This window comes from Pinus tabuliformis, chromosome 4_2 (genome assembly GCF_031772625.1).
Source record: "Pinus tabuliformis cultivar Carrire ecotype Pingquan chromosome 4_2, CPIR1, whole genome shotgun sequence".
NCBI classification, from domain to species: Eukaryota; Viridiplantae; Streptophyta; class Pinopsida; order Pinales; family Pinaceae; genus Pinus; species Pinus tabuliformis.
In genome coordinates, this window is record NC_142304.1 from 646,719,993 (window position 1) to 646,792,081 (window position 72,089).

A 72,089-nucleotide genomic window follows, 5' to 3' on the forward strand; every position below is an offset into this window, starting at 1 on the left:
TCTCCTCAATTTTACTGTTATATGGGGACGGTATGGAGGACTAAGAAATGTAGCAAAATTGAAAAGAAAATGTGTTAAAATAGTAAGTATCCCTTCATATATTCCTTTGTATATTTTATTGTTAAGGAAGAACAAGGCTCACCAGATGAAAAATAGACAACTTCAAAACGTAGTTAAAACCCTAACAAATAAGATACGAGAAAAATAAGTGTTTGAAAAATTAAATTGCTTACCCTAGTTGTAGAATCCATAACCATGGGTGTCATAGATATACCTTCTCCTGGGGTCCAATAAACTATACCCCTTGGCGAAAAACATACCCATGACATTGTTGTGCAAACAAAGGATGAGGAACCAAACATAGCCCAAAGTTATACTTGTACAATAGGAAGGATGGTAGAGGAAAATGTTAGTCATTTGGACATACTAGATCCTTTGATATAGGACTTAGAGGATAAATTGGCCCAGTTGATAGCCTCATATGAGGAAAAACGAAAGAAACTGACCAAAGACATTGATGTGAAAACTGAGGATTAGGAACAAAAACAAAAGACGGTAGAGGAAAAGTTTCTTCAGGTGGAGATATTAGATCCTTTGATGAAAGAAACAAAGGATAAATTAGCCCTATGGATACCCTTGTATGAGGAAAAAGTAATACCTTTTCAAAAGCATGAAAAGATAATTTGTGATGTTTGTAACACCCTCGTCTCACATTTACTCAAGTTAACAAATTTGCTAGGGTAAACATGTGACGAGAGGAAACTATGATGTGATTCAACTGCCCATGTACAGTTAAGGAAGTGGAACCGACAAAAAAAAATCAATCTGACCTTCCACACATGCTGCAAAACCTTCAGGATCCAACCAACCCTTCTAGGTGGCCAACCCTTGAGAAAAATTGCCTTTTCACTGCCCTAGAGCCTCAGTCACTCCCATGAAAATGAATGCATGCAACTGGGACCCTCCAATAACTTCCAAAATAAGGAATCCATGCAAATGTGGCCTTTCGCAAGTAGTTTTGTGCCAGCAACCACGGATTTTGTGCCACGTTTTCAGGGCTAGGACTCAGCCCAAAGCCAAGAACTTCATGAAACTTCCAGAAAAGGTAAATAACACTAAAACAAGATTACTAATGGAAACATTTTTTCAATGAATTTATTAGATCCCTACAAGCCATGACAAGTATTTTGTCAAACATGTCACAAATATGTAATCTACAGGTCATAAAAAAATATCTGAGCATAGGGGTCTCATACTTATCTGAGATTTGTCAAGAGGAATTGTTTCTCTATCACAATAGCTGCATTATCATTTCTTAGGTCATGTATTCATTGTGCATTCATTTTTAATCAAAACCTGATGAGATCCATACATCAAGATTGTCATAAAACATCCTCTTAACCATCATATATTCGAAAGAAATAACAAAGATATAATAGCCATAAAAACCATATATGAACAAGTATATTTACTCGTAAAATACACGAGGAAAGGAGTTCTTATTAACGTATTCAAAATGAAACTAGGTCTAGCATTTCGATGTACCACCTGACCATAGATTGGATGAACCAAATCTTTATTTCAGCCAATCACCAACGTGCCATATTCTGATAATTAATGTGGGATCTGATGGAACAAATCCAACAAAACCAAAATAGGGCTTCCAGAGGCCAAACCACCTCAACCCTCAACTAGTGATTCCACCTCTTAGTCGAACATCACTAAAAATCACCAAATTGGTCTCTACCCAAGTTTTCCATGGCTTCAGAGCATTTGTTCCAACTAGGTCTTCCAAGACTAGTAACTCAACCCATGGCTGTTGTTGGGCTTCCAGAGTGTTTTTCCAACTAGGGCTTCTAGGAAGAGTAACTCAACCAACCAAGGGCTTCTACGGTTTGTTTCCAATGAAGGCTTCCAGAACTAGAAACTCATTCCTAGTTGTTATAGGGCTTCTAGATTGTTTGTCCAACTAAGGCTTTTAGGAACTAGTAACTCAACCCATAGTCATAAGGAACATGAGAACCAGATGTTATAGATCCATTTGGGCACATCACTCCCATCATTCAGATCAGTACATTAGGGCTCATCAAACCCTAATTTAGTTGCTACATGCCCTAGACAAGTCACCATTTTGAATGCCTCCTTCCGTGAGAGTTTCTTGGCCTGAAGCCCTCCAAAATTGCCTCCTTGAGGGACCATCACAGCCTTGGATAGGGGTAAGTGCGCTTCAGTGCAAGTAGGCCCATCTCAGGGTGCTTTGCAGAGCACCTAGGCCCACTTTGACCTGTGCTGGACGAGATTGAGTGAAATTCACATAGGGTTCTGAGAATATTCTTATCCTTTAGAGTCATATAGAAGATTCCCACACTTATCACCTCCTATGAGCTCAAAAATGGATGAGGAATGAGTTAAGTAACCTCCTATCCTCTCATCCCTTCCTCCATGGAAACTAACTCTAAGTTTAGAAGGCCATTAAATACCCTCATTTGTGAACACACCTCTTCCATTTGCCTATAAATTGAGCACTCATCTAAGTGATCAGGGGATAGACTTTGAGAATTTGTGAGGAGATATTGTTAGTGTGAGGATTGAGATTATAAGCAAGTGTTGTTATGCTACCGAAGTGCTATGCTATTGATGTGATGTTGGTTGGAACCCAAGCTGGAAGAGTGACAATGGATCGGACTTCATGGTTGTAATTCTTCCTTCTACTTAATAAAGTTGTTTACACATTTTTCCATATGCTTATCTTGATATATGATGTTTATATGTGTGAACGTATCTGATTCCATTTACTTGTATTCGATACATCTCTTACTTTGATTGGTTCTCTATCTTTTGTTTATGCTTGCAGGTACTTTTTGAGTGAGTTAAGTTTGAGAAGGAGCAATGGGAGCCATATCAAGGAGACAAAAGGAAAGCGAGAGAACAAGTAGGTCCTTTAATTCCTTTGTCTTATTTATCATTTATAGAAAAATGATAAGCACTTTAAATCTTTTGTTCTAGGTATAGCTACCTACCTAGGGAATTAGTATTTATTCGTAGATACCAAATTCCTCATAACACCAACTAGAAACAAAAGGAAATACACCCACAACACCATGGCTATCCAGGAAATAGAAAGGCTAGGAAAACCCATCATTAATCCAGGAAATCATCCATGCCAATGACAGATCATAACCAATCAGCCACATGCATGTTCCATGCATTCCAAATCTAGCAAGGAAATCATATATGAAACTTAGTACCTGCAAGTAAAACCCATTGTAGCTATTGATCCCAATATCCTACTGTGATTTCTTGCTCTTCATTTTCCTTCTTGCTCCAAATCCCAACTATTCCACACCCCTCCAAGAGTGCTCCAAGAAAACTCTAAGTGTCCAAGAGTATGAGAGAGAGAGAGTATAAAAACGAGAGCTCCAAAATTGAATTGACAAAAAGCTACAAACTAATCCTCAAAATCATTTTTATTAATGAGGCCTCTATTTTCTTTAATTTTCCATTATTTTCCTTCATTTCTCTCCTCACATCCAACCTGTGACCTTTCACCTTCCTTTTGTCCTAATTTCCATTATTTTCATAAATAAAATGCCAATTAATGTCACTTTTCCTTTCCAAAGCCTTTTCCATTGCCTTTGCCAATTTCCATAGCCATTAATTAATCACAAGTGATACACATCACTATGTTTTTTTCCCAACATTCAGCTTGGAATATGTGTCCTGTGACCATGGTATTATTTTTTATTTTATTAACTTTATTACATGGATTTTTAATTAGGGTTGTTACAACATTTTCGAGAGATGGGAAGATTATGTAAAGAAATTTGAAGGACAAAATAAAAAGACAGTGGTTGAGCTACAAAAGAAGGTGACTAGGATGGAGAATGAGAAGATACAACTCAGACAGTTAATGGATGTTGTACTTAGTTGCAGGGCTCCTTCAACCAATTACAACATGTATTGATGGAAATATTTTTGATGTTTAGAAAGAATGCTATCAACACCAATAATCCTTTGCAGATTGATACCCATATTGTTTCGTAGAAGCATATACGGCCTATACGAATCAAGAAAAAGACTTTCTTTGTGAACTATGCCAACACAATTTTCTGTTTTTTTTTTTAACTCGAGATGGAATCCAAACCCTTGTGTATGGCATGTCCAAATGAGAGTATCTTATTTGAGAAATTAGCCCATTTGGTTGGAAACTATTGAAATTAACAAAAATAATATCGACATGTAATGTCCCCTCCTACATTTACCCACTTTTACAAGCTCTCCAAGGTAAACATGAGACGAGTGTCACTTATATGATATGACTTGACCTCCAAGTATCAGTTATGGAAGTGGCTCTTACAAACTGAAAACAAACTGACATACCTCAGAGACTACAAATTACTCAAGAGCCTAACAACCACCCCAAGAGATCAATCCCTAAGATGGAACTCTTTTTCACTAGGTTTACTCCCCAACCACACCCTTGACACATTTTACATGCGGTTATGAGGTTCCAACCACACCCATAAGCCTTACCTCATGTGGTTATGACCAAAATTTCCCAGTTTTGTGCATGTTATCGCGATATCTATGCAACGTTTTTAGGCTAGCCTCTAGACCATTGCCCAAAACTACTAGTAACTTTCCAAAATCATGAAAATGATGATAACAATGCTAACAAATCAAATATTGAGTAATATCTTGAGAAATATATGCCTAACGCAAGATAGACATTTCATCAAACACATGGTAAACGTAGAAGCTATAGGGCATGAATGAGTATATGATAATAAACTTTTGAACTTCATCTAAAAATCACCAAGAGGGCTCTATTCCCTCTCAAGCTAGCTACAACACTACTTGTTATCCCATGCATTTATTAACCATTCAATAACTTATCCAAACATCAGAGAGATCCATAGCTAGAGAACATCATAAAACCATGAATATAACCATAATAGGACCTATGACAAATCAACCATAAGATCGCCATAATAACTAGTACAAGTGCTCATAGATGACAATATAAAAATAACTCATATTAACATATGAAAATTCCGAATTCCATGTACCACCCAACCATAGATTGAGTTGAACCAAATCTCTCTTTTAGCCAATCACCCCCATGCCATATTCCAAGCATGAATGTGGGCTCATATGGGTTAATGAAAAATAGAACCAACCATGGCTTCTAGAGGCCAAGCCACCTCAACCCTCAAGCACAATTATTTCACCTATACGGTCCAAAAATCACTAACATTAGCTAGATTGGTGTTCATCCTAGCTGTCTAGGGCTCTAGGAACTAGTAACCCAACCCACAACCTCCAAGGAACCCGAGATGTTTCAGGGCTCCAAAGATTGGTAACTCAACCCACATCCTCCAGGGAACCCCAAATATTTCAAGGCTCCAGAGAATTTGTTACAACCCATAACCATATGAAACTAGAGAACCAATTAGAAAACTAATTAGGGAACCCACTACACCATGGTTATGTAGTAAATGACAAGGCAAGATTGAAACCATTGTCAATCTAGGAAAATCTCCATGTCAATGAAAACACATAACCAAGGAACCAAATGCACATACCATGCATCCAAAAATTATCAAGGAGATCACACATGCAACTTGTTACCTGCAATGTAATCTGACTGTAGCTTTTGATGAAACTATCTCCTTATGCTTCCTTGATTTCATTTGCTTTCTTTCTCCAAATCCAAGTGATTTCAAGAGTTCTTAAAGAATTCTTTAAGTTTGCAAGAGTGTATGAGAAATAGAATGAAAGGAGAGAGCCAAAACTGAACTAACAAAATATATGAACTGACCAAAGTTGTGAACTGATTATTTGATGAATTTTTATTATTGATGTCTCATTTTCTTCATTTTCCCTCTAATTTCCCTTACATGCAAAGTTTTGTCTCTTCACCTTATTTTTTTCCTATTTTCCTTTATTTTCATAATTAAATGCCAATTATTGCTTCTTGCCTTTTCCAATGTCTTTTCCAATTTCCATAGCCATTAATAATCCACAAGTGATGCCCACTATAATGTTTTCCCACCATTCAACTTGGAATACGTGTCCCATGAACTTGGTCTTATTTTATTTACATGGAAAATCAACCATGGCTTGTTACAAACCCCTCTCCCTTGGGGTAACATTATCCTCGGTGTTCAATGACACTTATAGCTGGAAAACCATGTTTCCCATGGAGCCTTATAACACAACTCGATGCAACATTCACATCATACCAAACTGCTAAAACCTATGACCACCATATTGCTTATTGGAGCTTTATACCACATCTCGATGCAGTATATACAACATACTACTTATTGGATCTTTATAACACAACTCATTGGAGTATTTACATTACACATATGCATATATAGTATAAACCAAACACGTCTAATCAACTAGCAAATAAGGAAGGATACAAATCTTGCCTCTGATCAACCATCTCCCATGTAGCTTCATTAGGCCCAAAGTGCTTCCACTACACTTTAACTTGTTCTATTGCTCAGTTTTGAAGCATGAGTTGTTTCCTCTCCAAAATTTATTGAGGTTCTCCGTGGAATTATCCCTCTAGTTCTACCTACAATAATAACAATCAATCACATGATCAACATCCTGGACATATCTCTCAAGAAATGAAACATGGAAAACATCATCGATTTTCACTGTCAGTAGCATTGTAAGTTAGTAATCTATTAGTCTAATCCTCTCAAGGATCTCAAAAGGCCTAATATATCGAGGTGACAGATTGGCACATGACCCAATTCTCAAGGAGTTCCTCTTGGGATTGATGTGAAAGTACACATGTTCCCCAACCTAAAACTCCTTGAATTCTCTATGCTTATTTGCATAACTCTTATACATGTCTTGTGTTGTCTTCAAATTCCTTTTGATAACATGCATCTCCTGTTCCATCTTAGCCAACATATCTAGTCCAATAAACACCTTGTTCACTAGATCACTCCAGCTAATAAGAGTATTACAACTCCTCCTATAAAGAGCTTTACATGGAATCATCCTTAAAGATTCCTGAAGGCCATTATTATATTCAAACTCCACCAGTGGAAGATGCTCCTCCAACTTCTTTTGCTAATGCATGACATACTACCTCAACATATCCTCAAGAATATTGTTAACCCTCTTTGTCTTTCCATCTGTCTGCAGATGATAAGTTGTACTAAAATCTAACTCTATCTCTAATCTTGCAAATAAGTCCCTCCAAAACTTGGAAATGAACTTGGAATCTCTATCTGATATGATATTTTTGGGAACACCATGCAACCTCACTATCTCCATGATGAAAACCTAAGCTACCTAACTAGATGAATTAGTAGACTTCACAGTAGTGAAGTGAGCTACCTTGGTCAACCTTTTGACCATAACTATGATGGAATCATGTTGCTTTGATGTCCTCGGGAAAACTGTCATGAAGTCCATGGAAATGATCTCCGATTTCGATTCTTGAGGTTGCAGCAAACTATTTGGATTCTTACACTATGCTTTCACCTACTGACATCCAAACATCTCACAACAAACTCAACCACTTCTTTCTTCAAATTCAGCCAATGATATAACTTATTAACAACTTTCAAAGTCTTTTGATATCCTGGGTATCCTAAATATGAATTGGCATGAAACTACCTCAAGATAAGCTTCATGAGCTCACTACTATCTAGAACGTAATCCTATTTGTGAATTTGACCAAGCAATCTGTCGTTAGGTGATACTCCTCATCCCTATCACCTTCACTATTTTGTTGAAACCTACGGTCCGGTTTTTTTTACTTTTCATCATCCTGCCCTAAATGCAAGATCCACTCCTACAAATCTATCCCATAAGAGTTCACAAATTAAATGTGAGTCACCTGCAATCGCCTATGAAGATCATTTGCAACCCTGCTCTCCTTGCCCTTGTTGTATCTAATATCAAAGTCAAACTCCCTAAGGGTATCCAACCATCAGGGAATTTTTTAAGAACCCCCCCTAACTTTATATGTATAATAAATGGGCGAATCTCCATGGTATATAGGAAAAATGGAAGGCGATTTTATCAATAATATAATATGTATATATAATTTTTTGGCGAATCTCTCACCAGGCATGGTGAATAGTTTACTCAATTATAAAATCTTGTAAGATCTTGGTATTACCACGGGTTATCCTAAACTTGGAGCTTAAAAATTACTATTAGTAATTTATAAAAATTAATAAAATTAATAGCTGATTTTTATTTTATTTTTTATTTTAACCAAGCTAAAATATTTAACATACATTAAATTACAACATCCATTTTTACTCTTGATCCACCCGGAGAGGGATCAAATATTTTTTCACTCTATGCTAGTTTGCATATCACGATATTTAATACCTCTATGGGGTTAGTAGATCCAGAGTAAAGATGGATCTATGATGGTTTAATTCACCCATTTAAATAGGCTACATTCCAGGTGAATACCATGGGTCAATACCATGTGCCATTTTTATTTTTATTAATACTAATATTACGGTTAATAATATTTTTTTGCATGGTATTAATAACAATCTAGTCCATGGTATTTGTCCCATAGTATTTTGCCCATAGGTTTCACCTAAATATAAGGCATTTTTTAGTGTTCTTAAATATAAGGTAACTTATGGAGTAAATATAAAAAAATGTTTTATTTTTTTACCATACCTCTCGTTTATTTAAATTTTTATTAATTTACCATACCTCTTTTACAAATATGGTATTTGGCCCATATGATTCACTTAAATAAGACCTCTTTCTTGAGCCTTCATAACTAGAATGGGGTTATGAAGTAAATATAAAAAGAGGTTTTATTTATTTACCATACTTCTAGTTTATTTATATTTTTATTTATTTACCATATCTTTTGAGTAAGTATAAAAAGACGTTTTATTTATTTACCATACCTCCACTTTACTTATATTTTTATTTGTTTACACCCTTGCATGTATATAAGGTGACTTATGGAGTAAATATAAAAAATGTTTTATTTATTTACCATACGTCTCATTTATTTATATTTTTATTAATTTACCATACCTCTTTTATAAATATGGTATTTTTCCCATAGGATTCACTTAAATAAAACCTATTCTTGAAAATGGGCAAATGGATTCACTTAAATAAAATCTATTCTTGAAAATGGGGGAATGGAAGGTTGTAACTCCTAATTTCAAGGGCTAAATTTACCTTTTTTACCCTCTCCCTTAAAATAAGGTGGGCTATTTGAGGTGATTTGTAAAAATGTACTATGACACAAAATATTGGCCCACTAAAAATTTAAAACCCCTTAATTTTGCCAAAGGGTGAACATTCGCCCCTAAAACTTTCTATGCCAACCATCTAGCATGTCTGACTTCCAAATTGAGTTGGTCAAACGGATACCTCAGTCCTCCATGATCACTCATCAAGATGAACGTCCTTCTAATAAGATAATGTCTCCACATCTTCATTGTGGGAATGCTAGCTGCCACATCAAGATCATCAGTCACATAGTTCCGCTCGTTCTCATTCAACTTCCTTGACTCATAGAAAACCACCTTTCCTTCTAGCATCAAGACTCCACCAAGTCCTTCCTTGAAAAAAATTGTACATACCACAAAATCCTTATCAAGATCTGCAATCTTCAAAACGAGAGAATTTGTGAGTAAATGCTTCAACTCCTCAAAACTAGTTGCACACTCCTCAATCCTTTCAAACTTCTTTCCTTTCCTCTGCAAAGATGTAATAGGATAACCAATCCATGAGTAGTTTCTAATGAAATTCCTATAATAACCTATTATTCACATGAATGATCTGACCTCATCCACATTCCTGGGAGTTTTCCACTCCATGATAGCCTTAATCTTTCCTAGGTCCACTGCATTCCATTCCCTGGAAATAACATGTCCCAAGTAGTGAATCTAAGACTGAAGGAAACTACACTTATTGATCTTTGTAGACAACCGATGCTCTCTCAATAATCTCAACATTGGTTCCAGGTGCTTTGCATGTTCTTCCTCATCCTTGGAGTATATCAATATATCATCAATAGACACTATCAAAAACTTGTCCAGGTAAGGATGAAACACAATGTTCATCAAACATATGAAACTGGCTAGAGCATTATTAAGACCAAATGTAATCACCGTAAACTCATAATTTCCATACCTCATATAAAATGAGATATTATGGATGTCTTCTTATTTGATGTGCACCTGATGATATCTTGATCCCAAATAAATCTTTGAGAACACCACTGATCCCTTCAACTAATCAAATAAATCATCAATTCATGGCAAAGGATAATTATTCTTCATGGTCATCTTGTTCAACTACTTGTAATCAATGCAAAATCTGAGAGTATCATCCTTCTTCTTTACAAATAATAATGGTGCACCCCAAGACGATACACTTGGACTTATGTATCCCTTATAAATCATTTCCTTAGGCTACAACTTCAATTCCACCGACTATGTAGTGTTAATCCTGTAAGGTGCCTTAGATGTTGGTGTTTCTCCCAACATCAACTCAATAAAAAAGTCGACCTCTCTATGAGGAAGAAACTCTAGAATATTTGTAGGAAACATATTCTGAAACTACTACAAAATACAATACCTCTTCAAGACTTCATCATCCTCAACATCTTCCCTTTTTCACTGGAAATATGCACTGCAAACAATAAACGTCCTTTTTGAAAACTGTGCTTTTCTTCAATAGTTGTAAACATTCTCACTTATGTAGGATTCTTCTTTACCTTCAATATTCTCCTTTCCCCATCATCATTTAGGCACTCAATAGCCTTATCATAGCAGTCTACCCTGGTCGTCTGAATGAACAACTAGTAAAACTGCAATAACATGATATATGATCCCAAAGGAAGCACATTTAAATGTGCTAATGTAGGCATACCATTCAGCTCAAATGCACAAGATCTCACCCAATGATGAACAATTCTCTTGGTACCTGTATTCAACTACACCAACCAAGATTATGCATGCACTTCTTTATTCAAGCAACACTTATCCACCAGTTCAGGACTGATATAACTATAATTAGATCAAGGATCAATAAAAATGGAAACAAATTGATCATAAATCTTACCTTCGACCTCAGTAATGGATGCATGATTATTTTCCTACCTATTATCCACTGCTACATAAATTTGAGGAATACTTTGCCCAACATCACCGAATGTTTGTGCTTATTGAGCACTATAAATCTAAGGCCTACCACCCTGGTGTGATGCGTGCTCACTTCTATGATCTTCTCCACCACAAGTCCAACACCTAAAAGTATTTCTATCGTTTTCCTTATTCTGCTCCTCAGGTTGAGACCCATGCCCTCTCTCAACTGCATTGAAATTCTTATAAGATGTTGAATTCTCCTTGTCACATGCATCCTGAGGTATTCCTCACTTTTTATCCCACTTTCCTTTAGTCTTCTCACTTCCTTTCCAATCCTCTAAGGCTCATAAATGCGCTTTGACTGATCATAACAATGCTTCATATTCCTGATGAATTCCTCCAATGACCGAGGCTCATCATACTTAATTTGATCTTTAAATGATAATGGTAGTCCATTGATGAACCTTTGGACCTTTGCCTTCTCATACTTGAGATGGGGCACATACCTAAACAACTCCAAAAACTTAGTTCTGTAATATTCATCTATCATGAAACCCATCTTCAACTCATAGAACTCATTGGCCTTCCCATCATAATATCTCTCAGAAAAGTAATTCTTCCTAAAGAGTCTTTTAAACTCATGCCAACTTAGCTCCTTTCTCCTGATGCCTTTGACACACTTCACATCTTCCCACCAGATATCTAATCTCCCTTTGAGACCGAAGATAGTTATCTTAGCTTTCATTTTCTTTGAATAATCATGCAATCTAAAGAATTTTTTCACCCCAAGAAACCATGCTTATGCATCCTCTGATTTGTTCATCTCTCTAACAAAAGTAGGAGGCTTGGATTTCCCAAACTTCTCTGGAAAATACTGCTTCTCACTCCTATAGGGATGATGTCAGTGATGATGATGATGTCTCTCAAAACCAAAGCGGGAACAAAATCCATGAGTGCTAGGCTTCCTTTCAGGTGTATCCAAATAGATACCACCTCTAATTGTATCATCTTTGTCCAACATGTATCATGATCGATACCTACTACCATATGCCCCATTAATATTTCCCTCCTATCCGGGACTTATTACAATCTATACCTATCTCTGCAAATTTGAAAGACTCTGAAGGTTGACTGCATTATCCTCTGCTTATTTTTCCTTAGCCCTGGCAAGAATTTGCTGCACCTCAATCAACCTGTTATTATTTTCCTTACAACATTTGATCTTTGCCTTCAAAATTATCAATTTATCTACTATACCAAGAGAGTACTCTTGTCCTTGCTGCCCAAATGACCTTTCCCATTCCATAGAATTCACGTCAAGCCTATAAGGGGAGTCATGTGAATTATATTCCACCATTATGATCTTCTTCTAAAATATTCTCTCCTGCAAACCTTTCATGTTAAATAGAGACATAATCAAATCATACCTCAGTGTATCTTACAAGTCAATTCCGATTAGCATGATATATATATATATATATATATATATATATATATATATATCTATATATCTATATATATATATATATATATATATATATATATATATATATATAATGACATCAATATATCACCATCATGCATGATAACAAAAAAATTCAATAGTGATCACATTCATGATAAATATAACCATCACAATGCACACATAATAATTTTCATTTAGCCCATCTAGTCCAAGTGTTTGAACCTAGAAGCTTTGATACCACCCTGTGGTGTCAGATATCACCTAAAGAGAACAAAACTCAATTTGATACCACCCTATGGTATCAAATACTACCCAAATGAAACGAATCACTACTTTGATACCACCATGTAATGCCCCGTCACACATTTACCCATTTTTACAAATTCTCCATGGTAAAAATGAGATGAGTGTCACTAAGATATGACCAAACCTCCAATTTCTAGTTATGGAAGTGGGGCCTACAAACTGAAAAAAAAGCTGACATCCCTTAGAGACTATAGATTACTCAATAGCCTAACAACCTCCTCAGGTGATCAATCCCTAAGCTGGAACTCTTTTTCACTAGGTTTACTTTCCAACGACACCCATAAGTCTGCCTACATGTGGTCATGACCAAAATTTCCTAGTTTTGTGCATGCGGTCGCGAGATCTATGCTACTTTTTCAAGCTAGCCTCCAGACAACTACCCAAAACTTCCTGTAACTTTCTAGAATAATGACAATGATGATAACAATGCTAAAAATTGAAGCTTGAGAAAGATCTTGACCAATACATTCCTAATGCAAGATAAACATTTCGTCAAACACACGATCAACATAGAAGATATAGGTCATGAATGCATATCTGATCATAAACTTCTAATTTCCATCTAAAAATCACCAAGAAGTCTCAATGCCCTCTCAAGCTAGCAGCAATACCAATTGTTAGCCCATGCATTCATCAACCACTCAATAAATTATCAAATCATGAGCAAGATTCATAGCTAGAGCACATCATAAAAACCATGCATATAGCCAAAATAGAAACTATGCAAAATCAGCCATAATACCACCATAATAACCAATAAAATTGTTCATAGATCACAATAGGAAAATATCTCATATTAACACATGAAAATTCCAACCAAGTCGACACTTCCATGTACAACCCGACCATAGATTGAGCTAACCAAATCTCTCTTTCATCCAATCATACCCACATCATATTCCAATCATGAATGTGGGATCATATGGGTTAAACCAAAATAGAACCAATCGAGGCTTCCAGAGGGGAAACCACCTCAACCCTCAGGCACAATGATCTCACCTATATGGTCCAGAAATCACTAAAATCAACCAGATTGATCACTATCCAAGCTATCCAAGGCTCTAGCATTTAGTAGCTCAACCCACAACCTCCAGGGAACCCGAGATGTTTCAGGGCTCCAGAGAATTTGTCCCAACCCACAAGCTTTAGGGACTAGTAACTCAACCCACAACCTCTAGGGAACCCAAGTTGTTTCAGGGCTCCAGAGAGTTTATTCCAACCCATAGCCATAGGGATCTAGAGAACCAATCAAAAAACCAAAAGGGGAACCCATTACACCATAGCTATCCAAGAAGTGGCATGGGAAGGTTGAAACCACTATCAATCCAGGAAAATATCCATACCAATGACAACACATGACCAAGGAACCACATGGATATACCATGCATCCAAAAATCAACAAGGAGATCACACATGTAACCTATTACCTGCAAAGTAATCTGGTTGTAACTATTGATCTAAATATCTCCTTGTGCTTCCTTTTTTTCCTTTTCTTGCTTTCTCCAAACCCAAGTGATTTCTAGAGTGCTCCAAGAATGCTCTAAGTGTGCAAGAGTGTATCAGAGAGAGAATGAAAGGAGAGCCAAAACTGAACTAAATTGTTTTTTGAACTGACCAAAGTTTTCAACTGACTCTCTAATGCCTTTTTTTTAATTGATGTCTCCTTTTCTCCATTTTTGTTCATTTTCCTCTAATTTCCCTTACATGCAAATTTGTGTCTCTTCACCTTCCTTTTCTACTATTTTCCTTTATTTCATAATTAAATGGCAATTATTACCTCTTTCCTTTGCCAATGTCTTTTCCAATTTCCATAGCCATTAATAATCCACAAGTGATGCCCATTATAATGTTTTCCCACCATTCAACTTGGAATATGTGTCCCATGACTTTGGTATTATTTTATTTACATGGAAAATCAACCAACGGTTATTACATGAAACCAATATGTGGGTTACAGTAGAATATGAAATACCTCTACATGTGATACAAGAACAACAAAAGTGGGCCAATTCCTGAGAGGATGCATAGATTATCACTAGGAACATGCAACAAGGATTGCATATTGTACATACCAGATTCAAACATTGAAGACTACCTCACAAAAAGTATGTAAAGCAAGGTGGGGTGCCTTAGGGAAATAGACCCAAAATAGAAATCCCTTTAACCACCATAACTTAAAGATAGCCTTAACAAGGGTTTATAAATATATTTCTTGCATTGAAGAATCTGGGAATAAGTGGATCAATATTAATTTTCATTATCCAATGATTTGGCTGCCAATATTGATATATAAAATTTATTATAACTTGAAAAAGAAAGAAAAGCTTGCATGTTGGAATGAAATTCAAGAAAAAGAAAGGTGTCTTCGTGTTGATGAAGCAGGACATAGTGATTATAGTATCAAAAATCTTCATGAATGTCCCCCTTCAAACTCAGATTCAAACTGAACAATGTGTAGTTGTTGACATTCACTGAGTCACCATTGTTGAAATTCACTCTATCGCTTTAGATAACATTCTTCCCCTCACTGTTGCTTACACTCATTGACTCCCGTTTCTGACACTCATTGCCACTTTTGAGGTACCTCATAGTTAACAAATGAAAAATATCTATTGTTGCAATATATAATATTATCTAGCAATATATAATAATTAGTAATTAGCAGTTAGCAAATAGTGGTAAAAACGTGTTTTACATTTTTTCATTTTTGTTTCTATTGGGTTAATTATGTTGCTGCAAATTTTGTTACATTTTCATTGCTTTCATTTCAATTTAGATATCAGATTCATGATTAGACACCAATGTATGCAATCATAAAGCAAGTACAGAAAAACCAGGTGAAAATTATCTTTCATAACGTACTACACAATCAGTGTATTGAAAGACTAAATGTAGATGCATTGAGTTATTTACTGACCTTAATTGACAATTGGGACAAATTTCCCAATTCAACAAACATAACATGCTCACCACCTACCAAACATACATGAACATATTCAATAAAAAAAGAATACATTAAATACATGTAATACACTAATAATATTAAAATCAAATTGAGAACAAATATATCAAAAAAACCTTGAAAAATCGTGCATTGTTGGAGCGGAGGCGACCTCACGTTGTGTTTTCCAAACTCAAATGTTTCATCTTCATTTGAAACAATATTCAAATCAATTTTCAATATTACATTTTGTTTTCCTGATTTTCACCTCTTTTTTGGGATCAAGAAACACTTATTCCTCTTTAAAGATGAATCAAAAGTGCCCAGCCCACACGTGAAGTGATAATCGATAATATGAAAATTGTTGGTGTCAAGCAACAATTTTTTTAACTAAAGCAATCAACTGTTCAGTCTTGGTCAAAGTAGCAAGAGGATTGTTTCGAAGTAGGTCTAATTATACAAATAAACCTCTTTGTGCAACTCAATTCCTTCAATGTTTACATCAACATTGTGACTATACATGGAAATTGTGTTTGAATCTTCACAGAGATCTAGTGCCTCCATATTTATCTCAGGAGGGTCATTGTATGAATTAGTTGTGGTTTGATGATTTAGTAATTGGTTTGAAACCATTGAATGGGAACACAACCAACCCACCGATGAGCCCCAGAAATGGGTAACTATATGGGCTCATTCTGCCTATTATTTTCAAATAATCCACCATTTTCAATAATTTTGTGCATGTTTTTGAATATATTTATGTCAATAGAGTGAATGGGGATAGTCACTTGGCCATGTAGTCTAATGAGTGTTTATTGCAGTTTTTTGGACAATTTTGGACAAGGACCAAGAATTTATGGGCAAAATGGCAGCCAAACTCGAGGAAACGGGGGTGAGGACTTGTAGGAGGGGTGTATCCTTCATTACTGACCCCTTTCTCGAATTCTCCATTAGCAGCTCGGAGTACAAAGGTCCACATTGATGATTCCAAGGGGCAGCCGAGCAATTCAAGTAGGGTTGTTGTTATCTTCAGTTCTAGACAGCCGAGTTCCATAAGTTTAGGAGGACTGCTGGGAGTCCCCACTTGTATAAATAAGAAGGCTTCAAGCCTCAGTAGGTTAGCCAGTTCTTGATATATTTTCGCACTTTTGTGTAGCATTGTACTCAGCTCATTTTCGAGCTCTTTTTTGAAGACAGGTTTGTGATGTAACTGCTATTTTTTGATAAATGAAGATGAACCAAGTTTTGAACCAGCAATGATATTTTCTAGAGGGTTGAAGCTCTTGGTTTAGGGCCCAACCCAAGCTTCCCAGCACCTCCTTTGTGTATTTATATGCTTTTTCTTTCATTCATGAGATAATTTCTATTGTTTAGGTTAATCTTGCTTTGTTAAATTAGGTTGCTTTTGATGGTTAGAATAGTTGTTTTTGCTTCAAGTTGCTTAAGTAAGTTGCTATAGTGACATAAAAAGATCCAAAAAGGCCAAAAATAGGTCTTGATCTCCTTTCTCCCTTCTTGGGACCATGATTTGAGGTCAAGGCACTACTGCTGCCACCAAAAACACAGTTTTTTCTCTTTCATGCAACTGCTAGTGTGATACTTTGATTTGGAAAAGTTGATATTTGTTCAGATTCACTTGCTTAGATCAGTTCATGTCCTTTTGCCATAGTTCTCTTGCATGATTTTCTATTCATAAGGTATTGTTCAACATTTTCTAGTTTTTAGGTCAGAAATTAGGTTAAGTTAGACAAAACTTTGTTTTTAGTTCTTTCTATGGTCAGTTTTGCTAAGTGCATGTGTAGATCTCTTATAGGACATCTCAGCTCACCATCCCTCCATCAAACAACCAGCACCAACTCACTTCTCCAAGATTTCCCCACTCATTTGCCACATTTCGCCAATCTGCCCTCATTTCTGCAGTTTTTCACAAAGTTGCTTCCTTGCCCTTTGAACAAATCCAACCATCTCTTTCGTTCATGATCTTCCTTGACAAGTTCTAGACACCTCAAAACCTTAATCGAGCCTTCACTTCCCTTTTCCCATCATTTTTCCACCTTCAAACCTCCAAAAACCACTTTCGGCCTCCTCCTGTAGATCCTCCTGTAGAACCTCCTGTAGATCCCTTGCAGCCTCCTGTAGAATTTCCTGTGAGTGATTTTTCAAAGTCTGATTGCAATGGAAGTCTTCAGAAGGGTACTAGGGGCTTCTTAGGACCTCTCCACACCTTCCTCACCTTCTGCAACTGCTAGCTCCATCTTCCTTTGCCACCAAACCTCTACACAGCCACAACCAGTCAAATCACAAGCATAATAATTCCACATAAAAACGCTCAAAAGTACAAAAAGATGATTTCTTCTCATTTCTCTTTAGAGGTAGCTTGAATAAATGCAATTTACCTTTTTAGTAGTCAATGGCAGCCATTTCATTAGTTTCCATCTCTTTTCTTGCAAAAGTATGGTTAGTGGGTAAACTAGGGTTTGCTAGGGTTTGTGTTTTTCATTCTCTTTCTGCAAATAGAACAACCTCTGTAGAGTTAGCTTTATTTCATCATAGTTAAAAGCTTCTTTTGAGAAACTCATAGAAGTTGGTTAAAGCTCCTAGTGAACTTGCGCCAGTTGATCATGTGACAGCCTGCAGTAAGAGCTAGTACTTGTGCATACAGCACCATTGCTTCCAAGTTTGTTATGAAATACTGGGTTGATAAAAGTAAATAAGGAAGCCCCAGGAGTTGCAGCATTATTGCTGCAATAATGGAGCCCACCATCTTTTTGGCGTCGTTGCTGGGGAAGCGTCAAAGTATTTTGTGATTACTGCTTTTCTTCTATTTTCTACTGCAACATTTTGCTAAGTAGTTCATTTCAGCAAGCGTAGATTAGGCATTTCCTTCTTTCATTTCGATTCTGCAATTTAATTTCAGCAAGCATAGATTAGGCGTTTCCGTCTTTCATTTCAATTCTGCAATTTCCATTTCAGCAAAGTAGATTAGTCATTTCCAGCTTTCATTTCAATCCTGCAATTTCCATTCAAGCAAAGTAGATTAGTCATTTCCTGCTTTCATTTCAATTCTACAATTTCCATTTCAGCAAGATTCATTTCAGTTAGTTGCAATTTTTTGTTCAATCCATTTCATTTTTGCAGGTACAAGAAAAAAAAAACAAAACAAAAATCACCCAAAAGAGATTCCGTTCTTGCCTCGTAGGAACAAAGACAATTCAAGAAAATTCTTACCCAACACCCCCACCACATCACTGAGTCACCCTTCTCTCTTCTTTGGTGGCAGTGATCCAGAAGAACCTATAGGTGAACCTCCAGAGATATACGAAGACCCTATAACAAAAGAAGAGCAAGAAACCATTCCTACTGAGACCATGGATGGAAACAGAAACGTTAGAGGAATTGGGGAAAGAATAGAATGTGCCTTTCCTATCCAAGAGACCAATGGGGACACAAAAATGAAAAACGTAAGTTCTTCAGCCTTACCTCACTTCCATGGATTGACTACCGAAGATCCTAATACCTTCTTGTTTGAATTTGTTGTTCTTTTTCGAACCTATGACTATGTAGAAGATGAGAAGAAGTTGAAACTGTTTCCTTCTACCCTCAAGGATGCAGCATTGCGTTGGTTCATGGGGTTACCTAGAAATAATATCACAACTTGGGCTCAGATGCAGCAAGCCTTTAATAACAAATACCGAGACTACTATAGGTCAAAGGATACGAAGGAAGAAATCTTCCGAATGACCATGAGAAGTGATGAATCTTTAGAAGACTATGAAAAGAGGTTTCAACTCAGTGATAAAAGGGCCAGGTGCACACTTGACCCCAAATCTTCGAAGTTGGTCCTGCTCAGAGGAGTCCCTGAAGACCTTCTAGATACCCTACATCTATTGGCTAGGGGAGACATCTACCAACTACCTTATGATGACATAAAGACTGTGTTGAGAAACCATTCCAGGTTAGCTAGAAAGAGAGGTAGGGGATGTCAACCTTTAGTCAGTACATCCTCATCCAGTTCATCCCTTAGAAATGAACTTGAGAATCAACTAGAAGATTTCAAGAGCGAGGTGAGGCATAATCTTGCCATGCAAATGGATACCTTGCATATCAAAAGGAAACAAGAGGAAGCCGAGAGGGCTTTGGCCATCTTTTGTCCCAGGTGCACTAGAAAGCATCCTAGGAACGAATGTCCATTGCACTCTATAGAAGTGTGTTTAGTCTGTGAAGAAGACCATCCTACGAATCAGTGCCCTTCCTTGCCCGGAATTAAAGCTGCATATTAGGGGGCTGAAGGAGCCACTGAACCACTCTATTTCATGAACCAAAGGAGGCCACATGGACCCAGACCTTACCAGTAGGGAATGCAAGGGACATCCCAAACCTATTACAACCCCAATCAAGCCACTTCCATGCCTTCTTGGGGTCCCCCTACTCATCCTTCCTAGTCCACACCCCCTCCTTGGTTGTATCCTCCTCAATACCAGGCTCTGCTAGTTGCTCATTTGTTTCACTCTTATGTTCAGCTACAGCCTCAGTGGAATGCACCTTATCAGGGGTGGAGGCCCCAGTACAACTCTCATCTCGATCTTTTGCCTCCACCACTTGCTCACCACAACTATTACCTCCTACTCCTCCAAGACAACCCCAAATACCTGGTCAATCGAACCCAAACCCCAATAACAGAAAAGCCCAGCAGGTATATGCTGGAGAAACATCATGCCCAACCTATGTTGTGGAGATTCAAGAGATTAACGTACGATCTGGGAAGGTTATCCCAGATAGCCAACCTCCTCCTAAGGAGGATGAGGAAGAAAAACAAGAAAGTGAACCAAAAGTCATTCCACCCTTTCCTGAGAGACTAACTGGAACCACACAACCGACCCTAGAAGAAACTGAACTTCTGGGAGAATTGAAACAGTTATGTGTAAAGATACCACTTCTCCAAGCCATAAAGGATGTGCCTATATACAACAAGATGATCAAGGAGAAGTGCTTCAGGAACCCAGGCAGGCGCAAGAGAGATGCTCCAACTATCAATGTCATAGGACAATTGTCTGACCTGATGTTGGGGCAGGTAATCTGTCTGAAATATCCAGACCCTGGGAGTCCTGTAGTCAATGTCCATATCAATGGCACCATAATCCCCTATACCTTGATTGATTTAGGGGCTTCCATTAATGTGATGACCAGGGACACTATGCTTAAACTCAACCTTTAGGGTTCCCTGAGAAAGATCTCAACAATACTTTAGTTAGTAGATAGCTCCACCTTGACCCCCGAGGGCATTGTGGAAGATGTAATGGTCTCAATTGATTCCTGGGAGTACCCTGCTGATTTCCTAGTTCTCTAGCCAAAGAAAAATCTCATCGGGTATCCTCTCATCCTGGGAAGGCCTTGGTTGGCTATTGTAGATGCCTACATCAGTTGTCGAGCTGGGAACATGACAATCAAGAATGGGCATATGTCCAAGCAGCTAGTCCTATATCCTCTTGCCCAACCTCTGTTAGAACATGATTTACCTCTCTGGTTGGATGAGGAAGATGAGGATGAAGTCTATTATGCACCATTGTGTACAATAGAGGCTACCTTGGGGGGCCCACAAACCGAGGATGACCTTATTGAAAACTTGATTTAGAATCCACCCCCTAGTGCGTTGCCATTAGAAGAGTTGGTGGAAGAAACCCAAGCCAATGCTTTATTTGATCTCTGTGTGGCTAACCCAACCCCTCTCCGAGTTAAGAATGTGGAATTTGGCCTAGAAAAAACCTTGAAGATCAACTCATCCCTATCCACCTCTCAGGAGAAAGAACTGTGTAGCTTATTGAAAAATCACTTGGATGCTTTTGCTTGGAGCTATACAGAGATGAAGGGAGTTCACCCTTCAGTTTGTACTCATCACATTTACATTAAAGAAGATTGTAAACCAGTTAGGCAACCTCAAAGAAGGATGAATCCAGCCCTTAAGGACATTTTCAAAGAAGAACTGCAAAAGCTGCTAGATGCGGGATTCATCTACCCCATCTCTGACAGCGAATGGGTCTCTTCTTTGGTGCTAGTGCCAAAGAAAAATGAGAAGTGGAGAATCTGTGTAGATTATTGGGAACTAAACAAGGCCACCAAGAAGGACCAATTCCCTTTGTCTTTCATAGATCAAGTGTTAGATGGCTTGGTAGGGAAGAAGTTCTTCTCCTTCTTAGTTGGGTTTAGTGGGTACAACGAGATCCAAATCAGCCCAGAAGACCAAGATAAGACTACTTTCACTTGTCTGTGGGGTACTTTTACATACCGGGTCCTTCCTTTTGGGTTGTACAATGCTTCCACCACTTTCCAAAGAGTACTACTGAGAATATTTGCTAAACTGGTTCATGATTCATTGGAAATCTATATGGATGACTTTACCCCTTATGGTTCTAACTTCCAAGAAGATTTGACTAACCTAGGAAAAGTTTTAGCCAAGTGTATTGAAATGAACCTGCCCCTCAGTCTTGAAAAATGCGAATTCCTGATGACTGAAGGGACCGTGCTAGGTCATATAATTTCTCAGCAAGGATTACAAGTGGATCCCAACAAGATTGCAATCATTTAAAGGGTCCCACCTCCTCAAAAGGTAAGAGATGTTCAGAGTTTTCTAGGCTTAGCAGGGTATTATAGAAGATTCATTAAGGATTTTAGTAAGATAACCTCTCCATTGTTTGGTCTTTTAGGAAAAGATGTTGAGTTCATATGGACTAACAACTGTCAAGAAGCTCTTGATGCCTTGAAGGGTAAACTGGTAACTGCCCCAATTTTGAGAGGTCCAAACTGGGCCCTACCTTTCCACATTCACACAGATGCCTTGAATAAAGCGATATGAGTAGCCTTAAGGCAAGTTGATGAGAAGTTGCCTTATGCCATATATTTTGTTAGTAAAAACTTGTCCAAGGCAGAATTAAACTACACTGTAACCGAAAAGGAGCTCCTAGCTGTAGTCCATTCCCTAAATAAGTTCAGACACTACATCACCGGCTATCAAACATTCATACACACTGATCATGCTGCAATTAGGTATTTGATGAATAAACCGGATGTAAATGCTCGTACCATTAGATGGTTACTTTTATTGCAACAATTTGATTTGACTATTGTTGATAACCCAAGTAAGGAAAATGTTGTTGCTGATTTTCTGTCTAGACTAGATCTGCCTGCAGGTGAAGAAGGAATGGTGGATGATCAAATTCAAGATGAACACCTATTTTCTATTTTAGTACTCTCTCCATGGTTTGCTAATATAGCAAATTATTTGGTTTCAGCACATTTTCTGACACATCTGTCCTCAAAAGAGAAGAGCAAGATCGTGAGGAAAAGTGCCCCATTCACCTGGATTGGGGGCAATCTTTTTAAACTTGGCCCAAAACATATTTTGAGGCGTTGTGTCAGGGAGGAGGAAGTTTTTGACATCCTCCTAACTTGTCATAATGGGCCCTGTGGGGGCCATTTTGCATCAAAGAGGACTGCCTTCAAAATTCTACAAGCAGGTTACTATTGGCCCACTCTTCATCAAGATGTCAGGAGATATATCAGCCAATGTGACTGATGTCAAAGGATGGGGAAACCTACTCCAAGGGATGAGATGCCCCTGTAGCCTCAAGTGACTTTTGAGCCATTTGAGAAGTGGGGCATGGACTTTGTGGGTCCTATCAACCCTCATTCAAAACAGAAATATTACATCATTGTGTGTACTGATTATCTAAAAAAAATGGGTAGAAACAAAGGTGATCAAGGCAGCAACAGAAGAAAAGATAGTTGAGTTTTTAAGGGAAAATATCTTCTACAAGTTTGGCTATCCAAGAGAGTTAGTCACAGATCAAGGGAGTCAGTTTACCTCCAATCTGGTTGAAGACCTGCTCACACATCACAAGATTAAGCACAAAACTTCCACCCCTTATCATCTGCAAGCAAATGGACAAGTGGAAGTCACTAACAGAGCTTTGGAAGGGATTTTGACTAAAGTAGTGAGCAACAGCAAAAAATATTCGGCAGATCGATTGGTTGAGGCCACCTGGGCCTATAACACCACTTGGAAAATCACCAAAGGGTTCACACCCTATGAGCTAGTCTATGGGAAAAAGGCTCTGCTGTCAATAGAAATTGAATATAACACATTAAGGATGGTAGCTCAGCTGGACCTAGATCTCAGCCATGCACAAAAGGAAAGATTGCTTTAGCTAAATGGATTGGATGAACAGAGATTACAGGCCCTTCTCCACTCAGAGGTAGTCCAACTTCAAAGAAAAATATGGCATAATAGGCACCTCAAAGAAAAACAATTCCAGCAAGGAGATTGGGCACTGCTGTATGATTCAAGATCTAAAGATTTCAAGGGCAAACTGAGGACAAGATGGCTAGGTCCATACACAATAGAAAAATGCAATGTCAATGGTTCAGTCTTGATCCGGACCATTGGTGAAGAAGCTATCCCCATGCTCATCAATGGGCATAGGTTGAAGATCTACAGGAAGCCCCTTTCCAAGCAGGAATTCATTGAGAATCTGAGGAAAACAGTGTTGGTAGTGGAGCAGGTCTTTGCCTCCACTCCACCCACACCCTGAGATAAAAAAAAAAAAAAAAAAAAAAAAAAAAAGGAGAAAACAGAAAAAACAGAAAAAAATAAAAGATCCCTGGGGAAAAACCTCTTGTAGGTGCCCAGGATAGGCAGTGAAGGTGAAAACCTCCTGGAGGCGCCCCAACCGTCTCATAAAAAAAAAAAAAACAGAAAACAACCTAACTTCTTTTGAATGCATTGCAGATTGCAGGAGGGTCACACAAGAGAAAAAGGACATGGCTAGGATGCATACACCCTTGATAGTTCATTCTTCCATTGTCACTATCTTTTCCTAGGCCTTGGTCTCATTTGTTCTAAAAACTTCACATCCTATAGGAAACTCTGTGCATTCTATAGGAGGCTCCTGTAGAAATCACTGAGAGCTCAAAATCGAGTTTAGGAAAGAATATGAGGGCTAGAAATTTGTACAGAAGGCCTATGGACCTCCCTGCCACCATTCACCCTCCTAATTATCCATTCCATCCCTGCACACCCACATCTCCACTCACTTTTTCTTCCCTGCACACAAAAAAAAACACAGAATTCTGTTTCTTTTGTTTTAAAAAAGAAAAAGGAAAAGAAAATAATAATGAATAAAACAACAACATTCTTAATTTGTCCTTACCTAATGCCTTCTGGCTGTTATTCCTTTCATTCAGAACCTTCTTCAGCTGTCCCTTCAACCCCTGCTCAAGCATAAGCCTGAAACTTTAGAGGGAGAAGCAGTTACAGGAAATCCTGTAGGATTCCTGTAGCAGCTGATTCCTTTAAAAAACAAGCTCCAGAGACAGGGTCAGCGCAGCCAAGATGTATGCAACATGCAAGGAGCAGAGCCTGATCAAAAAATCACTAGCATAAGTCACCAGTTGAGAGGCCATGAGCACCAGCAGCAGCATTGAGAAAGTGAAGTGCCAAAGTCCGAGCATGCAGAGCACAACAGCGACTAACAGATAAGTGGCTAAAACATGTTCCTCTGTTGAATGAATATTATTTAAGAATTGCATGAACTATTGGGATGGTCACGATTAAATGAAATTAGTGGCAACTAGCCACCCTCGTTCAGTCCAAATCACCCGTGTTGAGTTCAAACAAGATTCATCCCATTCAAATAACAGTTCAGATACGCAGTCAGCACGTGTGGCCCGTCAACTCGGGAGGAAAAAAACTCAGAACCGGTAATGGTGGCGGCGTATAATGGGAATGGTGGAAGTGATGGAAGTCAAGTGACATGAAATACCATAATGGCACTGGAGTAGGACCAACAATCTAGATGGGGATAACGCACCCATCCTGCCACCTCACCTCGTCACCGCAGATCATGCCATCAGCTTAAGTATAGTGCGGTCTAAGCCTCCACCACCTTTTGCTTTCATTTGAATCGTCAAGTTCTCGACTGTAGCACTCACCTACCACCTTCAGAACAGTGAACTAGTCATTCTCTGCCAGTTTTCAAAACCCTCTTTCTTATCGGGTTCTACAGGAGAGGAAAACATAGTCTACAAGAGCAGGAACACCGTCTACAGGAGCCTTTCTATAGGAAGGCTAGAGAGCAGATCTACAGAGAAAAAATTCTGATTTTTTGCCAAATTCGAACTCGAAAAGAGGTAGGCTCAGAAACCCACTCTACATGTGATATATCTATACAAGGTGGTGGATTAGAAGCAAAGTATTGGCTTGAAAAAACAAAGGAAAGACAGCTCAAAATTCTGTCTGTGTCTTCCTGAATTCCATACAGTCTCTCCATTTTCTTCTCTGCAATAAAAAATCTGTCTTTTTTTTTCCTTTCCCATATTCTCCTGTAGAAAAGGTGATACAACCATAGAAACCAAGCCTATGAAAAAATGAATTTGCAAGTCTATCTACACTGTGAAAAAAACATTGTTTTATATATTCTTTGTTCTATCAAAATATTAATTTCTTCCAAAAGCCGAGAGGTAAATTCAGGTTGAAAACTGGGTTGAAGGGAGGGAAAAATTACAAATTGATGTTGTGAAAAAAAATAACACGAGAAATTCCCTCTCTGGTTTCAGAAAGATAAACCTCAGCTATTCCTCTAATTTCGGTCTTGAAGTTTGTTGCCTTCCTCTTCACCTGAACATTTCCAGTAGTCACTAAACACCCTGCCAAGAGGTTTTATGAGAAAGGAGCCTTTGAACTCCAACAAATTGCATGAGCACCCAGAAGTGGTGGCCCTCTTCACAGGGCAAACTAGGATGCCTTTCTTTTAGAAAATTCATGGATATGATGAGGAGGTGATAGAGGAATTTTTAATGTCCTTAAGACCACATTCAAAAACCCATGCTACAGTTAGTTTTAGGGGTTTGACCATAGAGATTACACCAAAATTCATCAGCAGAGTCACAAATCTTCCACTTGGGCTCCCCTAGAGCAAAGAAGAAAAACCATTAGGACAGGTTGCTAAAAAGACATTTTTACAGCTTGATGAACATCCTGTAGAGGATAAGAATGGGGTCAGAAGGATAAGTTTACCTCATCCATGGGGTGAGGTTAGCTACCAAATCATGAAATATATCTCCTGTGAAGGGAGATACAGTATAATCTATGGTTATCACTTCAGATTATTGCATGAATTGAGATATGGAATGGACCTACCTGTAGCTAGAAAACTCAATCTCCCATATTCCCTCCTCCAATATTTGATAGAATGTGGCACCAAGTTGATAGCAGGGGTTCCAGATCAACTGACCCACCATGGGCTCATCAAATTGCTAGTAGAGGATGCCTTCCACACATACACCATCCCTATAGCCTGGGAAATTTTCAAGAATATGTCTAGAGAAGATGACATCAAAACTCTCACTGATGACATTAGTCCATCTGGCAATGAAGAGGAGGAGCAGAAAGAGGAACTTGAGAAGGAGATCCATGAGAAAGCATAGAACATTCAAGTAGAAGAAAAAGAGGAAAAACAGAAAGGAGAAGAGAAACATGACAAAACCACAATTGAACCTAAGGCTGAAAAGAAAACAACATCAAAAGTAGAGAAGAGGAAGAGAACAAAAGCTAAGAAGAAGAAGCCTAAGAAAGCTCAGAAAAAGCCTACCACAGGGAAGGTAGAAACTCAACAAGAAAAGGAGAAAACACCACTAGAGACAGCAGGAACAAAAACAAAAATAGCAGACATAGGAAAAACTGTAGAGGATGAAGAAGAAGAATAGCAAGAAGAAGTGTCCCCTAAGACACTAGCAAGGGAAGCAACAACTGTCCTTGCTGCATTGAGCACTCTAGCTAAACAAAAAGGGAAAAGAAAAAGACAGACATCTATGTATTTCAAAGCCCAAAGGAACACCAAAATTAATGTAGGCAAGCCACAATCACCATCAAAAGAACCCATTATCATTGAGGATGCACCTACTATGACAGGAGAGAAATCTCCCTCCAAAATCTCTATCACCTACGAAAGAGGGAGTCCTAAGACCTCCACCTGGAAGGAAAGGATCAAATTGATGGACCCTAAAGTAGTCCTACAGGAGGCACAAACCTCTATACAGGAGACACTGTCCAAGCTCAAGGAAACTAAAAAATTGGAAAAGAAGGCAGAAGAACAGTCCCAAGAGGAAGGTAAGGCAAAAGAAATACCTAAGCCAAGCCCTCAGCCTAATTTAGGCTCCTATTACAATTTTCTAGAAGGTGGGAAGATCATCCCACAAAAATTCGTAGTGCCTCTTTTCCTCGAACTAGAAAAGGAACGAGTCAGTACCCACACCTGGATGCAAATTGCCAAATCTAAAAGGGTCGAAGATATAGGATACATGGAAAATAGGTTGAGAGAGTGAGCAGAGAATTGGGCATGGTAAGGCACACAGAGAGCATTAGAAGAGCTCAACTATAGGAAGAGAATGAACTGTTGAAAATGTAGCTACAGGAAAGGGGACTTCAAGGAGGAGATAAGTTGCCAATTTTGGAAGGATAGCAACAAAAATAGGGACCCCAGGCAGATAGTGAGACACTAATGAAACAACAGCGAGAAAAAGAATGTCAGGCAGCAACTGCAGTGCTGATTTTGAAAAGGCAACTGCAGGAAAAGGAAGCCCAAATGGCCTGCATGGCCAGCTGGGCAATGGAGGCCTTACAGTGTAGATAGCCAGCTAGATCATATGCACTGTATCTCAAAGATCAGTGGCTCCAATTCCAGATTAACACATTGGCTCAGAGGGGCACAACACCATTTCAAGATTATGGCCAATTTATGCATTTATGTGATAATAGTTCAGTCGAGGATAAAGCCAAGCTAGCAGAATTTTACCTTCACAACATGGCACTTCCTGACATGAATTTATGGGATCCAAATGTTGCATTGGGAGACCTACAACTCATGGCTATGGCTTCTTGGTTGAACCATGAAGAAAAGAGGGCAGTGGAAATTCAGAAAATCATGGCAAAGGAGCTAAGTGAGCCCCTGATGATAAGGGCAGAACCAGCAGAACCATTGGATCTCATCTATGCCCACCAACACCTTGTAGCCAATCCTCAAGTTGCCCCTGACTATGTTGACAGGCAAGCATAGGCTATTGCTCACTTTGAAGATATGGAGAGATTGTTTGGTGATGACTGCCTTCATGCCTGCATGAGAAGGTGGAATACATTATCACATAGCCTAAATATCAGGGAGTATCACTCCCCAATTAGAATGAGGGAAGCCATGAGGAGAGTGCCCCTATATAAGCAATCAATGCAAAACCTGAAAGCCAACTGGATTAGTATTAAATTCAGTCCTCCACTGTTGCTAGGACTGTTGGAAGGAGTTAAGGAGGAGGAAGAGCATAAACAATGAAAGGAAGTGGATAGGAAAGTAGGTTCCATGACAAAGAGGAAGACATCACATCAGAGGCTTGGGATGCTAGGAAATCTTTGAGAGCCATTAAAGATGAACAGTTATATTAGTTGCTCAAAGGATCAACAACCCATTTAGTTGGGGGTGATGATGAGCCCCAGAAATGGGTAACTATATGGGCTCATTCTGCCTATTATTTTCATTTAATCCACCATTCTCAATAATTTTGTGCATGTTTTTGAATATATTTATGTCAATAGAGTGAATGGGGATAGTCACTTTTCCATGTAGTCTAATGAGTGTTTATTGTAGATTTTTTGGACAAATTTGGACAAGGACCAGGAATTTATGAACAAAATGTCAGCCAGACTTGAGGAAACAGGGGTGAGGACTTGTAGGAGGGGTGTTTCCTTCATTAATGACCCCTTCCTCGAATTCTCCATCAGCAGCTCGGAGTACAAATTCCCACATTAATGATTCCAAGGGGCAGCCGAGCAAGTTAAGTAGGGCTACTGTTATCTTCAGTTCTAGACAGCCGAGTTCCTTAAGTTTAGGAGGGCTGTTGGGAGTCCCAACTTGTATAAATAAGAAGGCTTCAAGCCTCAGTAGGTTAGAAAGTTCTTGATATATTTTCACACTTTTGTGCAGCATTGTACTCAGCTCATTTTCGAGCTCTTTTTGAAGACAATTTTGTGATGTAACTGCTATTTTTTGATAAATGAAGATGAACCAAGTTTTGAACCAACACTGATATTTTCTAGAGGGTTGAAGCTCTTGGGTTAGGGCCCAACCCAAGCTACCCAACACCTCCTTTGTGTATTTATATGCTTTTTCTTTCATTCATGAGATAATTTCTATTGTTTAGATTAATCTTGCTTTGTTAAATTAGGTTGCTTTTGATGGTTAGAATAGTTGTTTTTGCTTCAAGTTGCTTAAGTAAGCTATTGTAGTAACAGAAAAAGATCCAAGAAGGCCAACAACAGGTCTTGATCTCCTTTCTCCCTTCTTGGGACCATGATTTGAGGTCAAGGCACTACTGCTGCAAAAAAAAACACAGTTTTTTCTCTTTCATGCAACTGCTAGTGTAATACTTTGATTTGGAAAAGTTGATATTTGTTCAGATTCACTTGCTTAGATCAGTTCATATCATTTTTCCATAGTTCTCTCACATGCTTTTATTTTTATAAGGTATTGTTCAGCATTTTGTAGTTTTTAGGTCAGAAATTAGGTTAACTTATATAAAACTCCGTTTTTAGTTCTTTCTATGGTCAGTTTTGCTAAGTGCATGTGTAGATCTCTTATAGGACATCTCAGCTCACCATTCCTCCATCAAACAGGTAGCACCAACTCACTTCTCCAAGATGTCCCCACTCATTCACCACATTTTTCCAATCTGCCCTCATTTCTGCTGTTTTTCACAAAGTTGCTTCCTTGCCCTTTGGACAAATCCAACCATCTCTTCCATTCCTAGTCTTCCTTGACAAGTTCTAGACACTGCAACACCTTCATCCAGCCTTCATTTGTATTTTACCATCATTTTTCCACCTTCAAACCTCGAAAAACCACTTTCGGCCTCCTCCTGTAGATCCTCCTGTAGAACCTCTTGTAGATCCCCGCTAGCCTCCTGTAGAATTTCCTGCGAGTGATTTTTCGAAGTCTGATCACAATGGAAGTCTTTAGAAGGGTACTAGGGGATTCTTAGGACCTCTCCACACCTTCCTCACCTTCTGCAACTACCAGCTCCATCTTCCTTTGCCACCAAACCTCTGCACAACCACAACCAGTCAAATCACAAGCATAATAATTCCACATAAAAATGCTCAAAAGTACAAAAAGATTATTTCTTCTCATTTCTCTTCAGAAGTAGCTTGAATAAATGAAATTTACCTTTTCAGTAGTTAATGGTACCCATTTCATTAGTTTCCATCTCTTTTCTTGTAAAAGTAGGGTTAGTGGGTAAACTAGGGTTTGCTAGGGTTTATGTTTTTCATTCTCTTTCTGCAAATAGAACAGCCTTTGTAGAGTTAGATTTCTTTCATCACTGTTAAAATATTCTTCTGAGAAGCTCATGGAAGTTGGCTAAATATCCTAGCGAACTTGCGCCAGTTGATCAAGTGACAACCTACAGTAAGAGCTAGTACTTGTGCATACAGCACTGTTGCTTCCAAGTTTGTTACGAACTACTGAGTTGATAAAAGTAAAGAAGGAAGCCCCAGGAGTTGCAACATTATAGCTGCAATACTGGAGCCCACCACCCACCTTTATGTCATGCTTGCAATGTTTCCACGAATAAACCATGGGAATTCACAAGTTATAAAAGACTATGTGAACTTACAATTCTTGTCACCGAAAACCTAATTCTTGTGGAAATAATCTAAGAACTTTTTCTCATTACAAAATTTATTGAAGAATGCATTAATTCCAATGCTCACTTCAAAACTAGAACAATCTCTCATAATAAAACCCAAATCACTAGACATATAGTTTTCTATTTTTGGACTACTAGCGAATTGATTGACATTTTTTTATCCATGCTCAACGTATGTGCCAAAGACATAAGATTCGGATTGCACCTTGTGATCCTCTTGCCACATTCAATTCATTTCAACCATTATTTTTAGAATAAATACAAGTTTTACTCTAAAACAAGAAGATTGAAATTACCTTAAAGCACTAATTTCTGCCAATGCATCATCAACCATGAAGGCATTAAATTTCCAATTATGATCAACTTGGTGACACCTATGCATGAGGTGCTCCAACCATAGTGAAATGTCCCGTGATGTGTGATGTGATGCCACCACCCATGCAATTGGCACACAATTTGTTGCTCATTAAGCACCATGAGTGTGTACAACTGATATTGTCACATTCAAAAAACATATGAAGTCAACTTTAGCTCATTAATCATTATCAATCACTACAAATCAAATTATTTTACTAGATCAATCATTCTTAATACACTCACCCCATATTTATTTGTGTTTAATGTTGAATCCATGGCTATTAAGTTATTGTTTGATAGCTTGACCATGGTCTCCAACATCCAATTAATTTGAATTCCAACTATAAAAGAGCTCTCTCCACCATTGGGCTTTTGATAAAATAAAAAATCATCCTAATGTTTTTTATACCAAAAGTTCACAATCATTTCATCCTTCTTATGCAATTGATATCTTCCTTTCATTAGATTATTATGGATCTTAACAATATCTTTCCCTCACAAAAATAAATCCCTATATCGAGCTATGGCATCCATGTCAACATATTTTTTAACATGTATTTTACAAACCAAGTCAATCGGCACTTCCAAGAAGAAACAAGTCTCTACATAGGAAACCATGTCCATTGATACCTTTGGTTGATGCAGGGAATTAGCATCACCCAAAGTGTCATGATCGCCATGACAAAGCCATCCTTTTATATCTTCATGTTCATACATGTTATATGTTAATATCACTATGTTAGGGATTTGAACCATAACTTTTACACTGAATGGAATTGGAAACCCCTATTTTTCACAAATAAGGATCTTCGTTTCATTTAATTTTCTCATGTTCTGTCTTAGGCGCCATATGAACAAGCATAGCTACATAAAAATGTTTGAAATGTCAATACATATGGAAAATGATAAAGTATTTTTAGTACTAGTCTATAAACAATGCATCTCTAAAAAACTTACACTTCATATCACAAGGAAATAGTAGGCCTTGAGCCTGGGCATTTATTTTGTACCTAGGTAAAAGAGCATGGATCATTTGGGTCCATTTCCTCTCCTCTAATAATTTTTGGAATTCTATGTGAAGGGATTTTTGCAATCCGATCAATCTCCATGTTATTTCCATGTACTCCAGACTAACCTAAATCCTTTCTATAAAAAGTCATCTTTTCCTTAGGCTCTTACACCAGAAGGGAAATTATAGTTTACCATTTTCCTTGCTTTATCATTTTGTGACACATGGAGTTGTTGCATTGGTGACCCAGCAAGTGGCTACAATGGTGACCCAGAACGTTGCTACAATAGTGACCCAACAAATTCCCACAACAATGACATAGTGAGTTGCCACAATGGTGAACCAGCGAGTTTCCGCAACGGTGAACCAACGAGTTGTTGCAACAGTCAACCAACAAGTTGCCTCAAAGGTGAACTAGTGAGTTGCCACAAAGGTGAACCAGAGAGTTGCTACAATGGTGAACCAGCGAGTTTCTGCAACTATGAATTAGCAAGCTGCCACAATGGTGAAATAGTTTGTTGTTACAACAATGAAACAATGGAGTTTTGGAAATTAAGTTTGGTGCTCTCCTAACCCTTGACAAGCAACAACCATTTGTGTGTTTGACAATAGAGCACTAAGTCAAGTATTTCATAAAAGTAGAGAAGCTCCTTGTAGAAGTAAAAATAATGAGGATACTATATTGCACCAATTCTTAATTGATATGCAATCTAATGACCAACAGAATCTGAAACCTATTCATAGAGAAGCATTGGTCAGATAGTCATATATTCAAAGGAATCACTAGAAACAGTCATTCTATCTAAGCACCAATAGCATCATAAGCAGTCATTTCATCCAACATTGTAAAAATAAATTATCCATGTTTTCAAATTTAAGTCTGATATCCAAAAAATGTGGGGAACACATACATATATTAAACATGGCTTAAATATGGCATAAAAAAATCCATTTTGTTGAAATTTTAGGTTTCTATATAGTGAATTCCTAATGCTTGGAAACTAAATATTTTGTAAGAATCTCCTCTTTCTGCTAGGGAATTGGTCAAACAATATAGTATTGTCTATGTAAATTAAAAAAACAACCTAAAACGACATTTCCTTTCTAGAATAGTAAGACATGTTTTCCTTTTACATAGTATTGTGTGGATAAATTAAAAAGCCAACCCATCGTGGACATTTCCTTTCCAAAATAGTAATATGTATTTTCCTTTCACATAGTATTGTATGAATAAATTAAAAAGACAACCTAGAACAAGCGACACAAACACCAGCCAAAAAAAATAAAAAAATTTGAAATTATTGTTGCACTTTAGTGTGGGAGACGCTGACCTTCACTCATCTAGTTATAGGTGTATCAGGTTTACGCTGCTCTGAAATTTGACTTTGTGGGAGATGCTGACCTTCACTCGTCTAGTTACAGGTGTATCGGGTTTACGCTGCTCTGAAATTTGACTTCGTCTCAGGGTGAAGGGGATTTCAAATGAACAGGTGAGATTGGACTCAAGAACATGGATTTCATAACAGAGAAGGCATGAAGGTTTGCTAGAATCATCCATTAATTCAGGGAGCTACTCCATTTGAAACTCTGGGGGAATCTCCAAAATGGTAATTTCTCCATTAATTCTCCTTAATTATTTGTGGTGTGGTAGCTCCTATTTCCCATCGTTTTCTATAATTGAGTAGCCAATGAGAAAGAAAGAGTATCCATAATGGTGATTGCATTAGACAGAGGAGCGGAGAGGAAGACGGGGCCCATAGGAGGGAGGGGGTGCAGTAGTCTCGCTAGCAATGATTCGACACGAAACCCAAAGGATATTTCATCAAATCTACTCCCATTCTTATCCCACCACTTCTAACATGATACAATAGGTGTTTTGCTTACCCTGTTGATTAATATTGACAAAGTTGACTACCATTGACATATTTGATTTAGCATTAGTTACCCAAAATTCACAAAATTTTGCAAGTAACTGAATCTATTGTTCATGTACTTTTCTTGCATACTTTCTTATGTGAAGCGATATTTTCTTGAATTTTTACCTCTTACGCTTTCATAAACTTGCATAATGTTTAGTGAAAAAAACTTTTGTAATGTTGACAAAATGTTTCTCCAATGTTCTACCCTTTCCATATTTGATTTGGCAATAATCCTTGAATTTTCTATGTATTTTCTAAGAAATTGAATTCATTGTCCATTACGTTGATAAGCGTTTATATGGTGAGGTTTTTTGTAGATAGACTATTCATCTTCATTATCCTCAATGCAATCTTGAACACCTGTCCCAGCTTGCTACTCATTTTCAGCAACGTGAACCTCCGTTGTAGCCCAAAGTGTCTTCAAGGCGAATTCCTCCTTCGTTTCATTCAGATAAACATATTCTTCATCTGGCTCCTTTGCACCAGTATGATTGTTGTCAGGTAGAGGAATAGAGCAATGACTACCAAGCTTGACATGATCCCATATATGGTGCCAATGCTGAGGGAATTGCTATAACCAAGGTCCTATTTCTAGGCAAACTACTGAGGACCTTGATGTAGGCTTTGTATGTCTACTTCCCAGTTAGTTTCAAGCTTGACAGTGGTCACCTGAAAGGTAACAAGACAAGGAAATACTACACAAGAAGGTGTCAGTTTCGGAGCGGAAGAAGGCAGTGGTGCAGGAGAAATTGGAATTGCAAAGGCTCCTACATTTTTGGACTGTGCAGACACCCGCTTCAGGATTGACTCCTACATCTTTTTACTATGGAGACACTCACTTCAGCCTCGACTCCTACATTTTTCGACCATGGAAACACCCATGATCCACACTTACATTCCTATGGCCACAATTATCGTTCAATCAAATAAAGGATAGAGAATGAAAAGACCATCATTGCAACATATTTAAAGGAGGTTTTCTCTAGGACCACCATTGCCACATCTTCAAATGGTTCTTTTCCCTCATTATCCATTCAATTATTGCCCCTCAGTATAGATTTGACAAAGTAATCTAGCCCTAGGGCTTAAAAAACTATTCTAATTAATTTGCATGGCCTTTATTGCCTTCTATTCCTTTTTGCATCAAGAGGGGTTGTACTTCTTAGCCTTCTACCTTTTGTAAGGCCTTCAACGCACTTACCTAGTGAAAATCTTCTTGGTGTTGCTGTTTTGGCTAGGTAGTACATAATTCGATGAAAATTATCTCTTTTGTGTGGCTATTCTTGATAGTATAGCTGAATTCAGACCCATTTAATTGAAGTTCCTCATTGCATTTAGGTTATCTTGATCACCATAGTTAACATTTATTTGTAATTTTAGTGTTATATCCTTTTAAAATGGCTTCTTTAACCACCATAACAACATAGAGAATAATAAAAAAGAAGATAGATTTCAATAGCCAGACCAATAGGGCCTTGTATTTTGTATAACGGCTCTCAAATTCTTCTATGAACGTCTTAAAACCGAGCAGGCCAAAGCATGAAGGAAGGAAATTCCAATAGGGTATAAGGGGTCCATCTTTGAATTGTAAGATAAATTGGGAAACAAGCTCATTAGAAGATGACCTAGATGTTATTCCTATAAAAAGAAATAATACCATAGACTAGTAAGAAGGTGTTGGGTTCATGTCTCAGGAAATGGAGAAGCTACACATAGGGTAGGCGGGAGGATTCAACGTAGAGGGAGGGTTTTCATTAGAAGTTGTTGGTGCCCAAATGTAGATTGGCTCGACTTCTCCAGTTTCTATAATGGAAAAAAATGATATGAATCATATTGACAGAGCTATGAATGTTGTAGTTGTATTTTCTATTGGATCCTTTGTTGTCACCAAGATGCTCACCATAGACCATGATTACTAGCATGTGAGTCTTATTCTCCCTGACCCCGCTTTTCTTTAAATTTTGAAAAGTTTATCACTAAATTGCATTTTAAATTCTCTTGAGTAATTTTCCTGGAGTTAATTTTATGATCGGAAATTATGAAGTTCTACACCATCCTAATATATGCATACCAGATTGGCTTATTGGGATTTAATTTCACACTTCATAATTATTTATGTGAATGAATTTCAACTTTTATTTTCTAGTCGATTTAATTTTCTGTACGTCATTTTTGTTTTGTACTCTTTATTGTTTTGTAATTATAAATTTATTTCCCTCCAACAATCAAAGGGTTTTACTTAGTGTAGGGCATTTCTTGTATTTGGTGTAGTTGGTATTATCAATTGTTTTTTGTCGATTCAATTAAATTTATTCTGATACCCTTTGTCCTGTGATGTATTTTTTGTTTTTTTTTCTTTTCATTTTGAGCTAACACCAGTTTCTTATGATTTGAGATCTTTAGTTACATCCCTTTTATCTGTAACCATTTGTGAGTTGTACTTCTTTCACATTTTTGTACCTAGTTTCATTATTGGTTGTCTTCTTGGAATATGATCTTCTACAAATATTTTGATCCACTCCAGTATTGATCATTTTTAAGGTCTAATCTTTTTAAAATTTGAAGATGTTTCCTATGATCATTTATTTTTTTTCTTCATTCTATTGCAATTTATTATGTCTTCTCTTCATTCATAACTACATTTATAGATGACTTGTTACCTTCTCCTTTTCATTATTGGCTTGTTACATGTCTAATAAATTATCTTGATTTATGATTAGTGGACCATAGGTGTTTGCTACCAAATTCAATATCATTTAGATACATATGATTATTATACCTTTCTTAGAGAATGTGACTTCAGTTGCTCAAACATCACCTTCAAGTTTGAATATTAGTTTGCCTATTCTCATAACATAGTATTTTTTGGAACAATAACTTAACTGAACCTTGCCAGGAATGCTAATTCAGGAAGTAACATTGCCATTATACTACCTTGGATCATCTTCAACCTCCTCATCATTGCGCTCTTCATGCACACTAACTCTCAAATGAATTTATTTTCATTTGCACCTTCTTTGCAAGCAAGTTGGCAGAGTTTTCAGCCTCAAAATAACCACCATCATCAAATTTCAGACCTGATTTTTGATCTGAAACACACTGAAAAGTCATTTCACTTTTATAAAAAATGATTTCTTGGTTGTTAATCACTTTATAGTGGTAACATCTATCAACAGGTAAGCCTTATGTTGATCATTGTAGGTGACAAACATTAACTTCTTACATTTTACATGCAATTTTGTCCTCCTATTTTTAGGGCCATAACATTTACATGGGAAGAAAAAAACTAAAGATAATTGACATGTGGATTTTCAATATACCTACTCATTCATTTTTGTTGTACTAGTGTTCATTACCAACCCAACACAACCTCTATCTTTCCAACTTTGTGGCCAACCTTAGAAATATTTTCCCCTCCAAGCGCCCATAACAACAAAATAACTGCTCAACAAATCTGAAAATCATCACAAATTTTACATGGGTACTTATAACCTTGTCTCAAGAGTAAAAATGAATGCTCACTATCATACTCATCCTCCTATTGTTTTACACATCATGCTACTGTCGATAGGTTATGGGGAGTCCATACATGTTTTTGTCAATAAAAAAGTTCCTTGAAAATCGAGTCAACCCCTAGCCAACCCAACCGAACTCCAAAAACACACTTTACCTATGGTTCTATGCATGGAAAATCACAAAGCTACAATCTGGAAAAATTGTTGCTTCAAAATTTGTATCCATGTTCATCTCAAAATTCACACCATACATGTTTCTCTATAATCTTACACATAGGATGCCTCCTATTGATTTGATCTTCATCTAATTGTTTCTTTATAAATCATATGCACATATTTGTCCTTTACTTAACATGTCAATTATTTTTTTCATGTTGGAATTTCTCGTATTCAGCATAATGCGAGATATCAGCCATCTTGAAAAAATCTTCCATTTTTTCTTCAACTTCTGCAATAAGTATATTCAAACTCTTTAAAAGTATTCTATGCCATCAACGTCCCAAATAGATAAAATGTCCTTTTAAAATATTCAAATATCCTTTAAAGCTTAAATAGTTTTAATAATCTTCCAATATTGGAAATACAATGCCTCTATATCAACCACATATAGTTGTACCTGACATGATGCACTACTTGTGCTTCTCTGGCTAGTTAGTTAGCTCTTTCTGCATTTAGTATAGTAATAGAAGATGATTTCACACTTTCACTATGTATTATCTTTGGTTGAAACTTTGTGTCCTCAGAACAAACTTTGTGTGTTAGGTTTTGGTTTCTTGGAGTTTCTCTCCTAAGAAGAGGGCACATGATTGTCAAGCTTGTTATCCACTACATCCACTTTGTTGTTTCTATAGATTAGATTTCATCTTTTGGAAATTTGATCTCATCTCTTGATATGTGGTGTTTACACTTCTTATACTCTCATTCAATGCTTTTGGTTATGGAAATTGAAGCTTTGATTGGTGTTTCAATCTTTCTATTTTAGTTGTACACTAATTATATAAGTGCAGATTTGTGCATCACCTGGATGTAAATTTCAACATGGATACATGTGCATCTAAGATTCTCCAAATCCATGTATGGAATGGGATGCTACTTGTGAGAGGGAGTTGTCAGAGGATATTGAAGGGTGTGATGACTAGAAGACTTTACATGTTGGAGTGATCCATGCCTGTCATAGGTTGTGGATAAGACACTTGTGTAGCTCCAATGGTTGGAGTTGATCTGTTCCCTGAGATAGACACAATGAAACTACAGTAGGTTGATTTTAATGTCTAATAAGTTGTTTGAAGTGTGTTCCATGTTTTCAAGATTACTACTCTCAGACTTACAGAGTGTGACTATATAGAGGATGCTCCAAATTTCCATATTTAAAGTATGGACTACAAATGTTGTTGGGTCAGATGGAAGAGAATATTGTTGTTCTGATTGATGTTGATTTGCTGCCCACGTAATTAAAGTGTCTCAAAATAAAAGAGGATCCTTATGGATATGGGAAGGACCATTTGATCCCTCACATTGTATCCCTTCTAGTTCCAACCCATTTTCTCTCATGCTCAACCAATATTCTAACTGTAAAGTATTATAAGTATCTCAACAATCATTGAACTCTCTTCCACACCCTATAACACAAGGAAGATATTTTCCTTGTTTGCTCAACTTGTTGTATACTTTTTGAAAATGACCCGCAAGATAAATAATTCACTCACAAACATCCAAAGAGTAGGAAAGTGAAGATTTCCTAATTGGCCCAGCCTCCATGCACACCTAAATTCATCAATTTTTCATTATAAGTTTGCAATTTTCTCTTATTAGTGTTGGTTTCAACCAATTTTCATATTATTTTTCCCTGGTAGAATGGAGAACACAACATGAACAACCTAGAGCATGAATGTGAGGGTGTTGGAATGAATGCTAGAGTCAATGGGAATGTGAGGACTGGTAAAATAATGACTCTTATTTCTACTAAATACCAAAATTGAGCATTGTAATTCCTATAATGATTGTACGCAACCCATGCTTCCATAAATGCAGTGCACTAGTTCATTGCATACAACTAATGTTTATTAGCATTACGTTAGCCTTGTAACTGTTGTATATGAATGGAATTAGAATATGTTTCGCAAAATGATGGAATTAGTTAATCTTTAGTTGACCATAGGAATATCATATAAATAATTGTATACATTGGATATGACCATTTCTTATTTAGATTTGTATGAGTCTTCTATATTTGTTGTATCTTAATAGAATCATGTCATCTTAGGTGATCATAGGAACATAATGTGAATAATTCAATTTAGTTTTTATTTGTGTTTCTTTTTTTCCCTTTGGACTGATTGAGTCATTTCTTTTCAGGGACCTTGCACATAAGCATTGAACAAAAGCCACGAGGTTGTGAAGCATGGTGGAAAGTGAAGCATGTTTTTATTTAGATTTGTACGAGTCTTTTGTATTTGTTGTATCTGAACTAAATGATGTCATATTAGGTTATCGTAGGAACTTAATGCAAACAATTTAATTTACTTTTTATTTGTGTTTCTTATTTTCCCTTTGGACTTACTGAGTCATTTTTTTTAGGGACTATACAATAGGGGCATCTAACAACCACAAGGCTAAGAGGCATGGTCAAAAGTGAAGTATTTCATTTTTACATTTTTGCAACTGATATTTTTGGAGTGTTAGTGCATCGTTGCGAGAAATGTCCCAAACTAAGGTCAATTGTGTATCATATCTCTAGTTAGTGTCTAGATATTTACATAAAGTTGTGTACTAATTCGTATTGTAACATCCATTTATCGTGTGAATCCTCCATTCATGTTATTTTTGTGAGTTGCTTCTAAGGGAGAATTTCTCAAGGTAGCACAATTTCGTATTAGAGATTAAATCTAGTAGATGTTTGTTATGTGCAACATTGATGAATTGAATGATTTTATTTTTTCAAATTTGGCTAAGGCTACTTATTTAAAAAGGAATGCTTATTTTATTCTTTTGAGATTGGATCTTTTTCCACCTATGGATTATTTTATGACAATAGTGCTAATTTTAAATCTCTATAAAATGCCTTCGGTAATACGGATTGAGGGTTTCAAGTCAAATTGTAGCAATCATTATATTTCTAGGCTATTGATTTCTTTAAATGATGATAATCATACATGAAGGTTGTCACTTTACTATTACATTGCCCTGTATTTTAGTGAATACATAATTATGCTTGACTTCTCGGTCTGGTGAAATTTTAGAGTTCATATTTTGTTGATGTTAGATACATCTCTCACATAGACTTCTGAGATTATTGGAAGTGTAGTCTAAACTATATCAACATGCCCATATTTGACCTAATCTACAATATATAGATGTTTCTTGGCAGAACAATATGTTTTGAGAAGTCTCAACATGGGAGGCTTAGTTGATGTTGAAAAAATATTTGCTACGTTGAAGTTGTTATTCTTTAATTTGTCTTGCCCTAAAATATTGATGTTGTAATTGTTTAATTTGTCTTGTCCTATTAGTTGTAGGCACAAAAAGTTCCAAAATGATTGCATTTTCTCATTTATTTTGACATAAATGCCAATTTTCCCATCATTATTAAGTACTGCTTGATGGACTTTATGTGAAAATCTGTTACTAAATCAGCACAGACTAAACAAATTCTCTTGTTTCTTTTTCTTTATGTGATTCAGGCAGTTTTTTATGGGCCTTCGCAAGTATGACAAAGGTGACCAAAGAAGTATTTTTAGAAAATTTGTTGTTTCAAGGACACCAACCCAAGTTTCTAGCCATGCTCAAAAGTACTTCATTTGGATTGGTTCAGATAATAAAAACAAGAAAAGATCCAACATACATGATATCACCATTGTTCATGGTACATATAAGATGCCTTCTCCTTTACTACATGTTTCTACTAGGTAGACTAATTCCCCCTCAACACAGGGAGAAATTAATCAATCACCATGTCTAACATATCCATCTCAAATTTCATGAGGACCTCTAATAAGCTCTTTGGGATCTCAAGCAGATGGTAACCTTCTATTTTCACCTCACTATCCTCTAAGTTTATATACTCAGAGAGGGTTTGGGGGCCTTTATCTAAGAACTATCATTTCTGATTCTTTTATAGTTATACCTATCTTAGGATATCTTGGGTAGTTTTCCATGCAATATTGATGAATGGAGAGGGAGTGAACCAACAAGACCACTGTTGCATTAATATGTCTAGTTCTTGGTCAAATGCATATCTAATTTTCTTCTTATTCATTCTATATTTGGAGAACATTCTTATGTCCTATAAATATGCAAAGAATAATAGAAGTGATGGGATCAATTTCTGTCATTTTTGCATATTGTTAGTTATGATCCATATTTATACACTAGCCCATATATTTTACACTAGGAACCACCTAGCCACTGGACTACAATTCTCTTTGTTTCTCCCTAGGTAGGCACTTAATAAAGTGTCAAGAAGTATTCATTAAGACATATATCAAGAATGAAAGAAAGTTGGTGAGGGTGTAAATGCAAGAATCATAATGTTCTGGTTCACAAGATTTTCTCTATACATCTCGTACTTTAGCTAGTGGGGGTCCATTACATGGATATGGAATTCAAATACATTACAAGGATATGGAAACCCTCAACATCATTCTCCCACATATGCAATTATGTTGCATAATTCCTTCAGTCGCTCAAGGGCGGTTGAGTTTAGGCACAATATATTGGAGTTATTGTCTTAGAAGTTAAGGGGAAGATAAAAACATGAACAACTATAGGAAAAAGGATTCTAAATTCAGTTTGAACTTGCTTTGTCTTCACAATTGAGATGTTGCTCAAATAATTCTTTTTGGATGTATAAAACAAAGGCTTTTGGTCCAGTGGCTTCTTCTCTATTAGTAGTGGTTTACAACTCAAAGTGGTGTTTGTGGCATGACACACCCTTTAGACTAATGGGCTTGGCTTGTAAGTGGCTACTCTATAGTTATCTTCTGTAATAGCTTTATATGATGTTAGCAATGGGAATACATTAGAGGAAATTTTAGCTTAAAAGTGCCCATGACATTTTCACTTACATAATATGTAAACCAATCAAAATCCTTTAAATTTAAAAACAGGTACATGTAAATATTTTGGAGGGATCAAATTTCAAATCTAAACACTCGTTGGATGTGGAATTAAATTCTACATCCAATGAGTACCCGTTATGTATACTTTTGAGAAGGCCGACATTGATAAAAAATTGAAGATACATTAAAAAAATGTGTTCAATTATGCATCCAACTTGTATCTACACTTAAAAATTGAGTAAACCTATAAGGAAATAAGCCAAAAATACATTGAAAAAAAAGGAGTTTTCTTCTTTTCCCTCCATAATTCATAGCTATTATTTTATTGTTTTCCTATTATTTTACTATTTTTTCTTAGGAGGCCACTTTTAGGCTAAAATTTCCTCTAATGATTTTGTTTATGGAATAGCCTTGTTTATTCCCATACATATGCAGGAGATGAATTCTCCTTGGATTTCCCATACACAAGCAGGAGATGAATTCTCCTTGCATTTCCCATGTATGAATTCTCTAAGTTTTTGTATCATGCCAATGATATTAAACTAGGACTCTCTATTTTGATGGCTCTAAGGAGAAAAGGGTTGTACATCCCAACAACCTTCCATTATCGGCTAGGGTATGCTCGAAACCACCTATTTCACTTGCCCCGATGAAAGATTGGAAACTTGTTACTTGTCATCCCCTCTTGTACTCATATGGCAGAATACGACCAAGTATCCAATCATTCATTCCAGAATAGGGCTAGGGTCCCTAAGCAAAGTTTCCTTTGGGGATGCCCTTGTGGGGTATCTTCATCAATAAATAACCCTTCTTTCTTGGATGAATTCTCTTTGGTGCAGGGAGGAGATGAGAGACATCTTTGTGCATGAATATATGAACTTCGCTGAATAATCTTGGCTTGGGTAATTCATTAATGGAAGGAAGATGATTTAATATTCCCATTGAATCCATTAACTCATCAGTTGATTCATCCAACATTGTTTCGCTCCACTGCAAAAATGTAAAAAATTATCAACCAAAATTCTAGATGCAGAATTGATTCCTCATGCCTTCCACGTCCACATCCTTATTTCCTGTAGCTCTACCTCTCTGTATCTCTACATTTATCTACAATTCTATCAGCGTACCTTTGAGAAAGAAGTTGCTTAATAAATATTAACTTATGAAATGTGTTTGAGAAAAAGGTTGCTTAATAAATATTATAACTTATGAAATGTGTTTGAGAAAAAAGTTGCTTAATAAGTATTATAAATTAAGTCACACGTTTGCTAAGACAAGTATTAGTCATAATCTAATGAGGCCACAATTTTGCTCTAAAAATAATAGAAATTCTAGTAGGATTTTGAAAAAAATTTGCAATTTTTTTTGGAAATCCACATTACAACTACTCAAAATTTTGGGTGTCCAAAAATTATTGATAATCTAAATTTATTTCCACCCTAAAACAAATTCAAACATCCCAATATTAAATTTCTTGAAAACAATTCACCAAATTCTAACAGAAATTTGACCGTGTAGACAAAATTGTGACCTAGGGTTACCACGCCCAAGTATTATAGCTCAATATTATTCTAACATAAACATGGAATCTTATCCTGTTGAGATCATGGGAATAAGGCATCGAAAGCTTGTTCACAAAGTCACTCACTGACCTTTATAACGCTGGTGGTAATCATGAGAATCTGTATGTATCGAAATTTCAAATATACATTTAATGACATCTTCCTCTCTCGTTCCAAACTTTCCATATGCCATGCCTCGTCATTACTATTGCATAAGTCGAGGCTTTAAATTTTATGGACAGTGAGTTGCCCATAGAATTTTTCATCCACACCGACGTTCATAATTCTGGTGCTTAATCATGACAATGCGTATGAGGTGAACTTTGAAACTTCTTTGTTCTTCCAAACTTTCCACGTGGTAAGTCTCTTTGTTGGTGAACTTTGAAACTGCTTTGTCTGTTCTTCCAAACTTTCCACGTGGTAAGTCTCTTTGTTAATCCATGCCTGGTCATGCATGTCCTTGAAATGTGCATCCACAAAATTATCCTCATTTTTTTCTTAGACAATTCTAGAGGTATATTTGATTGTGAATAGAAAATTTACTTTATTCTTATATTATTGAAACATGAATATTCATTGGATTTTTTAATGGCAATTAACATGATTATTAGGGGAATTTTTATTTTTTTAATTGCAAATAAAGATGAAAATAAAATAAAAATGGAACTAAATTAAATGTAAAATTGAATTTTTAAATTTAAGTTTTTTTATAAAATAAATTTAATTTAAATGATTGAAAATTTTATTTTCTGTAATATAAATTTTATTATAATTAAAAATAAATTAAAACATTAAAAATTAAAATATCATTTTAGCACATAAACCATTCTCACATGAATGTGAATAAAATGATACAAATATTTCTCAAAATACATATTTAAAAAAAATAAAAGTAACCAATATAAATAAATTAGTAAAGTGACTTAGGGTGGATTGAGCTATGAATCTGATGGACAACCAATTTTTTTTTTATTCGAATAGTCTTCCAACAACTATGACACTTTCTAAGAGTTAAATGTTCTAGAACTAAGACACCCGACTTATATGATCACATAGCGAAGGGATTGTTAAACGAAAGTCATCCCTATAGTAGTAAGAGAAAACTGAGAGAGATCCTACCAAAGAGGACAACCATGTGAATAGTTTGTTCCACAATGAAAGCCCGTATGTGTAGTCGACTCATTATGAAAATCATGTGAATTGAGATGTCTATGTGAAGGAAAATGAATAAAGCATTTTTGGTTTCTTTTGACTTGGGTGAGACCATAGTCGGGTAGTCAAGCTTAATAATAGATTGGGTTGGTGTGCATTGATCACCAAGCTTTTGAAAAAACTTGACCTGACCTTTGAAAGGAACTAATCAAAGGTCAAGCCTGAGATCCTTGACATCACGCGAAGGGAGATAGCCTCGACTTCCAACCTGTTCCAATTGGGATCTGAAACCGACTCTTGTTGTGGACCCCTCGGAAACCATACATCTATGAAGGTAATTTCTCTCTTATTTATTTGCGTAGTGGCCCAAATTTATAATATAAAGCAGGTGACACTATATAATGAAGTGCATAAACAACTATGAACTTTTAAGTTTTGTTTTATATGGAGCCACCTTCAAATAAGAAATGGTCCATGTAATACTCTAGGTTTGATAGTATTTTTTCTTAAATAAGAAAAGGGCCCTTCGCCAAGTGTGTTTGGGAGTTGTAGTTTTTTTCTCATACATGGTTCGAGATGGAAACGAGTAAAATAGGAAAATAAAGGGTCACCATAGGAAAAGCAAATCTTGGGTATATAGAGCAGTTCATTGGAAGGGTTTTGCTATCATTATGGTATCAGAGAAAGAGATATCAGAGACGAGAGAAACTCTAACAAAGGATTGCAAAACGATAGGGATAATTCCAGTCAATCACAGAGATGGGAATAGATAGAATAATTCCATCTAGAGGTAGAATAGGGAGAACAAAGATATTTAAATCTTAGAGGAAGAGAATTACACATGTATAATTGTTTTCATTTTTATGTTTGGCTAAGAAATTTGTGAGTGCAGGTAGTAGCAGATGTAGGTAGAGATGTTGTGGGCATGAGAATATTTGCTCACAAAAAATAGTAAATGATCTAGGTTAAAGAGAGAACCAATTGTGTTCTCAAAAGTATGTGGCAGAAGAAAGAATTGCTACAAATAAGTTGTAGATTGAGAGAAATGTTCCAACTAAGGTTAGAAGGAAGAAGGGGATAGAGGAAGTCCTCAAGGAGAAGAGAACAAGAGAATTTCTCAAAAGGTGAGAAAAGGAGCAACATTCATAGAGGAGCGAGGAGTGCTCAAGATGTTCCAGAGGAGGGAACCAAGAGGAACACCAATAGCCAAGAGGAGGTGAGGTGTTCGAATAACAAGTGAGGTGAGACTTGTTACAAGGGTAGGTTGTGGCTCATGCTGAACATGGAGGACCATATGCAGAGAATGAAGAAGAAGAAGGTGACCATTGCTCGTCATGACGAAGGATAAAGTAAAAGCCACAATAGAGGGGAGAAGGGTGCTAGTAAAAATCGCATGAGGAAAATTAGCCAAGAAGAGTTTGGAAAGGAGATGGTCTAGATTAAGGCCTAGCTTAATGCACTAATGTATAGGCTACTAGCGATGGAAGAAAGACAAAGACGAAACCTAATGAGGAGGTTCAAATTATGTCTTATACAAACGAGTTTTAAGAAGAAATAGCTAAAACCCTGAGAGACAGGGAAGCATAAGTTGAGGATATTGATTAAAGCATGGATGGAAGAAGAAAAGCTGAAGGAAAATAGGCCTAAGGAAGGATTAATTCCTTTCTGTAAACCATTTCTAGAATACAAGGAGAGGAGATTGGTTGAAAGTCTCATGGGTTATGGAAAGAGTCCAAAACAACAGGAGGTGTTGTTGATAGAATAGGAGGCCAAGAAGACATTTTTTTTGTATTAACAAATTATGTGTTGATGCAAAATTTTTAAAGAAATGAAGATGAGAAACCATTAAAGGCTCTTACAGGTCAAAGGCATGGATAGAATCTTCAAATGGAGAACGAGAAGATAAGTTTGCATCAATAAACCTAGAGAGGTGGTTGGATGTCGAAAGGGAGGAAGAAGATGAAGTGGCCTCTATTGTAAAGGAGGCTAAAGGACAACTTGAAAGCTTCATTAGAGGAAGAAGAACTCAAATTTGTTGAGTACAGAGGAGAGAAAGTTCACTTCTCCGAACTAGAGAAAGGACAAATTCTAGGAGAGGATGATGTGGAGGATGAAATGATGATGTGCTTAGACCAACACAAGGAAATAATGCTAGCAAGATCAGATGACGAGGAAGAAATTAATATTTGTTTATCTAATTATTTGAGTGAGTTTGAAATTGTAGATATAGAGTACCCTGGAGCTGAACAAATGCTTGAGATTATGGAGGAAGCAGAACCTCAAGAAGAGTTGAGTTATGTTGAAAGAGAACAATAAGGGGATGTCGATTTAAAAGGTGGAAAAACTCAAGGAATTGTCATAGAGGAATGAGATACAAATCTGAAGACATTGTGGATGGAGAAGTTCATACTAACACTCTCCAAGTTGGTGAGAGAAAGAGTAACTTCAGAGGTATAATTGAATAATTATGTCTTCTGTTATTGAATGTTCTTTAGATCATTTTTGAAATATTTTTTCATGGGTTGAATATCAATGGAGATTGGGAAAAGAGAAGAAATTGCATGTTTTGCAGGCTTGTGGATTGGTTTAGTATGAAGATGATGGAGGAAGAGCTGGAGAGAAGCTCTCATCACAATGTGTTTTAGTTGATCCAAATAAAACCAACAAAAGCCAAGGATAAGAAGAAAACCAAGAGTTTTCCATTGATAAAGAGGAGACACCACTATCTCAGGTAAGAAAAAATAGGCGAAAGTTGGATTATGTGGACAATTAAGAAGCAAGGGACATAGAACTACCTTAAGGAGGAGAAGATAGGGACATGGATGAGAAGTCTTATCCAATAAAGCCATGGTTTTGTGGAGAAATGACAAGAGTGGCATCCGGGAAGTTGCAAGAGATAGTTAAAGGGTTCAAGGAAGAACTCATTTTCTTGATGAGACAAAGACTCATATATGTGTAGCAGAAGGTCATGAGGAAGAAAATGGTTTCCATAACATGTTTGTTGTATGTGTAGGTGTGACCACAGTTCAAAATTTTGGAAATAGAAACAAGAAACATTTCATAAGGTTAACAAAGAATTTGGCATGTCAACCATGTAATGTGGAGATGAATGAAGAAAATTGGGAGAAGACTCTTGCAATTCCTATACAAGACATTCTTAAGGAAGGGAAAGACTACAAAGAATCTAAAGATGATGTTCTTGAAGCCTCAAAATATTTGTGTGTACAATAGACTATTGAATGAATAATTGAAGATGTAGAGGTAGGACAACAAATAATGTCAAAACAAGAGAGAAAGGAGGAGCATGGGAAAAATCTGTCTCATTACGATTTATTTCAATTGAAAATGGGATATAAGGGGCATGATTTTATTTTTGAAAGGAGCCAACAATTTGCCATAATGTGTTTTGTTGAAGGCAACACCAAGGAATAATTTTGATGGTATAGAGGTATATTCTATGTTGAAGGATGTAATGATGTGAAGAATGAAGTCAAACAATCTAGGGAGATGTTTATGAGTATGATCGGTATCAATAGTTTGAATAGACAAAGGACAAGCAACAAGTATCACAAGAAGGTGGATTGGGCATGAAAGTTGAGGAAATAATGATGTTGATAAAAGAAGTATCTGAGGTGTGTTATAATGGCAAGGAAAGAATGATTAGTTTCAACACTTGGTTGAATGGAGGGAACTACATCAACCTAACATAGGTGAAATAACTAAAAAGTAGAATATGGGATCAAGGAAAGAGGATAACCAACATCACGTTGACTATACAAAATTGCACTAAAAACAAAAGTAGCATATTACATAATCAAGTATGGGATCTTGGTGAACTGAACTTAGAAATGAACCAACAACATAACCATATGTGTGAGTAGAAACAACACTTTTTTGGTACCCTAGAGGTTTTTTGTAGATAATTGACTAGGAGGCAAACAAATTTCACTTGGGGAGTTTGATGTAGGAGCATTACCCTATGGGTCATGTAAATTTTGAAAGGGATCTTAGTTTCCCTTATTTGTATTTATATAAATTAAAAATTAGGAGAATTTACTTTAACGTCAAGTGTCTTAGTTCTAGAAATTTTAGCTATTAGGATATTTTTCCCATATGGGCTTATGTAAAAACAATAGGTGTTAGATCAGTTGTAAAGTAGTTTTAGAGTGTTTGATAGTTATCCAAATCCTCTTTATCTGTGAAGATATTTTCCTAAGCATCGTTAATGTACATAAGGGAATGGGTAGAAATGGAGGGTAGCTCCCTAGTGCATTTTTTGAGAAAGGGTTCAAACAGGAGATCTGTTAATTTATTTGTACACATTTATGGATTGGAATTGATATGAATTAATGCTTTCCATGGTTTTGAACTCAATAAAAGAGGGATAATCCCCTTGATATTACTTGGTAAACATACTTGGTGAATGGAACAAAGTGAAGGGTTAGACATGAGGGAGCTTCGTTCAGATCATTATGCTTAAACAACATTCAACAAAGAAGAATCCCCTGCCTATGTGTATGACAAGAACCTGTAAGAATAAGAATGGAATTTATATTGAAATTCAATGCCAACACGTGTGGAAATACACACTGAAACATGTAAGAACGAAGGGTTATTGTCATGTCCTTGGTTAAAAAAAATCATGTAAAAAATATAAGACCATGGTCATGGGACATGTATTCCAAGCTGAATGGTGGGAAAAACATCCTAGTGGGTGTTAATTTAGGTTATTATGGCTAAAGAAATTTGGAAAAGGTAGTGGAAAAGGATTTGGAAAGTAAAATGGCATTTTGGCACATTTATTTATGAAAATAATGGAAATTAGGAGAAGAAGAAGGTGAAAGGTCACAGGTTTCATGTGAGGAGGAAAATGAAGGAAAATAATGGAAATTGAAGAAAATAGAGGTCTCATTGATAAAAAGCTTTTGAGGATCACTTGGCAAGTTTTTGCTTAGGCTTGGTCAGTGTAGATTTTTGTGAGTTCATTTTTGAGAACTCTCTCTCTATTCTCTCTCTCTCTTGCACTCTTGGACACTTAGAGTTTCCTTGAAGCATTTTAGGATTGGATCAAGAAAGGAAAAGGAGGCAAAGAGAAAGCAGAGATCAAGCAAGGAAGAGCAGGATCAATCAGCTACAACAGGATTCTTTGCAGGTATTGATTTCCATCTGTGATTTCCTTGCTATATTTGGCATGCATGGTGTTGCATATGTGTTCTTGGTTCTATTTCTATCATTGGCATGGGTTTTTCCAGGTGTGACAATGTTTCTTAGCTTAGCCTTACCATTTCCGGATAACCATGGTGTGATGGGTTCTCATGTTTTGGTTAAGCTAGATTATCGGATGGATTCGAAGTTGAGTGAGGTGGATCTCTAAATAAAAGAACACATGGCCTAGTAACCCCTTAACTGGATTGTGGGTTACGGTACAGTCACATTTTTTGTTACCTCAGTGGGCCTAGAAATCCTTGATTGGTGAATGGTGGGATATACAGTAAGCTTAAAGGTGGGTGATCTCCATCAGGTCTATTAATCCTAGATAGTGGAGTCCTGGTTAGGGCCTAGTGATCTGGTGTGGATTGCGAGAAAGCCTAGGGTCTAGGAGACAGGGAAATTCCTCACACTGTAGGTGGAGAAATTTGGTGGCATCCATGCTTCTTTTGACCTGGTGATCTGGTGGAGATCATGGTAAACCTTGTTATTACATGCTTATTATTTTGGCCTAGTGATATGGTGTGGATTGCAGTAAAGCCTGGTCTCTATTGATGAGGGTGAGGTGGTTTAGCCTTAGGATGCCCTCGTTGGTTCTTTTGGTTTGAGTCACACATTCATGCTTGGAATATGGAACAGGGTTGATTGGCTGAAGAGAGATTTTAGTTAATGGATTATTATATGAATTAGGGTTGCTTATATGCTTGCTATTGTATTATTATTATGGTTACATACCGAGTAAAATTTTAATGATGGGCATTTATCTAAAAGTTTAGAAACCTTGGTGAATCTTATTAGTCCCTAATATGAAAACTGTAAAATGTTTAGCAATATTTTTTCTGAAAAATTCAACTTTATAAGGATTCTACATAGTATATATAATTTTTTGGCGATTTTTAAGGTAAAATAATCTATACTATAAAATTTGAGCGAGTCATTTAAAAGAAATGGAAATTAGTGAAACTTTTTTTGAAAAAAACATGAAATATTAGCTCACCTGTGAATATTAGCCACTAGAATTTTCCATGTTACATACATGATAGATGCTAGTTGACTAGTGTAGTCATATGCACATGTTTCGTATAGTCATTAACATGGAAAATTTTAGGAGCGAATATTCGTAGGTGGTTTAATTTTCGATGATTTTTCAAAAAAAAAGATTTGCCAATTTCCATTTTTTTTTTAAATTATTCACCCAAATTTTACAATATAAAATTATTTTACCTTAAAAATTGCCAACATTATATTGAGAATATATATAAAATCAATATAAATTTGAATATTTTTACAAATACCTCAATAAATATTTTATAGTTTGCATATTAAGAACTAGTGAAATTCGCCAATGTTTTTAAACTTCAAGATAATTTTCCTTTGTTAAAATTTTCCCTGGTCAAGAATGATAGTAACCCCTAGTTGTATGCATTGTGATTGTTGTTGTTATATGATATTTAACATGATGATTAGGTTATATGTTGTTGATGAGCATGATATATAACTTGTTTATGTTATATGTTAGTTAACTTGATGATCAAGGTTATTGCAATTAAGATCTTGATGTTATATGTATCATAAAAATTTGGATTGGGCTATGTAAATGGTTATGGTTATGACATTCAGGTATGAGTTAATATGTTGTGATGTTATGTCATACTAATCTAGATTGATGATGCATATGTGATTGATATGCATGAATGAAAATTGTTTATGAGTTTATGATGTGAGTATGTTAGTTAGTTACTGTTATGGATATCATGACCTTAATTATGTTTGAGTTGATGTGTTGTGAAGTTATATCATGCTAATATAGATTGATTGTACAGAAAATATAGCCTCCCATGAGATACATCAAGGTATGAGTTTGATTATGTCATCTATTTAGTGTTTGAGTGTTTGGTGTCTATTATGCCGTCTATTTAGTGTTTGAGTGTTTGGTGTCTATTATGTCGTCTATTTAGTGTTTGAGTGTTTGGTGTCTATTATGTCATCTAATTGATTTATTTAACATGGTATGTTTATAGTTTGTTTGAATGTTTGATTAATTTCGTGATATGAGTATGTGTCTATAAGATTGCATCAAGAAATGATCTGGTTTTAAGATGGTTTTACTAACACGTATGTGTTGAGATAGTTGACATGTACTAGAGTGTAATGGGTGACAGTTGTATCATTATTTATAATGACTATGAGTTGACTATGGATTATGACATGATTGTTAGTCTTGGTAAATATTGATTTCAAATTGATAGATATGATTGCCTTGATATTTGGAACATGTGTAAGCAATTGTAGGGTAACATGGTTGGCAATAACATGACAAGGTAATATTTGATTTCTTTATATAAATAACCGTTGGGTGATGCGAAACTGCATAGTAAGACTCAGTTGCAGCAAGGTAAATGTTAAATAAAGGAATTGGGTAAGAATTCCTTTGATTATGTTTGGAAACTGCAATTCCAAATGAATGAGTGATTTGCATATAGGAAGTCTTCTTAACCCTAATTTGTCTAAAGTTATGTGGATATGTGCTATATTCATGGACATGTATTTGACAGTTATAATAGTGGGTGTCTTGTTATAGCTAGATCCGTCAAGGAATTGGAGTCCCTTGAGAGAGGGCATGGGTGTGTTTGGTTACAAGGTAGTGTGCTTGGCACAACAAGATAAAGTAACTGTAATGTCCAAAAGTCGTATACATAGTGGAAATATTTAAAATACTTCATAGACAAAGACATCTATTTGTAGGATAGTAATTGTAAATTGTATATTGTATAAAATAATTGATGTAGGATGATTACAAATGAGAATGAGGGTCCTGTATATATAGCCAAGTAAGTACCCTTTCATGAACAGGCATGTATGTAGAGACATGCCTCTTTGTTTAAATAATTATTATTTAATTGCATATTATTATGATTATTATTTATTATCTTATATTTATATTTATTATTATTTTTATATGAATTTACATTCATAACATTAACTTCCCCTTCAAAAAGCTTTGTCCTCAAAGCTTCTTGATGAATGGAATTGATCTTTTTTTCTGCTACGAATGTATTATCTCCTCGAGACAATCATCTTTTTCGATACAAGTTGATATGATCCTTGGAGTGACATATAGAATTGTTGCACGGAGGACGGATCTAACCATCCTAAATTAACCTTCTGTAGAATCTTCTGATCATTGGAATTTTGTGATGAATAGTTATCGTAGGGCTGGATTTTACAAACTTCAGTATTCTTTGGAACATACATTTGTTTCTTGTGTTCTGAATGATACTGGTACGTAGATTGATTGGAAAGTCTGCTCTTGTGATTTGGATGTCGATAAATAGTTCTTCTGGTTGGACTTTCCTTTATCATTTTGGCAACTTCCTAATTTTCTTCAGGTCCTGCCATTGTTGAGTTGTCATCATTATTTGGAATTTCCATTGTTTGAACTGCAACATCTGCATAAGTTTTAACTTTCTTTGGTTTCTCATCTTCTTGAGTTATGATATTGATGGAATCGTTATTTGTTCTTTTATTTTCAACTTGAACTATTACATCTGACGACTTCGATACTTCCTTTGTGAGAAATTCTTCTAATTTGTTGTTTAATGATTTCTTATCATTTTTAAGTTTCTTAATTTGAGTGAGTAAACTCTAATTATGATTTTTGAGATGTAAGAGTTCCTCATTTTCTAAGTCAACTTTATTTTGGCGTTCAAGCTTCTCATCTTTTAAACACTTGATTTGTTCTAATAATTTTTTATTAAGGTTATTTAAGCGTAATTTCCTCTTCCTTCTCTCATAAACTTTCGTTGAGCTTCTCGTCAATTTTTTTTTTTCTTTTCTTGTTCTAACTTTTGCTTCTTAGTTTTACACTTTATGACTTGTGCAAGTAGTTTCTGAATATGATCTTTTAAACGAGAATTTTCTACATTTTTATTGGATATGGCCTCTTCAAGCTATATTTTCTTCTCCGATATTGAGTTTTGATTATTTTGAAGTATTAATTCTGTAACATCTTTAAAGTCTTTTGATGAGGACATTATTGATTTTGACTTCATTGTCATGTCTCGAAATGTGATCATCTTTCCCTTATAAGGAAACATCATAATTGTTTCTCTATGTTTAACATGAATGCACCCAAATATTTAAACCAAGGTTGACTAAGAATGATTTCAATCTTTCTATTATCCATAGTTACAACACAAAATTGAGATATGTACTCATAATGATCTATTGTCACTTGTAAATCACTAATTTTATACTCTTTTTGGCCAAAAATATTTTTCCTTTCACCAATATTGGACCTTAGAATTAATAGCTAATTGGCCAAATTAATATTGATGTAATTTTTATCGTTGTTTGTGCAGATAGTGATATTAATTTATTTTCCTTTCATACTCCCTTTTAATGTAATTAATCGTGATCCATAATTGAAAGACCGTTATAGGTAAATCATCCTTCCTTCAGCATTATCGACTTAGGTTATATTTTTGCTTGTTGATAATTTTTCGTTAGTGACACTGATATGTTCTTCCTTCCTTCTCTTTTTGATTATGAACTTTTTTTTTAAATATATATTTTTTTATAATAAATTAAATAATAATATATAATTTTTTATTTTTATTTTTATTTTGAAATAAATCATATGAATTTTTTATATAACCCTATTATATATATAACATAACCTTATTATAGAGTTATATTATAACCAACCTTATTATAACTTATAACAATAACGATAACCAGTTACACAACAAAAGAAGCATCCGGAGGTTGACCATGGGATGGATTTGTGATGGTCAAGACCAATGGCATTGGTTGATGAAGTGGAACAATGACTTTTCGATGGACAGAGGAGTAAGTAGACAGTGTTATCGACAGAGGAAGATAGATTGATCAGTGCGGGTGTTGACTAGCGAGGAATGTAGCAATTGAAAGCACGTGATAGGATTTGGACGTGGTCTGTGCAGCGACAGGGATGATATAGCATGTCTCTGAGTAACCAGCCAGATGCAGCTACGGGAAAAGTCACGGTAGGAAGAATCACAAAGTGGTCGCAGAGCATTGAAGGCGGCTTGAGGAGTGGAAAACAACTCGAGGCTAGTGGCAGAAACAGATGATCTCGAGCATATGATGGTGTGGAGTTTTCATAGGTGATGGTTGATGACAATGTTGGTGAGGTTGTGGTCGTTAATAGTGTGTTTGGATACAAACAATGCATGCAGGTACAATGGCAATATTTTTTTTTAATTGAATTATATTTTTATTTTATTTTTTTAATTATTAAATTTTTTTATAATATTTTTTTTACTTCTTTTTATATGATAATTTTTCCCCTTACCTTGATTTTTTTTATTATTTTTAATGGCCAAAGGTCTCCAACAAATCAGATAAACTGGTTGAATGGAGAACCTCCTACTTCATAGCGAAAAGCTTGAGTCTTGACGAAAACAATGTTGATGGAGTTTGATGGCTAAAAGATGGGATCAGATGTGGCTCTAATGCAAATCTAATGACCAAAAGTCATATACACAACGGAAATATTTAAAATACTTCGTAGACAAAGACATCCATTTGTAGGATATTAATTGTAAATTGTATATTGCATAAAAGAATTGATGTAGGATGATTACAAATGAGAATGAGGGTCTTGTTGTTTCACTAAAAATTGTCACCTTGACATTTTGCAATCTGTGTGAGTCCATTACCACTCATACTTTCCCCCTTTGCAAGTCTAAAGCCTCAGTTCTTCATATCAAGCCTTGAAAGTAAGAGAAAAGCCCTAAAAGTCTCTAAAACTCTGGTTCCGCACTCTCTTAGTCTTGCATGCAGTCCCACACCTAATGGTCATGTTCCCTGTGCACTTGACTGCTCTACATCTGTGTTATGGGTGCGGACCCCTGTAAAATTTAAAAAGGCGTGAGTTTATTCTAAAAAAACTCACTTTCAGTCATTTCTAGAAGCTTCTGGAAGGAATCTTGAGGTGGCAAGTTCACTCTCTTAAGGTTCATGCATCCCATACCTTAAGGAGCTAACCCCTTGATGTGAGGAACTTATCCATTTGAAGGAGGACTCTATCACTTCATAGGTGGACCTATAACCTCCTCCTCTGCACTATAAAATGAAGCATTGGGTTGGTTACTTGAAAGGTTGAAAGCTGAATATTTTTTAGGAGAAATGCTGTTGGAACTTAGTTTTCTTAGTTGAGTTTTTATGAGGAGAGATTACATACCTCTAAGATCTCATTTGGAGGAGTGCAAGGCTTGTCAAAGTAAAGGAAATTCCTATTTCAGACCCTAGGAAGAGCTTGTTCAACATCAAGGCTAAAAAGGTTGTAAGGTTCTTCTACTTCAAAGTTAATACAAATAAGTTTGTTTTTCTCAATAAGCTGTTCATTTCTGGTTTATTTTATGGATTTCTTGATCACCATAATAGACATGATTTACAATATTTGCTATGTAGGTGTTACTTAATGTTTGCTTGTTTGTTATTGCAGTTCTTTGAAGATAACTCTTTCATATGATCGAGCGATGACTACAACGAACAAGCGTTGGATCCAAGGTAGGATCGTAACACCTTTATAGTTTTTATTTGTAAATTGCATATGTCTAGAGAAATATATATTTCTTTGTCTGCTTGTTGCTAGATTATCTTGTGATACTAGGGAGATCAGTATTGTCCACAACAACAATTTATCCAGCTAACAAATTGGCAACTCCGCTGGGGAATGAATTTGGTTTTGGTTTTCCTTTGTTTTGACTTGAAAAAATTGTTTTCCTTTCTGGTTTTTGATTAATGTATACTGGCTTGGGTAGTTTTTAGAATCTAGATTATTTTTGTTTTTTCGAAGTTTTCAGGGGACCTCACTTTCTCTTTACAGACAATGTAGGCATATCCGCACTTTTCCTTTAGTAGACAGAGCGGAACCGCACTTGTTTCTTCTAGAGCCTGCGGACCCTGTAAAAGTTTGTGAAAAACATAGAATATATTCTTACAGTTAAGCTTAGGTTTCATTTAGGATTTTTAGTGTCTACCTAGATCTATATTTTTCCTGTCAAAAATCCCTTGTGATTGAGTTCTGATAGTATTTTTGTTTTGGATGATTTTTTGAAGTTTTGCATGCTTGGAGTGGTTTTCACTTTGTCTCTGTAGTGACTCAAAGATCAGAATCTTGAGAAACCTTAGATCACCATGGTGTCTTTTCGTCTTGTTGATGAGTTTGACTTGGTTGTGAAATCTATCCTTTGGGAGAAACACATTTCATTTTCTAGTTGCAAATCTTTGAACAAACTTTGTTATAAGTTTTTAATTTCATTTTTACAAAAGAAAATATATCTGGATATTTTTTGGTTGATTTTTTATTCTGAACAAATGAATCCTTAGTTTACTGAACAACTAAGCAAAACATCCTCAAAAAGAATTAAAGCTTTTATTTAATTATATTTTTAAAAGTTTTTAGATCTCAAAATTAGTTTTGTAGTTTTTAGTGTTTTTCTAAAACTTGTAGATCTCTTTTGAAGCAAATTGTTTTCTGTAGTTTCGAGTTTTGGAAAAGGAAAGGGATTTATTGTGAGCATTAATTAGTAGTCTCATTTTGAGTTCTTATTTAAAAAGACAAAAATATTTTCTTTTTATTTTCATGTTGAAAGAAAGAATTGTTTCTTAAAGAATTGCATTCTCGAACTCTTTCTTTTAGCTAGAATTTCATTGAAAGAAAAATGAATTGCTTATCATTTTAGGTGCATTTTTTAGTGTTTGGAGTCAAGTCTTCACACCATCAAAGTTTCATTTCCATAATTGACTTAAAGAACAACCCATAAAAGCAACGCTTAATTAAAATTGATCTAGTAATCTTTTTTATTTCTAGGGATCTTATCACCAATATAGCTTAGGTTAGTATCTTGGAGTAGGGAGTAATTAACTCTCCAAGATAGTTAAAACAAACAAGTAGATACATCTTGCGGTAGGAAATAAATCCAATTGTCATTGATACATTCTGGGAAGCTTCTCTTAAAGGAGTCAATCACGAGATCGTGCCTGAACCTTTGAGACAATCAAGTCTGTTTGATTGGGAAAGATAGAAGATTTGCGCGTATTAAAAATGGTAAACCTCAGATTAACCATTGTCGAGGAGCCTGGGGTCACTTTTTGGTAAACCTCAGATTGATTGGTAAAACGACTATCCCTTATAAGGATGTTGGTGTAGGTTTGATTAAATATTCTGGTTTATTGGGAACTTTTTCCTTCGCTCCTCCTAACGTATCGCCTTCTATTACAACTACTCATATGATTTCATCGAACACTATTGCTTTTGATGATCCTTGGATCATACCTTCCGATTCTGAGGTGCATTCATTTGATGGCGTGATGCCTTTCAGTCTCTTTGAAATTGCATATCAGGATGTACAGTTGTTTTTTGATTCCTGACCAATCTCGAGGAAGTTTGTTCCCGTGTCAACCTTGTTAAAAATGAAACCAGATGTCTCGAGGATAGTTTGTTCCCCTGTCAACCCCGTTAAAAAATGAAACCGAATGTCTCAAGGATAGTTTGTTCCCATGTCAACCTCATTAAAAAATGAAACTGGATGTCTCGAGGATAGTTTGTTCTTGTCTCAACCTCGTTAAAAAAGGAAACCGGATGTGTTGAGGATAGTTTGTTCCTATGTCAACCTTGTAAAAAAATGAAATCAGGTGTGTGGAGCATAGTTCTTTCTCTTATGTCAAGCTCATTAAAAAATGAAACAAGGAGTCAGGAGCATAGTTTCTTGTCTTGTGTCAAGCTCGTTTAAAAAATGAAACAAGGGTTGTGAGGATAGTACTTTTCCTGTATCAACCTCATTAAAACATGAAACAACTCCCTTTCCAAATCGAGTCTTTGAGTCTTTCCAAGAACTCGAAAGTGAACTTTCATTCCATCCACCTCATTGAATGCAATGAAGCTTGGGGGGCATGTACCTCGATTTGAGTCATTATGCTGGGGGCATACGAATTTATAACGAGCATAGTTTTTCGTTTCAAGCTTGTGTAAACATGAAACCAAATCCAAGCAGAGTTCTTTATGGTTCGAGCTTGTGTAAAATGAACCCATACCCGATTTACATCTTGTGAATGTCGTTTTTATCCGCTAAATTTTGCTAGATGAGCCTTTGTTGTTTTCATTCCATCGCCACCATCTCTTTCGTTGATCATATGCTTTCACTTGGTTGTTTTTCCTTTCCTGAGGGACTGCAGCGATGAGTGGTTTTGTTAGCTAGCCTCTTAACCATTACATGTTTTGAGAAGTTCCACCATTGCCAGAACTAGTTGCTACCCTTTATACCACTCGTTCCTCTAGGAAAAGTCTTCTTTAAGCTCTTTTCTGACTCGTAAAATATGAAAAGATTGCCAAGTTTTTCCTTTTTTAACTCGATAAACAGAATAAAAAGGCAGTCCACTTACAGCTCTTTTCTGACCGTATAAACATGAAAAGATTGTCGGACTTTTGTCGTTTCAAGTTCGATACTGGTTATGAAACAACATGTCTTCGATCACTTTTTTTCTTTTTCAGATCAGAGCCACTAATTATGAAACATACTCCTTGATCGTAATGGTCAAGTGGTTCTCTCAAGTATTATTTTATACTTTTTCGAGCTCGAGGGACACAAATTTACAAAAAAGGACCCCTCTAGAGTTTTCTTTTCCGTGTCTTTTTCAAACTCTCTAAACATGAAAAAGACTCCGAGTTTTACCTATGTTGGACTCGTTAAATCCTGACACCATTGGACTTGTCAACATGACGAGACTAGAGTCCTCTTTAAACCCTTTTCAGACTCGTTAAATATGAAAAGATTGTCGAGCGCTTGTCCTTTCCAACTCATTAAAGTATTGAAAATGTCATCCCTCCTGTATTATTTTATCCTTTTTTAGACTTGAGGGATTATTTTACGAAAAAGTACCCCCATGGAGTTTTCTTAAGTTTTTCTTCTGACTCCCTAAAATTGAAAAACACTGAGTTTTTCCTATACTGGACTCATTAAAATTTAACAATAAAGGACCTGTTCAATTTTATACAGGAATGAAGCACTCCTTCTTAGGGTTTGGATTTTAAACTAAGTTGGACTGATCTGAAGGATGAGCTTGTAAACAAGAAAATGTTATCCTCCCTAAGCTTGTCAAAAAAAAAGAGGTACTTGCCAGAAATGGTGGGGGGAAAGAGAGAAAAATGAACCTGTTTGTTACACTTTGTGTTTTAGAAAAGTTGTTGACCACTCTTGAACACGATACTTTTGTTCACTTGGGTTGGGAAATCTTTTGCCTAACAGTTAACCAAACCATATTGAAAGTCTTCAGCTGGTTTCTGGATATTAGCTTTGGGTCAATTGTCACCAAACCATCTGCAGTGTCGTTATGTGTTCAAGAGGTCAGTTCAAATAAACCATTCATTTGCAAAATATCTGTCATCCACTTTTGACCATCCCTGAGTCAGTCCTTGCCGATATATTTCTTCAAAACTTGATCTATGATTTCGTGTTGTGGGCTTGCCTATGACGGATCGCTTTCTATCGACTTCAGCTCATTATCTAAGAAGTTGATCTAGAAATCATCAGTACCTTGAAAGCTGCATGCCCTAATGGCTGTTTTCTCACCTTCGACGATAGGTTCCATCATTGACCTTCAATCGAATGATTCCGTGACATGTTCAACCTCGGCTCATTTATCACATTTCATGGATTGTACTAGGTACTTTGAGAGCCAGTGATATTGCTGGTGGTTTCTCTCACACTTGTTAATAGTTCACATCATTGACCGGTAATCAAGTGGTTTCTACCATGTTCGACTTTGACACATTCATTCACATGGATAGAATCGTACTAGTTCGAGAAGTGGAAGTTAAGACCCTGGATCTAGTTTCTACCATCTAGGTTGTGAGGAATTTTATTATTCATTATACAGTGGACTATTCATAAACAGATGGCTGCGTCCATACTGTGTCTACACATGTCTATACTCTTGATGTACTACAAAATCATTCCTGTATCAGAATAGTTTAGTTAGTTTTCTAGTCAGTTTTCATCTGAGTATGGGAATGCCTACCTCAGCGATGATATGTCTACATATATATATATATATATATATATATATATATATATATATATATATATATATATATATATATATTGCATTGAATGTTTTTACAGGTTTTGACTGGGGTGTCCGCAAGATGATCCTTGAAATGATAAAGTACTTCACTTTTCATACATCAAAGACTTCATCTTCATCGATTACAGACTTCTTACTTTAGGGGGCAATCTGTTGCACTAAAATTGTCACCTTGACATTCTACAATTTGTGTGAGTCCATTACCACTCATACTTTCCTCCTTTGAAAGTCTAAAGCCTCAATTCTTCATATCAAGCCTTGAAAGTAAGAGAAAGGCCCTAAAAGTCTCTAAAACTATGGTTCCGCACTTTCTCTTAGTCTTGCCTATGGTCCCGTACCTAATGGTCATGTTCCTTGTGCACCTGACCACTATGTATCTATGTTATGGGTGCAGACCCCTGTAAAAGTTAAAAAGGCATGAATTTATTCTAAAAAAACTCACTTTCAATCATTTCTAGAAGCTTTTGGAAGGAATCTTGAGGTGAAAAGTTCGCTCTCTTAAGGTTCATGCATCCCATACCTTAAGGAGCTAACCCCTTGATGCGAGGAGCTTATCCCTTTGAAGGAGGACTTTATCCCTTCATAGGTGGACCTATAACCTCCTCCTCTACACTATAAAATGAATCATTGGGTTGGTTGCTTGAAAGGTTGAAAGTTGAATATTTTTGAGGAGAAATGCTACTAGAACTTAGTCTTCTTAGTTGAGTTTTTATGAGGAGAGATTACATACCTGTAAGATCTCATTTGGAGGAGTGCAAGGCTTCTCAAAGTAAAGGAAATTCTTGTTTCGGACCCAGGAAGAGCTTGTTCAACCTCAAGGGTTAAAAGGTTGTAAGGTTCTTCTACTTCAAAGTTAATACAAATAAGTTTGTTTTTCTCAATAAGATGTTCATTTATGGTTTATTTTATGGATTCCTTGATCACCATAATAGACATGATTTACTATAATTGCTATGCATGTGTTATTTGATGTTTGCTTGTTTATGATTGCAGGTCTTTGAAGATAACTCTTTCAAATGATCGAGCGATGACTACAATGAACAAGCGTTGGATCCAAGGTAGGATCGTAACACCTCTATATTTTTTATTTGTAAATTGCATATTTCTAGAGAAAGATAGGTTTCTTTGTCTGCTTGTTGCTAGATTATCTTGTGATACTAGAGAGATCAGTCTTGTCCGTAAGAATGATTTATCTGGCCAACAACTTTATATATAGCTAGGTAAGTACCATTTCATGAATAGGCATGTCTATAGAGACATGCCTCTTTGTTTAACTAATTATTATTTAATTACATATTATTATGATTATTATTTATTATTTATTATTTATTTTTGTATTTATATTTATTATTATTTCTATATGAATTTATATTCATAACAGTGACTGATGTACTGTTAAGTTTATTTATGCACTGACAGTTATGTGTTTATGGCAGTATGATGCAGGCATTGCGTGGAAAAGAGATTTCCATGAAGTCGTGAAGAAGGCCCGACTTGGGCTTTCCTTGGGAACCATGGGGATTGGTTCATGGTGTTTCTTGCTAGTCTTGTGCTTTTGGTATTTTGTCATTTATTGTGATTGATTGTGGATTTGTTTATGTCTGGTGTATGGCCATAATGCTTTTTTCCGGTGTCATATTGTTATTGGTTTTCATGGTTTTCTCTTGCTTGCTTCTTGGTATTTCCTTTTATGTTTTGAGAGTCTTAAGAATTGGTTGGGAAAGAGGAAAGTTAATGGATCTCGAGAAGAGTTGGATGAAACCCAAAAGGTGATGTAAGGCCCAGATGAATCTTAGTGAATGTATAAGGATAGTTGAAGGCAAGAGTATGACAACAAGTTGGATTGGTTGGGTACATTGGTGTAAAAGGACAATGGCAGGACAATCATGAGAAAGGTAATCAGGAAAGGTAAAGTAAATTGATTTGATTTATCAGATGCCTTGGCTATGTTGGGAATCATTGTTGTCAATGTTGTGCATGTTGTGAACAGATAAAGGGAGTTATCTTAAGCTTGACCTTATGATATCTAGTAATTATTTTGTGATCATGGTTGCTTTATGCTAATGTTTAGATGCATATATCTATGTATTTACGTTGTTATCTGAAAGGGTCATCTGGATCATGATTGTTTTATGTTGATGTTTATATGTATACATGTATGTATGTATGTTGTAGTTTGATAACGTCACAAGGGGTCATTCTTGTGGAGGAATGATTTCTTATGCAAATGAATGGCATAAAGAGGTTCTCATGACAAATATACGTGGTCAGTATCATGTGGATATGAATTGATATTGTATGCTCATATTATGCCTATGTTTATGTTATTGACAGACTATGTTGAGGGATACATCAATGAAATGAAAGCAGTGTGGTGTGCAACATGCTGAGACAAGCATGGATAAAACACTAGAAGCAAGGTTTCTTTGTAGAGACATTGTGGTTTTGGATGTGTGGTATTACTGTTGTGCATATGTTGTATATGTTGTACATGTTACTTCTATGATTTTGTGTGCATGTATTGTTGTGTATATATAGTGTGTGTACATTTTGTTTATGCAATGTTATGTATAGGGTGGTACAGATAGTGTTGTGTGAATATTGCACACGCATTGTTGGGTATAGATGGTGCTATGTACATGTTCGATATGCGGTGTTGTGTACATATTACTGTGCGCATGATGGATATGCAGTGTTGTGTGCATATGGTGTTGTGCGCATGTTGAATATGCAGTGTTGTGTACATATGATGCCATGTACATGTTATCTATGCAGTGCTATGTACATATGGTGTTGTGTGCATGTTGTTCATGTGGTGTTGCGTGCATGATTGTACATGTGGTGTTGTGTGCATGTGGTGATGTGTACACGTTGTACATGTGGTGTTGTGTGTAGGTGGTATTGTGTACATGTTGTGCATTTGGCACCATATACATGTGGTTTCGTGTACAGGTCGTGCATGTGGTGTTGTGTACATATGGTATTGTGTACAAGTTGTACAGGTGGTGTACTATTCATGTGGAATTGTGTACACATTGTGTAGTTGGTGTCGTGTGCATGTGATGTTGTGCACCCTTTGTGTAGGTGGTGTTGTGTATAAGTGGTACTGTGTACATGTTGTACATATGGTACTGATGTACATGTGGTATTGTGTTCATGTCGGACATGCTATGTTGTGGGCATGTGATACTATGTATGTGCATTTTGTAGTCGTGGTATCCAGACATATGTATTCATTGTGTTGAACTTTCTATGCATATATGTGTTGTGTCGTACACCAAGTGTAGGTGTATGTATGTTGTGTGTGGTTGTATGTCTGTGATGCACACTATGTGTATATGCACATGGTTGAGGAGAAGGCACTAGATGTTTGTTGGGTGTGGCAACCGATCCAATGTGCATACAGAATAAGGACAAAGGTAGAAGCTAAGGATTGATTAAAGGATAAGTATCAATGTTTTATTTCAGTTTTATTATGCATGTGATTTATGATTATGGTCTATGATGATTACATGTAATCTATGATTCTGGTTTATGATGGTTACATGTGATTTATGATTTTGATCTATGATGGTTGTGTTTTGAGCTAACCTGATGTGATATGTTTATACATGATGATTTGGTCAAAGATGCTAGCTTGACTTGTTGTGACAAGAAGCGAACAAAATTGCAAGTGTACCTTGTCCACGGGCCACCAATGAGGTATGATGTGAATTTATTTCATTTTATTTTAAATCAAATGGCAATTATGTGCTTGGTATAGAAAAGCATGGGAAATTCCTAGGTTGGGTGGTTGAAACAAACTGTAAGAATTAGTAGCAATAGTGAAAGAAATTGGAACAGGTAGCAGTATGTTGGTAAAGGACTTCAGGAGTAGGGCCATTGTGGGACATTGGTACCCAATCATATCCATTGATTTCCATGAGCATGCTATGACCGATATGATGGTTTTAAGGTGGGGATATGCCTTGGTTTTTGGACCTTCAGATGTGAGAAAACCTTGCTGAGGGATGGACTACCCGAGATGGGGGTGCCAGTGAAACTTGGAAGGTGTATGACTGCATAGAAGGGGGTGACCAAATTTCCCGAGGTACTGTGTAGTAGAGAAGGCAAGGCCTAGGATATATTTGTTTTGGTCATTAGTATTTATAGATGGAATCAAATGCACATTGGGATTGTGTGTTGGAACAATGAGTTGGTAACTATTCACCGAGAGGACAAGTGGTGCAAGATTGTGGCGCTGGACATTGGATGCATTTTTAACTTTGGAAGTGGATTTTGGACTTCTTAGGAAGGAGGTGAACCCTGGTATTACTTTGAGGGTGGAGGTGTGAGCATCTAGATTCCCTTGTTGTGGATGCAGGCATTGCAACCTTTTATTTGTTGGTTGAGAAAACGTGAATATGTGTATATTATTGTAAATATTGTATTGAGTTGGATTTGTAAAGCTCCATAGACATTATGGTTATTTTTTGGTTGAGGAAAATGTTTATGTTTATCTGTGGTTATTGTAAATACCATAATGAGTTATGTTACAAAGCTCTAGTAAACAATATGTTTGTCATGTTTCAGCAGTGGTCATTGTAAATATTGCAACGAGCTATTTTATAAAGCTCCATGGCAATATGTTTTGTTTTTCACTGGCATTTTTGGTTGTAGGTGTCATTGAGCACTGAGGACGGTCTTGCCCCAGGGGAGGGGGGTTCTATAACAACCTAGGTTAAAAAAATTCATGCGAAAAATTATAAGACCATGGTCATGGGACATGTATTCCAATATGAATGGTGGGTAGAACATCCTAGTGGGTGTTCATTTTGGTTATTATGGCTAAAGGAATTTGGAAAAGGCAATGGAAAAGGATTTCGAAAGGAAAAATGGCATTTTGGCACACTTATTTATGAAAATAATGGAAATTAGGAGAAAAGCAAGGTCAAAGGTCACATCTTACACGTGAGGAGGAGAATGAAGGAAAATAATGGAAATTGAAGAAAATAGAGGCCTCATTGATAAAAAGGTTTATGAGGAACAACTGGTAAGTTTTTTCTTAGGCTTGGTTAGTGTACCTTTCTGTCAGTTCAATTTTGGGAGCTCTCTCTCTATTCTCTCTCTCACACACTCCTAGAAACTTAGAGTTTTCTTGGAGCGTTTCAGCATTGGATCAAGAAAGAAAAAGGAGGCAAAGAGGAAGCAAAGATCAATTAAGGAAGAACAGGATCAAGCAGCTACAATAGGATTCTTTCTAGGTATCAGTTTTCATGTGTGGTTTCCTTGCTATATTTGGCATGCATGGTGTTGCATGTGTCTGCTTGGTTCTCTTTCTATCATTGGCATGGGTTTTTCCAAGATTGACAGTGTTTTTTAGCATAGAATTTCAATTTCTAGATAGCCATGTTGTGATGGGTTCTCATGTTTTGGTTGAGTTGGATTGTCAAATGGTTTCGAAGCTGAGTGCGGTGGATCTCTGAATAAAATAACATATGACATAGTACCCCATTAACCAGAGTATGTGTTGCGGTAAATCTAGATTTTATGTCACCTCGGCGGCCCTAGGAGTTGTCGATCGGTGAATAGTGGGATATACAATAAATCCTAGAGGTGGGTGCTCTCCATTAGGTCTAGTAGTCTTGGGATGGGATATACGGTAAAGCCTAGATAGTGGAGTCTCGATTAGGGCCTAGTGATTTGGTGTGGATTGTGGTAAATCATAAAGACTAGGAGATAGGAAAATTCCTCACGGTGTAGGTGGAGAAATCTAGTGGCATCCATGCTTGTTTTGGACTAGTGACTTGGTATAGATCATGGTAAAGCTTGTTATTACATGTTTATTGTTTTTGCATTAGTGATCCAATGTGGATTGTGGTAAATCCTAGTTTCTATTGATGAGGGTGAGGTGGTTTAGCATTGATATGCTCTGGTTGGTTCTTTTGGTTTGAGTCCCACATTCATGCTTGAAGTATGGTACAGGGGTGATTGGCTAAAGAGAGATTTGGCTCAACCAATCTATACTCAGGTAAAATGTGGTAGTGCCATACCAGGTTGGCTTTTGCATTCATTAATAAGAGGTTATTTCCTTGGTATATTATGTGTAAATGTATTGGTTTGTATGTGGATTCTATGGCTGATGTATCCTTGATATTTCTATTGTTATTATGCTAGTTATAAGCATTTATTATGATAGTGATGATATATGTCTCTCCTCATGTTTTGATTTGTAAATGAATGAAAAATGTATCTATGACCTAATAGATTATAATGGAGCTAATGATATAAGGGAACAATTCTTAGTGATTCTCGAATAAGTATGAGACCCTATGGTCAGATATGTTGTTTAAACCTGTAGATTACATATTTGTGAGATGTTTGACGAAATTCCTGTCATGGCTATTAGGGGTCTAGTCAAGTTCTTTTTCAAGTAGTTTTATTTTTGTATCATTATTCTATTGCTATCTTCCAGTTCTGAAAGTGCCATGGAGTTCTGGGCAGTGACCTAGGCTCTAGGCCTAAAAAAGTGGCATAAATCCCGAAGTTGGAGGCACAGGACTCAGGAAAACATTCCCCAAATGCATCCATTCCTTGCTTTAGGAGTGACTAGAGCCTCCCAGACACACCCTTGTCCATATCAAGGGAGCATTTAAGGGTTAAATTGTCTAAAAATGTAGTGAGACTTAGCGACTGGTGATGGGTATGACTGGGAAGGCTTATAGGAGTCCTGTAGCAGTTAAAGAAGGTATGTGTACTAGGTTTTCGTCGATTCCACTTTCTTAAGGTCACCTAGGAGGTTGAATCCCATTATAGTGGCCTCTCGTCGCATATTCACCCTAGTTGGCTAGTTACTTGGGTAGATGTGGGATGAGGGTGTTACAATTATTTAGCTCACATGTTTTTTTTATGTGCTTCAATTATATTTTTTGGGAAATGTGTTACGACTCTATCTAGTAGAGAAATTGCCTCAACAATATATAGTAAATTTTTCCTTGGTTTGAGATTGTCTATGTCCTCACTATATGATCACATAGTGAAGGGATTGTGAAAAAAAATTCATCCTTGTAGTGTTAAGCTAAAATTGAGAGAGATCCTACCTAAGAGGATGAACCTTTGAATAGTTTGTTCCGCAAAGAAAGCCCATATGTGTAGTGTAACATGACCCTCCCAAAATTACCCATTTTTACAAGGTCCCAGGGTAAATGTGAGGCTAAGTGATACTATGACATAACCTGATCTCTATGTTCTAGCTATGGAAGTGGAGCCTATAATCCGAAAACTTATTGACACCTCTCAAGAGCACTAGGTCACCCAGAAGTTAGTGCACGTCCTCTAATGACTAGATCCTGAGTTGAAACTACTTGTTATCTGACCTAACCCCCAACTTCACCCATAACAAGGCATGCATGTGGTTATGAGGCTCAAACCACACTCATAAGCCTAGCTTCCAGTGGTTAGGACCTAAATTATTTAACTTTGAGCATGAGGTTTCGAGATTCATGCCACCTTTTTAGCCTAGCTTCCAATCCCCTACCCATAACCACTTGAAACTTTCCAGAAACATGATTAAGATGACAACAATACCAAACATTGAAACTTGAACAAGATCTTGACCTAGAAAGGCCTAGTACACAATAGGAATTTCGTCAAACATATGGTAAACATGTAAGCTACAGGTCATGAATGCATATATGATCATAAAACTCTGAACTTCAACTGAGAATCACGAAGAAGGTCTAATGCCCTCTCAAGTGGCTGCAGCAACACTTGTTATCCCATGAATTCATCAACCTTTCAAGTACTTATTATATCATGAACAAGAGCCATAGCTAGAGCACATCATAGAAACATCCATATAACCAAAATATTAACCATGATAAAACAACCATCAAATCAGCGTAGTAGCAAGTACAAATTCTCATAGATCACAATATAAAGATATCTCTTATTAACTTATGCAAAAGTAAACCAATTCAGTACTTCGACGTACCACCTGACCATAGATTGGGCTCAGCCAAATCTTTCCTTCATCCAATCAAATCCATGCCATATTCCAAGCATGAATGTGGGATCTCATGGGATAAACCAAGACATAAACAACCAAGGGAATCCAAAGGTTAAACCACCTCCACCATAAAACTATTATGATCTCACCTAAACTGGTCCCGAGATCACAAAACCAAACTGAGCTTGGATGCTTTAGAATTTATTCACCATACCTTGAGGAATTTTCCTATCTCCACCAACATGTTGAGGGCTTCCTAGAGAAAACCATCTACACCCCCAACCCTTTGGAATTTTCCTGAGACCACTTCACTTGGTTCCAAAACCTTTCGATAATGCAAATCTCAACCGAGAATGAACCCCAACACACCATGGCTATATAGGAAATGGAAAGGAAAGGCTAAAACCATTGTCAAACTAGGAGAAACCCATGCTAATGATAGAAAATTAGCCAAATAAACAAATGCATGTACCATGCATTCACACCTCAACTAGGAAACTACACATGCAACTTGTTACCTGCAAATCCTCTCACTGATGTTGTTGATCCAACCTTCTCCTTGCTTTCCATTGCTTTCCTTTCCTTGTCCTTTTCCTTCGTTTTTTTGCATTTCCAAGTGCTTGTTCTCTTTCCTTTTTTACACCTTCTCCAAAGATGGGCAAAAGATGTCAACTGATTCTTAAGTGCCTTTTAATCATTAATGTCTCATTTTTCTTCATTTTCCTTCTTTTTTCGTCTAATTTCATTAGCATGAAAATATGTGTCTCTTCACCTCCATCTTCTCCTATTCTCCTTTATTTCATAAATAAATTTCAATTAATGCCTCTTTCCCTTTTGCAATGCCTTTTCCAATTTCCATAGCCATTAATAAACCACATTTGCTCCCAATGTGATGTTTTCCCCACCATTCAAATTGGAATACATGTCCCATGACCTTGGTCTTATTTTTATTTACATGGAAACTTAACCTAGGGTTGCTATGAGCCCCTCCCCCTACGGGTAACATCGCCCTCAGTGTTCTATAACACCTACGACTGACAAACCGCGGAAAGAAAAAACATACTACCAATGGGGCTTTACAACACAGCTCATTATAGTATTACAATATACCATACTGCTAAAAATATGACAAACATACTCACCTTCCAAGTTCCCCAACATCCTCTTCTTTGCTACATAGTTCCTCAGGCGATCCATCCCTTGGAAAGGTTTCCTCGCATGGAAAGGTCCAAAAACCAAGGCATATCCCTGCCTCAAAACCATCATATCAGTCATAGCATGGTCATGGCAAACAACAAAAACTATTGGGTACCAGTGTCCCAAAATGGCCATGTTCTTGAATTCTTTACCATCATACTTCTGCCCATTTCAATTACTTTTTGCTGCTCTTGCTAATTCTTGCATTCATTTTCAACCACCCAAACCAAGCATTTCCCTACTTTCTTGTACCAAACACATAATTTCAATTAGTCCCAAAAAGGAATTGAAATAAATTCAAATCATACCTTATTGGTGTCTTGTCAATAAGGTACGCTTGCAATTTTGTTTACTTCCTGTCAAAGCAAGTCAAACTAGCTCTTTGATTAAATCATCATGTATAAAAATATCACATCTGGT

General features: G+C 36.4%; 1 pseudogene; it reads left to right on the forward strand.

Annotated features, from left to right (window-relative positions):
• The first annotated feature begins 28,833 nt into the window (after positions 1–28,833).
• Positions 28,834–42,537, forward strand: LOC149171034 (uncharacterized; annotated as a pseudogene).
• The last annotated feature ends 29,552 nt before the right edge of the window (positions 42,538–72,089 follow it).